The 72,089-nt window shown below is 34.5% G+C and overlaps 1 protein-coding gene and 1 pseudogene across 1 annotated transcript; both read left to right on the forward strand.

Annotated features, from left to right (window-relative positions):
• Positions 1-1,541: 1,541 nt before the first annotated feature.
• On the forward strand, positions 1,542-45,542 carry Eif4e (eukaryotic translation initiation factor 4E). The gene is made up of 7 exons (XM_027926789.2): positions 1,542-1,650; positions 25,047-25,153; positions 31,683-31,778; positions 34,199-34,262; positions 34,973-35,086; positions 35,958-36,097; positions 38,384-45,542. The coding sequence occupies exons 1-7, from the start codon at positions 1,633-1,635 to the stop codon at positions 38,496-38,498; spliced, it is 654 nt and encodes a 217-aa protein (XP_027782590.1). The 5' UTR covers positions 1,542-1,632; the 3' UTR covers positions 38,499-45,542.
• Positions 10,507-10,989, forward strand: LOC114085389 (small ribosomal subunit protein uS8-like; annotated as a pseudogene).
• Positions 45,543-72,089: the final 26,547 nt, after the last annotated feature.

Here is a 72,089-nt window from a genome sequence, read left to right on the forward strand (position 1 = left end):
ACTAAAACATATGAGCTGGACATGACTTCGAGTTCTTATATAGCCTCAATTATGTGTTAGTCATCCCAAGCATCCATTATGTACTCAATAATAGGTATGACACAGCTCTGGACACCAGCAGCACCATAAGGAGTCAGACACAGGCAGCCTGTTTATACTTCTTTTCCTGGTGTTAACCTTCTTAAGAAGCGTGGGAGACAGCAATGAGGTTGTGTCTTCCTCATTCGAACCTTATAGTAGTAGTCTACTAGATTTCTTCACCTTTGTTGTATTAATAACCAGACTTCAGAATAACGCTGCCTTGAGAAATGACAGCACTGTATTTTAGAAGGAAGGAAAATGTAGCATGCCAGACCAGGGACACACTTCTAATTGCCAGTGATTCTTGTGAATTTCCTGAATATTAAAGCACCTATTGAGGTCAGCTACAGTCGTAAAGAGAAAAAATGATCTTGAAACTTTTAAAATTGCATTACTGCACATCATAATGTAACAAAGTAAACAACAACAACAAAAAAACATTGTTTAAAAAAACAATAGCAGAGAAAAGCAGCTGATCTTTAGGAAGGCAGTCGGTTGCTTATTATGAAGTATTTACAGAGTCCGATGCATTTTCAAAGCTGGTTACAGTCATTACCACAGCACACCCTTGTGAGGTAAGCGTATTATCACCTTCGGTTCATAAATGAAAAGAAGTACAGAATGATTAAGTCACTCCCTAAGGAGAATGAGTCAACGTCAAGAGTCATAGTTGACCCGGCTTAACGACTCCTGACGGTCAATCCAGGGCTTAGTCAGCGGAGCCCAGAGTGGCTTCCCTGGCTGGCACCTGGACTTGGGCTATTTCTGTTCACGTTAAATCAGAATATTGGAACCGGCTGGACAGAACTTCCAAATAATCTTTACTGCCAGAAGATTTATCCCTGAGATCTTAATCTCAGGATTTGGAACAGAAAAAACTGTCGGGTGCACTCCCCCTCCCCCCAGCAGCGGCGAGTGGGCACTGCGGGAGGTTCCGCCGATCCCTTTTCGCAGTGATGGCAACAAGTGGTCACCAGCGCTAGCGGAGCCGGGGGACGGATGATTGCTTAAACGACTCTCCATCGCCGCCTCTTTTTGAAACTAAAGAGAAAATGGTGGGAGGTCAAAAGAAAACTAAATAAACGCACAAGCAACTTGTCCTAGGACCTCAACTAAGCAAATGAAGCCTAATTGTGTGTGCTGAGCCTGCAGTTCCCAACCTCCTGGGGAAGATGGGAGGATGGGGCGACAAAGGGTACATTAGGCATGCCAAGCAGTAAGTACGACGGAAATTATCCAGGCGGAAGAGCAGAGGACTGAAAATCACTCCACAGCACGCGAGTGCCGTACCCGCTGAACGACCACGTGATCAGTCCCCTTTTAAAAAAAAAAAAGTCTGCCTTAAAAAAAAGAGAGCGAGCGAGCGAGAGACAGAGACTCCACTTCCCAGAAGCCTCTTGTTACACACGCAGCCGCAGTCTTGCGCAGGCGCCGCCAGGGCCAAACGGACACGTCCGTCACGTGGATAGTAACTGGCCAATCCGGTTTGAATCTCATTTTTTTCCTCTCACCCCCCCTTCAGGAGCGGTTGTGCGATCAGATCGATCTAAGATGGCGACTGTGGAACCGGTGAGTATTGCCTTTGGCCCCCACCCCCACGGGTCCCCGCGCTCGGTCTCCCTCCGGACTGAGGGACCCCGCGGGACTGCGTTCCCGGCGCGCACGCTATCCCTTGCCGCCCCCTCCCCCTCTTCTTGGGCCTGACCTTCCGCGGGCAACTGGGGGTGCCCTGGAGGCTGACGGAGGCGGCGTGTAGCGCACACGTTCTGGTGGGGGCCCGAGAACTGGGGGAGCTGGTGGGGGAGGGGCGGCGTGGCGCCTCCTGCGGAGCCGCGCGTTGTCCACAGGGGTGTAGGATGACGGAGGCTCGGGGCTAGGTGTGTGGGATTGTCTTCGTGATAGAAGGGCGCGGGGCCGGCTCGGAGCGGGCACTGTGATCCGCAAGGAGGGTGGGCGGCGAGCCGATCTGGAATGAGATGGAGGAGGGAGCCTCGGGGCAGCTTTTCCATCTCCCTCCCTCCTTCCAGCGCGCCAGTCCAGGGGCTCGGGTGCCGGGCGCGCGAGGGTCTTCTTTAGACCGGTGGGCTGGGAAGCCGGTGGGCGCGCGGCGCGAGAGAGTGGGATAGGCGGGAGTGGAGCCGCGGCACGCGCGGAGAAGCTTCGATCTCGCCGAGGGGAGACGAGAGGGTCGAGCGCATGTTACTCCAGCGCATCGGAGAGTTGCCGGGGTTGGCGGCTGGGGAGGCGAAAAAGGTTTGGGATGGGGAGGAAACCCCGGTGTCGCGTGGTTAAGCTCTCTCTAGTAGAATGAGGGTGGTGGTGGTGGTGAGAAGGGGGATCACATTGTCCTCGCCCCTCCATGCTTGGGACTGGGCTGTCATGGAGGAGGGAAGGGGGAGGAGCGAGGCCTACTGATCGCTGCTACTGAGCGCTGCTGCCGGTCGGCTTGCCGGCCGGACCTGCTGCATTTCACACGCGCCTGTCTTCCATTCATTCATCCTTTCCGCGCAGTGCGCACGCCTCAGAGAATGCGATCGCGTCTAGATCCATCTGTTCTTCCGTGTCTTTATCGCCTGGAAGATTTCTGCTACACGGTTTATTGGAAGTAGAACTTAACTTTTAAGAGTGCTTTTCCATTTGAATTTTTTCTTTTCATGCTACAAGCTTTCCTCTCCATATAGGCACCATTTTAAACTTTCTTAAAGCAAGTTAATCTCAGGCCAGAAAGTTGGTAGTTAACCCTAAGGCAGAGGATATTTTTGTCATAGTTTGAGTTTGTCGACACTGGCTCACTGAGACTTCTGGGCCTCTCTTGCCTTTTACGGATTGTCACACATATGTGATAATGTCTCAGGTGCATAATGGAGTATATTAGCAACCAGAAAACATTTGACGTTATGGAACCTGTTGCAGATTTTCCTTGCCAGGTATTTTTGTGAATTTGTACATGATAATTTGTGATTTTGGTAATAGTCTACCAATATGCTTTGACTTTTAAAAAGACTTATTTAAAAAACTTTGAAAAAATTATCCCATAGACTACACAGTCGCTTTTTTTATATTACATTGATGCAAACTGTCCTTGTTTGTTGCCAGAATTTAAGGCAGTTTTTCTGTTTCTTTGCTTGTTATTTATTGGCACCAGTTTTCATTTATGTTTCTGGGAATTACATTGACTGCAAACCTCTCTTAAGTAGCTAATAAAATTAGCTGACTTTAGAGCATTAAAGTTATATAACAACGAAGTATAAATATGTAAAATTTAAAACGCCTTTAGGAGATTCTGATGTCCACTTTTGACAGGATCTGCTCCAAGCCACTATACTAGTGTTGGGGAAGAAAGGTTACAGTGGTAATGGAGGCAAGCTTTAAAAATCTTTAAATGATAAAACAGTAATGTGTTCGTAAAGTTTCATCAGTAACTTTTAGGTCCTTCAGATTTTGTGAAGCTATTCAGGTTTGTTTCAGCACAAACACTCAAGTGGTGAAGGACGATTTTGAGTTAGTAAATGTTTATAGTCCCTGGTATGTTTAGGGTTGTGTACCAAAGGATACAAAGTTAATACAAAATGTGATTCTATACCTTGTTCGTTTTAAACTCTTAAGCTTAATTCCCAGTGTTGTGATCACTGATACAGTGTTCTAGTCCTGGCCCAGGAAGATTTGGATAGTGTGTTTAAATTTAGAAAGAGGAATTAAAAAAAAAAAAAATTAGGGAGATGAACAACCCAAGAACTTAAAATGTAGAAACCTAGATTGAAACTATAGTAGTTTGGGGTTATATGTAAAATAGTATTGAAGTGTGCATTTTTAGTGAGAAATACAAATTTTTACTACTTTTATGCACCCTTGTCCACAGGCTAATGATGTAGTATTTCTTTTGACAGTTTCATTATTTATTTTTGGCACTAGAGCTTGAACCCAGGGCCTCCTGCATGATAGTCATACACTCTACCAGTGATCTGTACCCCTGGTCTTGGATTTTTTTTTTTTTTTTTTAGGTAAGGCAGTGTCCCCAGGCCATCTTACCTCCTTTTTTAGTTGTAGCTGGACACAGTACTTTTATTTTATTTATTTTTATGTAGTGCTGAAGAGCCAACTCCGTGCCTCACATACGCTAGGCAAGAGTTCTACCACTGAGCTACAACCCCAACTTGGATTTTTTTGTTTTTTAAGCAACTGATTAATACCAGGTTGCAGTTGAGGTAATATTGCTGACAAAAAAATCATATTTCATTGGTACTTCAGCTAACTTGTAAGTGTCATTAATGCCTTTTTTTTTTTTAAACTGTGCATAATCATAAGCATTTAGAAAGAGCCATGGGCTTTTCCTCCTTATTTCACCTTTCATAGACATTTGGTAGTTTTTGTCAGTGGAAATTACATACAATATTAGTCATTTTAAGTCCTTGTAAAGTTTTAATTGTGTGTATGGGTTTAGTTACATTAAGGTAGGGTTTATAAATATTAAAGTGACAAGAAACTTGAAAGAGAAAATTAAAGGAAGCATTTTACTTTTTTACAGGTGATGTGACAGAATTTTTAACATTGGACAAACAGTACTCTTCTGTCAATCCTATGGGCATTTGAATTGTGGCTAGGTCAAAATTAGACTTGGTATTACTTAAGATGGTAAGGCAGTGTCCCCAGGCCATCTTACCTCCAGTGGCTCATCTTTCTTTGTAGCTTTATCTTCATTCTGCATTCTTTATTATCCCCCTCCTTTTTCACCTTGTATTTGTTTTTAAGGTAAGATAAATTTTGATTTCTTCAGTTAACTGAAGGCATGTAATTTTACTTGTTTTTACATTGTAACTTGAACTATTTGAACTCTACATTAATTTCTTCAGTGAATCAACTTGGACAGCCAGAAGATTTAATGTTTCCTTTTTTATACTTTAGAAACATGCTTTGAATTGCAGAGAGTTTAAATAAGGCTTAAATACATATTGACAAATAAGTGTTGTGTTGTAAAATTCAATGTGTGTGTCAGTGAAACACTGTTTTGTTGATTGGTATACTTTATAAATTAGTATAGGTGTTTTTGTTTTAATTGAAGAACCCAATATATCAAAGATGGTTAATAAGCCAAATAAATTTGGTTCTAGCATTTGTGTCACAAACTTCATTTCGTTTTATACTCTGACCTAATATGAATAGTTATTTGACTTCAATATATTTAGTGTAGATAAACAGTTTACTCACTGAAATTGCAGAGAATCATACATAAAGTGAATTATGTAAGCTTAATCTAACTTGAATAGAAAATTGTGGGCAAATAACACTTTTATAAAATGTTCTGTTTAATTTAGATAAGATTTAGATTATTTTGGAAGTATCAGCAGTCCTCGACTTATTAAGGGACCTGTGAATTAACTTTTCTATCAATGGTAATTTCTCCTTTTTCTTCCCTGCTCCCACTAGAAATTTCCTTTAACATCTGTTGAATATGAGTTGTACAGTCTTGATCAGACTTTAGAAGTGAAAATGAGCATGGGTTATAGTCTCATTTTAATATCTGTTACTAGAAACATTGAAATTTCTAAGTTTAGTTGAAAAATTGGGAATAAGACATGTTAAGGTAATTTTGATTTTTAAATGCAGTATTCAAAGATGAGAATTTGTCAGTTAAGAAGGACCAGATGAGGTTAATACTCTATCAATGCGTTCCATGCACACATTTTTTTCCTCTGCTAGGAAATTCTGCAGCCTTTTGATTATCAATCCTTGGCCATTAGCAACAAATGCAAAGCCTATGATCTCCCACCCTAAGATACTCTTCCCACCCACTGCTAAAAATTTTTGGTAATAATCAAATGTTCGGGGGTGGGGGGGAGTGGGGGCGCTGGGGTTGTGGCTGAGTGGTAGAGCTCTCGCCTGGCATGTGTGAGGCTCTGGGTTTGATCCTCAGTACCACATATAAATAAATAAATAAAATAAAGGTATTATGTCCAGAGGTATTATGTAAAAAATACACATAAAAAAATCAAATGTTTCTTCATAAGTCTGTTGTTGTGTCTGGAGGGAAAAAGAACCGTTTTTGCTCTAAAATATCTGAGAATGTAGTCAGAAGTGTAAATTTTTAAAATGTTATTCCATAGAAATAATGGAAAGCTGAAGTTGAATCATACTGTTTACTTTCCAGTGGATCATGACAGACCCAAGCAGTATTGTACTTCATGTGTATGGATTCAGAGTTCTAAACAACAAACTCCAGAAATGACAAACAAAAAAACAACAAAAAAAATGGCCTTTTAAAAATGACCTGTGTGTAACAGCTATTATTTAATGGAAACAGCTTTATTTTTTAGTAGTTGCTAACATAGCACTTAATGTAAGTCAGGCACCACACTAATTCCTTTACATATATTCATACCATCCTTATAGCAAATCCTGTAAAGTAGGTAGTATTATTATTTCACAGATGAGAAAACCAAGGGACCAAGGTAAAATTTGTGTGACTAACTTTCCCCAAGATCACACAGCTGGGGTGTTATTCAAACAAAATAACCACATTCCAGAGTTGTACTTTCACAATGGTGACATCTTCTTTCCAGTAAGCATGCAATGTGCTTTCTTTGGGTGACTTCAGAAAAGGAAATTTATTTTGATAAACCTATCAGGCATTTTGCTACAGCTATAAAATAAAAAAATGTGGGGACAGTTTTTTCTAGGTGCTATTATACTGTCATGTTGAATAATAAAACTACTAAGAAAATACCACCACAATTTCTGAACCTGAAAGATTGAACAAGCAGTTAGAGTAGTCCTTGGTATCCGAGGAGATTGGTTCCAGGATCCCCAGTCCCCTCCGCAGATACACCAAAATCTGCAGATGCTCAAGTCCTTTATATAAAATGGTGTAATGTTTGCATATAACCTATACACAGCCTCCTGTATACTTGAAGTCATCTCTAAGTTAATTATAATACATATTACAACATTAGTGCTATGCAATTGTTCTGTATTGTTTAGGAATAGTGACAAGAAAAAATTGTGTATGTTTGGTATAGACACTTATGTTTTTTTCCTGAATATTCCATCTGAGGTTGATTGAATCTGCCAATAACAAGCCTGCAGATATAGAAGGACTGTATACTAATTGTATTTAATATAATGGGTCTAGGATTTTTAGTACTTATTATTAATTTTGGTGAAAGGTTTCTCAAAGTTGAACAATTGTTTTGAAAAAGTTTCAGCTAAAACACACGTGTTCATTATGTATTTTAAGCTTGTTAAAACAAAGTACTATACAGAAATTAGTTAAAATATTCTTTCTCTGCTGTTGATTATAATGAGTCAATAAAATTTTCATTTTTACATGAATATGTTAATATTGCTATAAAAATTCTTATGGGGCAGTAGCCTATGTATCAACACGGATAATTTCAAGTATTAATTAAGAAAATCTGACATCTTAATGGAGAGAGAAAATGAAAATTTTTTCTTGTGTTTTTTTACTAAATGAAATGAATGGGTAGGGAGTTCATGTTTCAGGTAAATTTTTTTTCTGTCACATAGTTCCTAAATGAGAGCCAGAATTCAGACCCAGGTCTCAAGCTTTATTATTGTCCTGTTCAAGAAAAAATCAAAGTAAAATTCAACTAAAATAAACCCTCCAACTCTTTTCTTTTAATAAAACTTGTATATTAGGCATAAAATTGATGCATACATCATCATTATACACAAATATAAAATATATAAATATTATGATCAATATATACCAATATGTTTGTATATTAATGTAAATGTTAATATGGTGTAATATATTTAATAATTTTATGAATACAAAAAGTTAAATATAGCCAGGCGTGGTGGCACAGGCCTATAATCCCAGTGCCTTGGGAGGCTGAGGCAGGAGGATGAGTTCAAAATCAGCCTAAGCAACTCAGCGAAACCCTGTCTCTAAATAAAATATATAAAAAAGGGCTGGAGATATGGCTCAGTAGTTAAGCCCCTGGGTTCAATATCCAGTACAAAAAAAAAAAAGAAGGAAAAAAAGGTCAAATATAAAATAATTTCTGAAAGGATTATATAATATTGTTTAGATTGTGGGAATAGGAGTGATTTTTTTTTTTTTTAATTTTGTTTTTAGGAGTGAATTTTGTTCAAATATTTCATTTGAACTTGAGTTTTGCCATGTTAATGGTATTTAGCATTTACTGTATTTTTATAATTTTTTTCCCTTGATTTAATAATACATACTTGTGGTCCAAAATTTGAATTGTTCCCTTTAGTAGTCTGGTGAAGTTATAAGATTTTTTTTTTCTTTTTTTGCAGTAGGAATCAAACACATTTCAGAATGTTTTTAAATGCTTTAAATAAAAATGCATAGAATTACACAGGAAACCAGATTGCAGTAGGGATTGAGTTAACATGAAATATATCAAGCACATGGCCTGGCATAGACTAATCCTTTTAATGTGAAAAATTTATCTGTTCCCTATCCCCAACCACTGAGTTTCCCTTTCCAACGTACTCATGTTCTTTAGTTTTTTGAGGATCCTACTATAAAAAGGCCATTCAGGAGGACTTTTCTGTGATAATGAAAATACTGTAGTATGCTGTCTATTGCATTGGCCACTAATTTAACATGTCAGTTACAAACTTGAAAATGTGCCTAGATCAATCAAGGAAATGAATTTTAAACATTATTTAACTTTGATAACTTTAATTAGCCATGTAGATAGTGGCTTTCAAATTGTACATTACTACTTGAGAATCTAGACACATTGTACTGTGTACAAATATATGAATATATATTTTGTTTGATTTTGTAAAGTAAAATTGGATATGTTCAATTTGGTTGGATTAAATGATTTAATTTTATCCTAGAAACCCTTTTCAGTATATTTTAAACTTCCAAAGCTATTTATTTGGTCTTGTATAAAATTAAAATTATTCTATGGGTTAATTTTATTGCTTTTTTTTTTTTTTTCAACTGTGTGAATAGGTAGTCTTAATACTGTTCAAAACTCGGGATTTGTGCAGGAATATACAGTGAAATCTTCTCAAGCTGATTCCTGTTTAGGGAGATCATCATTTGAAGCAATCAGCATTATCCATGTCTTGTCTTTTTTTTTAATAGACATTTTGTATATACAAGTAAATGTGATTTTAAAAAATATATAAATAATAGCCATCTTCCACAGTATTCTGGTACATTGCATTTTTGCCCAATATTTATTTTAGAGCATTATATATCAATATGTAAAGCACTCACTTTTTTTTGATAGAATGTATTACATAGTGTGGTTTAACAACTATTTCTATATTGACGACCAGTATAACCTTTTACTTATATCCTTTCATGCAGGGGGTAGCATATCTATAAGGTAGGTATTTTGACAACAAATTGAAGTTAAAAACAGTACTGGTCAAATAAAATAATTGTTCAAGTTTAGTTGGTTGTCAAGTTAATTAATTCTTAGGTCTTTTTCCTCAATGAGTTAACTGTTTATGTAGGGAAACAAAGTATAAAACATTCGTAAGTTTTAGAGAAAGAAACTGGATATCTATGTATCCATAACCTAAGAGATCATCAGTACCTCATTTTTTTAAATACTCTCATCATGATTATTTCTTTGTCTCCTTCCCACTTTCTATCTTGAATTTCCTGTTAATAATTCCATTTTTTGTAGTAATCTTCATTGTATGTATCTTTCAGCTAACATGTTGTTTAGTTTACAAAAGTTCCCTAGAGAAAATAATTTGAATACAATTTCTTGTTCCTAGTTTGGCTTCAGCTTCTATAATGTCTACTAAAGCTCTTCCTGGGGAAACCTTGTTCAGGTTCTTGGAAACAGAGGAGTCTGCAGTTATTATCTGGCAGGGTTGTGTTGTGGGCCAGGCAAGAACATGCAGTAGGAGAGCAGTTTGTGGGAATAGGCCACTCTATTATCTTATTTTAAGATTAGATTAAAGCAATACTCTTTTGGGTCCAATAAGGGAGCTGAACACAAAGGAGGGAAAAAGAACTTCATTATCACATACATGGTCAAACTGAGTTAAGTATGGATTTAACCTGGGCCAGAACCCATAGTATTTAGTGGTTTTCATTTTTTCTTTATTACAGTGCTAGGGATGAACCCAGGGCCTTGTGCATGCTAGGCAAGTGCTCTACCACTGGGCCCCATCCTCTTGGTTTTTTTAGGAAATGTGTCTTGGTCATAATAGCCATCAAATCATATTGCTCTACTCACATTCACCTGAATCACATTACTCCAGTCTGAACTATTAACTCTTACATTTTTTGCACATTCGTCTTCACTTGATCTCCTTTTACTGTGTTTCTGATTCCCTCTCATTTTACTTCTCTGTTGCACCCCTCTGTTGCCTGTGTCCATTGCCTTCCTCTTACTTGATTTCTTGTGTCACTTTGGTGGATCACATCTTTAGTAATTTTTTTTTTTTAAGAAAAGATATATGGGCTTTTTCCGCCAGGCTTTTCGTGCCGCCATAATAGTGTACATGAATGTCCTGGCTGATGATCTCAAGAACATCAATGGTGCTAAAAAGAGAGGCAAACACCAGGTTCTTATTAGGCCGTACTCCAAAGTCATTGTCCGTTTTCTGTGATGATGAAGCATGACATTGGCAAATTTGAAATCATGGATGATCACAGAGCTGGGAAAATTGTTGTCACCCTCACAAGCAGGTTAAACAAGTGTGGAATGATCAGCCCCAGGTTCTATGTGCAGCTCAAAGATCTAGAAAAATGTCAGAATAATTTGCTCCCATCCTATCAGTTTGGTTGCATTGTATTGACAACTTCAGCTGGCATCATGGACTATGAAGAAGCAGGATGAAAACACAGGAGGAAAAATCCTGGGATTCTTTTTCTGGGGATATAAAACGTACATAACAATGAAATGCCTCAGTGGACAAAAAAGTAAAAGAAAAAAATGAAGATATATGCTAGTTAAAGAACTTTTTGAGACTTTGAATATTAAGCAGTATTGTTCTGGTAGTTTGCCTGGGCATAGAATTCTTTGGAATTTTGAAGATAATTGTTCTGTAGTTCTGTTGATAAGTCTAAAATGATTCTGATGATTTTTTTTCTTTTAAATATGACTGATTCCTTTCATATCCCCATTGCTTAGAAATTTGTAGATTCTTGTCCCATTTCATATTGACATACAGTGTGAGTATGAACTTCTTAATTTTTTAAACTTTATTTCTGGTTGTCAATCCTTTATTTAATATTTTCCCTTGTACTTCTTACTTTTGGGTATTCCACTGTACCTCTGTTGATGTCATATAGAGGGTGGCTACCATCAACATTGCAGCTCGCAGACTGGGCTGGGCAGGGCAGTCCACAGGATCTTTTCAGTGGTTCCAAAAAATTCTCTGGAACAATGTTGACAGTTTCATTGAAAGTGATATTTCCACTGTGTTTAAATTTTTTTTTTCTGTTTATTTTTGCCTCTTGGTGGTTCTTTGAGGCTTTGATAATGAGGGCAAAGGTAGAAGATACCACTTCAGACTCCCCTTCTTGGTTCGGAATGGTCCGTTTCACTGTCCTCAGACCCTTACATTCACTGGTTGGCTTGGGGATGTCATGACCAACCTTTTTTTCTTTTGGAGGTAGACCTCATAGAAGATACAGTAATAACCTTTCCACCCAGTGCACCTCAGGCATATGACTTTGATCTTGGTGTTCAAGCTGGGCAGCATTGTGAAGGTCGCTGATGTCAGAAGAACCTGGATTCAGGACAACTGAAGAAAGTTGTGCTTTGGCCTCCTGAGTTGAAAGCCAAAAGGCAGGACTTTTTAAATATGGCAATTCATATCTATCACATCTGACAGATTTATTTGTGTTTTTCCTCTCCTGTCTCTTTTTTTTTTAAATATTTTTTCATTGTCGATGGACTTTTTATTTTATTTATTTATATGTGGTGCTGAGAATTGAACCCAGTACTTCACACATGCTAGGCAAGCACTCTTCCACTGAGCTACAACCCCAGCCCATCGTCTCATCTTTTTATTCTTTTTGAAACATTCAGATTTTGGATTTTTTAAGACTAGTTCTCTGGGAAATTTCATGTATTTTGCAGTCTTGTATGTCTTATTTAAATTCCCAGGTATTGTCTCTCACTTTTCTTTCTCCTTGTTCATTCTCTCCCTCTTGTTTTGTCTTCTGAATGTTGACTTTTATAACTTTCTGTAATTCTATATGCATACAAAAATCATAAGTTATGCTTTTTAGGATATACACACACACATTTAAAGCATATTCTTTTCCCTACCTCTATCCCTAAGATGCTTCTTTTCTTTTTCTTTTTGAACTCTTCTGGCAGCAGTCCGAGTAGCTTGGAGTAGCAGAGGGGATTGAGGGACCTAGCTACTCTCTAAACAGCTTTTACTGAATTCTCTTTTACCTCCCTTCACTCCCAGTTTTAATGATACTGCTGCCAGCCTTTAAGGCTCTTGTTGCATACATTGATCCGGTTACCACTTGTCTGTCTGCATTCCAGTCCCACCCACTTTATTTCCTTCTTTTTTAAAAAAAAATATTTATTTTTTAGTTTTAGGTGACACGACATCTTTATTTTATTTTTATGTGGTGCTGAGAATTGAATCCAGTGCCTCACGCATGCTAGGCGAGCGCTACCACTTGAGCCACATCCCCAGCCCCACTTTATTTCCTTTTGTTTTTTCCATACGCGAGAGTGTGTGTTTAGTTTCTTAAATCTGTGCTGTAGTTTGTGAGATTTTGGGAAGTAATATTAGAATCATCCATTTATTCAAACATTTGAGTGCTTATGTGCCAGGCTTTGGTATTGAACCCAGCTCTTTCCTTCACTTTATATTAATGAATTACTGAATAGGAAAAAAAATACATTTATATTAAAAATAAATAAATAAATGAGCTGTGAGTGGTAGCAGATAGATGCCTGTAATCCAGCAATTTGTGAGGCTGAGGCAGGAGGACTGCAAGTTTGAGGCCAGCTTATATAATATAGTGAGACCCTATCTCAAAATAAAAATTTTGCTGGGCATGTTGGCTCATGCCTATAATCTCAGCCGCTGGGGATGCTGATGCAGGAGGATCGTGAGTTCAAAGCCAGCCTCAGCAAAAGCGAGGCGCTAACTAACTCAGTGAGGCCCTGTCTCTAAATAGAATACAAAATAGGGCTGGGGATGTGGCTTAGTGGTTGAGTGTTGCTGAGTTCAATCCTGGTATGGAATAAAATAAATTTTTTTTAAAAGGTTGGGGACATAGCTCAGGGATAGAATACTTGCCACCCTGGGTTCAATTTCCATTGTTGCTCCCCCAAAATAGAGTTATCATTTACACTTTAAATGTAAGTTATAACAGTAAGTTGCATTCTGATGACATAACAGTATTACAGTTTTATAATAACTATGCGACTCTACTGAGGAATACAAAGGAGAACTTAATAAATAAATGAAGAATCCTAGGTTTGTTTTTGAAAAAGATTTAATAGTGGAGAGATGTTAATTATTGAATAAAATACTACTAAACTCTGTATAAACTGAATCACAATATCAAAATCTTTGTAGGCAAGGTACATATGATATTTCATGGTTAGTTCTGCATACTGTGGCCTACTATAATTATATATATGTAATATATATCAACATAATTATATATATTATATACAATTACATAAATATCATAGTCTTTTACGTTTTAAAAAGTTTTGAAAAAATTTTTTTAAAGTGATAGATTACTGTCCTAAAATGTTCATTGGCCTTTTATAGAAAGTTTGCCAATACATGCTTTATAAAATGATTGTGTGAATTGTTTGGAGGTTATATTAACAAATGAAAATCATTAGTAAATTTCTTTCTCCCTCTCTCTCTCTCTCTCTTTTTTTTGGTGGTGCTGGATATCGAATTTGGGGCCTCACACATGTTAGGCAAGCAGTATACCACAGAGCTGCATCTCCAGCCCAATAAATTTTTAAAAGGAAGAGAAAGGGGGAATGGGAAACTTGCCCTGCCACAAGGGAAAAAAATTATTAAACAAAGGCAACTTAAAAATGTGATATTGGAGGCTGGGGTTGTAGCTCAGTGATAGAGCACTTGTCTCAATTGTGTGAGGCACTGGGTTCGATCCTCAGCACCATATAAAATAAATAAATAAAAAGAAATATATTGTGTCCATCTACAGCTAAAAAAATAAAAATTAAAAAATGTGATGTGATATTGGTGCAAGAGGGGATTGGCAGAGTACTAGAACAACTAGAAGTAGATTCAGGTATATATTTGGACTTCAATATAATATTGGTAAAACAACTTTGGAGCATCAGATCACTGAAGAAAACCTGTAATCCCAATAAGTAGGTGTTCTCTAGTAATATTTTGGTTAACTTGTATGTAAATGTTAATTCACCATATACCTATTTATGCCTTTTTACTTTCTTTTTTCCTCTTTTAAGTACTTTTTAAGGAGCAGTTTTAGTTTCAAAACAAAATTGAGTAGGTAGTACAAAGAGTTCTAAATATGCTCTTTTCCCCCACACATGCACAGCTTTCCCACTGTCAACATCCAGCACCAGAGAAGTACATTTGTTGCAACTGATGGGTCCTTCATTAACTCATGATTAGATTTCATTCTTGGTGTTGTACCTTTTGTGGGTTTTGTGAAATGTGTAGTAACTAATATCCACCATTATTGTAATATACAGAATAGTCACACTATTCCAAAATCCTTTCTGCTCTGCCTGTCTCTACTCCCCATGCCTTTTTGCCTTTCTAGAGTGTAGTTGTAGTTGGACTCCTATATATGTAACCTTTGATTTAGTAATATGCATTTAAGTTTCCTTCACATCTTCATGTCTTGATAGTTCATTTCTTTAATTTTCATTTTGAGGCAGGGTCTTCCTAATTTGCCCAGAGTGACCTGGAGCTTGTGATCCTTCCTCAGCTTCCCTAGTAGGTTGGATTGTAACTGTGCACCACTGTGTCTGGTGTACTAATGTTTTAAAATATTTTTTAAAAATAGTGCAGTGCCTGTATCATGATCATCATGATTTGTTACTATTTGGTTTTATATATCTAATATATATATAGTCTTTATTAATATAAAATATATGAAACTGTCATTGTCCTGTCAGTTCCCTGAAAGAAATCTCTCAGAAATCTAATTACTAGGTTAAAAAATATCTTTCTATATTCTGAAACTTGATAGTTCATTAACTTAATCATAAGTAGAAGTATATGTAACCTGGGGGCACATGAAACACTGGCTAAGCTTGTTTGTAATTTATTTGAAGAAATATGTTTCTTCAAAATATATTTTCTTTTGAAAGATAATTCTTGGTATATACTAATAATTTGCTTGTTAAAACTATAGTTTACGTTGACATTTTTTTAACCTTTAACATAATTGACCATCATTGAAAAAATTGTTAAAAGTGAACACAAAATTTACAGCATTCAACTGCTCATTTGTTTTATGGTGACATGTAAAGACTGATTTAAATTTTAAATTAACATTTTAGTTATGCTTGTCATTTTTAAAAGTATCTTCTTTAAAGTGTTTGCCTTTTGAATTTTTATTAGTGAAGTATTTTTGTGTTTATTCTCACAGTACTGAGGATTGAACTGAGGGCCTTACACATAATAAGCTATAACACCCAGCCCTATTGACAAGTTTTAAAGAATAATTGCAATATTAATAATTAATCATGTTAATGTAACTAGTATTGTTTTCTGTAGTATAAACACTTGTTCTGATTGGGGGAACTGGGGATTGAACCCAGAGCCATTTACTATTGAGCTACATCCTTAGCCCTTTTTTATTTTGAGACAGGATATCACTAAGTTGTTTGGGGCTGACCCCGAGATTGCTGTCTCCTTCATCTGCTTCCCAAGGGGCTGGAATTACAGGTGTCCACCACCACACTTGGCAAAGAGTACAACAAGGAGTTAGATCTGTAATTGACAGTGATTATTCAGTTGAGATAACTAACTACCTTCGAACCAGCCAAAAATTGATATATTTTGAGACATTTTTTAGTTTTGATAATATTTAGCATGTGTCAATCTTTCTATAGTTATTTTGAAATATGAATGTTCTGGTAATCTTTGGTTTAAATAGTAGTGACATTTAAATTTTATTATTATCCTTGTTATTGTTCTAGTTCACATCTATTTCTTTTATTTCTGTCATCACATCCCCCCATCTGAATTTGTAGGCTCTGAGATTTGCACAGTAATTTAGTCAATAGATAGATAGTATTGCTCCTTAGGAATTAGTTTATTTTAAAATGTAACAAGATGCTCACATATCTTTCTAGTTGTTAAGAATGCATCCAAGTTTTAAAATTATATATTAGAAAATCTGAAGTTTAAGTGTGGGCTATAGGGATTTTTAAAAAAATAAAAGGTAGTTACATATTCTGATTATGCAGATATATAAACCTTTGTTAAACCCCAACAAATTTAATTGTCTGTTTATTTAGTAGTCTAATACTAGTCATTAATTTTGAGCAGGTAATTAGATTATTCCTTAAATTGATTAAGCATTTGTGAATTTTTGAAATATTTTTAGATTCAATCCAACAAATCATCATAATACTTTTCTTAGGGTAGGAGTATGAACATTGTGGTTTTGATACTTTACAGACAAGGAACAAGACCTGCAAAATCTACAATCACACTATGAGTGATGCCAGATTAGTTGGTTTCTTTTATTTTATATGAATTTATATACCTATATTTTTAAGATGCAAAAGAATTAATTTACATGTGGCAAAGTCTTAGCACTTTCACCTAGATTTTTTTTTCATCTTTTACAAGACAGATATTGAGGCTCTACTTGTTCTTGCACACTAGTTAATTATGCTAATTTATACCTGGGAAGTACTGAGGGATGTGCATGGTTTGCTAAAAAGATACCTGAGAATCGAGTATTTGCATACTAGAAGAAAGTAAAGTACCGTAAAGTCTATTTGTATATTTTTACATAACACTTTCCTTATTAAAATTAGTTATTTATATCTGTAAAAGAGGATTCTTGTTCATAATTACCTGTATATGTGAGATAGTTGATCAGTAGGCATTAGTATGCTGTTCTGCCTGATAAAGTATACTCACTATAATTGGTTCTTAGTATTTACTTGCTTTTTTCCCTAGTAGTGGGATTTTGTATCTGTGTGTGTGGGGGGGTGAAGTATATATATCATTCATGCTTTTTTTTTTTTTTTTTTTTTACTAATTTATTGGCAGTGGCATGCACTTGTCAAGGTGAGTGAAGGTGTTGAACCTGAGGCTGTGGAGCAGAACATAATACGTACTGTAGGGTTATGCTACTTAGAAGAATTCCTTGGTAACCATTTATTATCCAATCCTGGGCTTGTTTAAGAGTGAATGAAGTTCTAGTAATAATTACACTAAAACAATAAATAAGTAATGCTAGTACACATGGTATTCTTAGCCATAATCCCTGATAGTTACGGGTTTTAATGCAGATTATAGCTTGGACATGTTTAATTTTCCAGAGAATAAGTTTTATCTAAAGAGTGGAGAGAATAGTGATTTCACAATTTTGTGAAAACAGAATATGTTGACATACGTATAGCAAATTGTTTGATGGTAGCAACTTAGTAAATGTTACCTGTCAAGTTAAAACTCATATTTTGGAAGAGGTTTGAGGATTGATGTTACCATTTTGAAATTATAAAGTGCTGTCCTTTTGTTCTCTACCTATACTTTTGGTGTTTATTTTATACCTTAACGAATTGCCTTCAACGCACTGAAATGTTGGGTTAGTAAATTGTTGAAGTAATTGGATAGCTTTCTTGGCCATCATAGCATTTACATTTCTTACTCAGCCACTCATGATCTTTCCAATTCAACTAAAGAGTAAAGCAAAGTAGAAATAAAAGGAAGTTCTCCTGGAGGTGTTTTACTATAGTCATGTTGTTACTCATTATTAGTTCTGTGGCATTGAACTTGCACATTTATTTTGTGTCATTGAGAAAGGTCCTCGTTGGTCTTAAAATCATTTGGGTGTTGTGGTTATGTAGTTATTTCCAAACAGTTCATCAGCTGTTTCCTTCTCTTCCTGAATTCATACTTATTCTTTATGTAGGGTTAGGGGAAGGAAGATGAGGAAGATCTGGTGTAATTGAGGGTGGTAGACAGAAGTCACCGAGTCAAGGACTAATTTAGCAACATGTCCCAGGTGGTTTAATTACCACTCCTTATCCAATGTAACTTAGATATAAAGTTGGTGATTGGACTTTCACAAGTTTTTCCTAATGGTGAAATTGAAAAGATTAACCAGATGTTTGCAGAGTTTGGAAATCTGATTCATTTACTCATTTACTCATCCTTTCTTACCTTTCCAAACTCTTAAGTTTAATAGCATCTGATAGTACTGATTATTAATGGTATCTGATAGTATTGGTCACTTAAGTGCCAGTGTCTCATGTTGTCACTAAAAACTCTTACAGCTATTTACAAATGAAGAAAGTGATGCTTACACAGATTTTTAGGTCCCATCCAAATTCACTTAAATTCCTATTTTTAAAAAATTCCCTCTATTATACTTTAAATTCAAAGAATTGATCAAGCCAGGTGTGGTGGCACATACCTGTAATCCTTGCTACTTGGGAGGGTTGCAAGTTCAAGGACAATTCAAGCCCTTTCTCAAAATTTAAAAAGGTCTGGAATGTGGCTTAGTGGTAGAACCGGTTGCCTAGCATGTGCAAGGCCCAGGTTTTAATCCTCAGTACTACACACACACACACAAATAGGAGCTAGAAGTGTATACCGGCTTTTGACCACTTTCCAGTATTGCTTCCAAATAGATAAGTGATTGGTAGATCTGGGATTACATTTGCTGTAGGAAAACAAGTAGTGAAGTTAAGAGTCTCATTTGCAAAGACTGTTGGTTGCAGTATTGTTTGGAACCATAGGGAATGGTATTGGGAAAATAAATGAACCTAATTTATGATTTATTTATTTATTTTTTAAAAATATTTATTCTTAAATTTTAGGTGGACACAACATATTTTACATTTATGTGGTGCTGAGGTCTGTGTCACAGACCATTTAAATGGTTTTCACTTATTCTGGTAATCTCCAGTAATCCTACAGGGTTTACATACAATGCCCATTTTAAGATGAGGAAACTGAGGCATAGGAATGCTCAATGATTTATAGCTGCAAATGGCAGAGATGGGATTCTACCTTAGGTAGGGTCTGACCCCAATGTATCTCTTACTCTGGTGAAAAACTGTTTTGTTTTTGTTGTGTTTTCTTGTTTTTGTGGTACAAAGGATTGAACCTAGGGCCTTGCACATGCTAGGAAAGTATTGAGCCACATCCCCAGTCCTTTTTATTTTTTGAGACAAGGTCTTATTAAGTGTCCAAGCTGGCCTCAAACTTGTGATCCTGCGTCAGTCTTCCGAGTAGCTGGAATTACAGGTGTGCACCAGTATACCTGACCTGCTTTTGTTTTTTGTAAAATAATTATAAAGCTGTTATAATGCATACAAAATGTATTCTTGAATTTGAAAAGTTTCATCAGACATATATAATTACTACCAAATTGTTATAAAGTATTTACCTTCCATTTTTATGCCTTAACTTCCCTGAAAACTATAACCAGTTGGTGAGCCACCAGTACTATGGACCACACTTTGAATTACTGCTTCAGGTCAATTTTAGTGCCTAGGGACTATTCAACAAACCATTGGCTTTTATATACTTCGAATTAAGGATTGGGCTGTGTCTCCTAATGTTGGGGGGGAGAATCTGAAAGTTCTTAGGAATAAATATTTGTTGTATGAAGGTAATGGAGGATGTAAACGGGTATCTTGAGGGAGGAGAGCTCATCATTATTTCTAGAAGAGGTAGTTATATGTATATTTAGATTAAGAGTTGGTGAGAAATTTGAATATTCAAAGCAATGAAAAAGCATGTTTTGTAGTTGGAGGAAATAGATTTGAACATATTGAGAATTTAAAATTAAGTCAGATTTATGAGAGAAAGCAGAGTAATAGCACTAGATCTGGGAAATATTTAGCTTTCTTATATTAGTATCATTCTATAGGGCTAATATGATAATATGTACTAATTTTTGCTGAATGTACTAAAATGCTCCCTTGGATTCTTTGTGACTTGTCCCTACTCTTGCTTGATTTTTTTTCTTCCCCTGTCAACTTCTGTTGCTAAGACCACCTACTGAGCTGGAGTTGCTAAATTAAATACTGAACATTTTTATTTGAACCTCAACAAATGCAGCAAATCTAAAATCAGTTTTAATACTTTGTATATAAACTGGTTGTCTTTTTCTATTTCCTTACTTGCCATCTATATTTAATCTCTTTTACCTTCCAGTTAATGACTTCCACTGCCTGACCTTTGAGGCCTATCAAAATCTCACTCCAACTTACCATTCTAGCTATATCTTTGGTTTCACGAACCCTATCTTTCAGGTATACTGGTTACCATCTTCTAGATAAACAGCACCACTTGCTCCCTATTCTACCCATTATACAATGGCTTTTCAAGGGGAGGTTGTCTTTCAAGTTAAAAATGTGTTTGATTACTTTGAAAGTAGTCAATTATTAAATTAACCTTTACTTTTTGTCCAGGTGATTTGAAAATATGAATGTTAAGACAAAATTTCTCATGAAATTTTCTAATTGGTATACCACCAGCCTTAAATAATAGGGAGAGGGATGTGGTGAGACTTTTCATTAGAGAGTTTTGTTTTTAAATTGAATGTGAATTTAAAACTATTTTACTTATTGTGCTATATAGGAAACAACCTTGAAAACAAGTTTGTATCTCTTAGAGAATTGTTCTTTGAAGTGTTTCTTAGTTTCCATACATACCCACATGATCATCTGTACTTCCTGTCTTCAATATTTAAAAAATATATGATTGAACTGGTACATGCCTGTAATCCCAGGTAGGAGGATTGCTAAATTGAAGGGAAATTTAGCAAGATGATCTCAAATGAAATAGGGTGGAGACATAACTCAGTGGTGGATCCCCTGTGTTCATTCCCCAATTCTGGGGATGGCGGGGAGCAGATTTTTTTTTTTTTTTTTTTAAGTGATTGGAGCAGTTTTAAAAATTCATTCCATGAAACCTTACAAAGTTTCAGAGAGAATTTCCTTGGTGTGGCACACTTGTCCCATAGCCTGGCTGCTTAGTTTACCATTTATCCAAAATCCCATGCCTCATTTGAATTAATCAGAGAATCTTAATAGGAGGTCTAACTTCAAAATATCTAAATTTTATTTTTATATACAGTTTATATTAAATGTGTTTAACAAATTAAAATAAATAATGAACAAATTGGAGGATTTGTTACATTTGATTAATATTTATGTTTAACTGAGGAATGACCTAAAAGTATTTTTTGTTCTGATTCTTTTAAAAACAAAATACATATCTTTGTTCTGATTAGGCATATATCCATAATTGTAAACCATTTTTTGAATAAAGAATTTAATACAGCGTGACATTGTTTTGGATATCATTTATTAATTTCTAATGACAAAAATTGAAACAGTATAAGACTTTCTCATAGAATTTGAACCATCCCCATAGAATCAGACTGAAAGTTTTAAATATCTAATATGGATATTTTGTTTTATTTTTATCTAAGTTAAATATTTTTTAAAAACATTTTATTTATTTATTTAAATTTATTTTTTAGGTGTAGATGGACACAACATAATGCCTTTATTTTTATGTGGTGCTGAGGATCGAACCCAGGTCCTGCCCATGCTAGGCGAGCACTCTACCGCTGAGCCACAATCCCAGCCCCTCTAAATTAAATATTTTAAGAAAGGAAAAACAGCTTGGTTATTTGATTCAAAATTAAAAGTTTTTATAATAAGAAAAAATATTTTATGGTTTTTCAAAGCATTTATCTTACATTGCATGTTAAGCTATATTGTCTTATTAAATTAAGAATTATTTTTTTAAATATATTTTTAGTTGTAGATGGAGACAATATCTTTATTTTTTATTTATATCTTTTAATGTGATGCTAAGGATTGAACCCAGTGTTTCACGCATGCTAGGCGAGTGCTCTACCGCTGAGCCACAACCCCAGCCCCAAGACAATTATTTTAATATTACATATTAAGATAATTGCTATTAAAAGTGATGATCAGAAGATTTTAAATTAGTATATTGTTTCATATTTCCACACGTACTTAAAAGTGGGTAGCTAATTTTACTATAGTTAACTTAGGAAAGATACAAATTTTTATGATTTCAAAGCTGCATCAAATGGAATAAAAAAACTATGTCACTTATTTAAAGCAGGACTTTTAAAATTAAAAGAGCACTTTCTAAATTCTAGGTAATGAGCATATTTTCTCCTGATTACTCAGTTTTTCTTTCTATATATTCATAGATTTGATTATCATCGTAGTCTTCCATTATTCTAATAGTGAAAAGAAGAATAATGGAAGGAAAGCATTAAATGAGTTAGAAGATGATATTTTGGACCCCGTGAAACTTGTAATTCCTCATTTGCTTCATTTTTTAATGTTGCCGAGGTAAAAGGTTTAAATAAAAGTTGTGAAAATGTGGCTTATAATGAGGATACAACTATGGGTTGAGCCTCCAAAATCTGAAAATTTTTGAGCCCAAGAGGAAAAACCTGCCCTCATGTGACAGGTTGCCATTAAAATACAGGTGCACAACTCTTTAATGTCACCAAGAGAAGAAATTCTGTTCCAACTCCTTCAACTTCAATATAAAAATTTATTGTACAAATTATTTAAAATGTTATATAAAATTACCTTCAAATTGTGTTTATATGGTACATTTGAAACAAATTTCCCAGTTAAGATTGAGGTCCCATCCCTAAGACATCTCATTCTGAAAAAAATTTAAATCTGAAACACTCCTGGTCCCAGGCATTTTGGATAAAGGCTACTTATTCAATCTGTACTGTACTTTCGGAAGAAGGATATATTTTGCTGGCATACCCAACCTTACAAACCCTTTGGTGGGATCATCATTGTTTTAAACCCACGTGACAGTATTATTGCTCTTTTACATGGTGATCCTTCCTGCATTTACCCAAATACTTAACCTTTTTTGATATGTTATTCTTTTTCACATCTCCAAAATTCCATCTGGGATCCTATTGCTTATAGGCTAAAGACTGCCTTTGATATTCATTTCACTTGGAATCCATTGGGAGTGGCCCAGTGAGTGGGTGGGTGAGAGGATGTGGTGGAGTCTTGTCTGTTCAAAACTATGTTTTGATGTCTTAATTTAAAAAAAAATTTGTAATTGTAGATGGACAGCATACCTTTATTTTGTTTACTTTTATGTGATGCTGAGGATCAAACCCAGTGCCTCACACATGCTAAGCAAGTGCTTTGCCACTGAGCCACAACTCGAGCCACAACTCTTGATTCTTTTAAAAAATAGATTCAATTCCCTTTTCAAATAACTCTTAATTTCATCCCCATCCCCCATCTTCTGTTTTACCATATTAATCGTCGTTACTAAGTCTCTGTGGACATTTTTGAATCATCTTTGGATGTCTTTTAGGGATGATCTTCAGTTGTCTTTTAAAAATTCTTTGTGTGTCTAGTAATGTCTGCCTGATTGCTAGATACTTATTAATAAAGCTTAAACTGTACTCCTAATGGCATGTAAATTTTGAATCTTTTTATGTAAACATTTGAATTCCGTTTTTTTTTTCTTTTTTTTGGTGGGGGTGGGTAACCAGGGATTGAACATGGGCGCTTGACCACTGAGCCACATCTCCAGCCCTATTTTGTTTTTGTTTGTTTGTTTGTTTTTAGAGACAGGGTCTCACTTAGTTGCTTTTGCTGAGGCTGTCTTTGAAATTGTGATTCTCTTGCCTTAGCCTTCTGAGCCACTGGGATTACAGGTGTGAGACTGAGCCTGGCTTGAATTTATTCAATTTTAAGAGCTCATAGTTCCTGTTGAGTTTGAGCACTGTGGTCATTAACAATATAATTATGAGCAAAATCAAGACATAGCCCATGATCTGAGTGACTTTATAGGGTAGTAGAATGAAGTTGCTGTACATATCCTAAGTTGATAAGAAAAAAATGCATTCTTTAAAACAAGTGTTAAGCACCTATCTGGTTTGAGATCTTTTAGAGCATATCTGCTCTGACTATCGTTTTGTTAGTTCAGTTTAAATCTGATATCTACCCTAGCAGTAAAAACTCAGAGCAGCTTGCCTAGCATACACAAGGCCCTGGGTTTGATGTCCAGAATCACCAAAACAACCCAAAATCTGATACCCAAACACTGTTGTAGCCCTATCTCTGTACTCTGCAACTTTTGTTTCAGCTTCTGGTGTCTTTCCTTTATGTTTTCTTGATCAGTTTACACTAGCATCAATAATAATAGGAGGAATGTGGTGAATACCTATCTTAAGTTGTCCTCAGGTTCCTTTTCTTTCTGATATTTTTAGGTGACAGTATTCATTATGCCTAACCTAAAAGAAGCCACTTTCTTTTTTTGCATATTGATTATTGAAAATGTCAAGTTGCTAAACTTTGAAGTTATAGAGTAGTAAACAGTATGACGTAAAGGCAAGGACCTCTGTATCATTGGCTGGATCACTTTACAAAGCCTTTTTTTTTTTTTTTTTGCCATTGCAATATAGTTGTTATACTCTCTAAAACTAGTTTTAGTCCTCCGTCTACCCCCAATAATAACATACAATAATATGACACGTTAAGAAAATAGTTGATTCTCCTAATTTTGTTGCTTAATATTGATATTTTAAAAATGGGCAAGTAGGTGGATACTGCATATTTTATAAAAATTATAGTTTAAAATTTGAGAAACTTTCTCTTAATGAAGAGATACTGGAAGGAAGAAGAATCTGGTTATTAGAGGTTGGTTTTTGATCTGTTCTATGAAATTATTTGCTCTGATTCCTTCTCCTTAAAAAAGACTATTGACATCATTGGCTCAAGTTTAATTAGAATAATGTTTTATATTGTTTCCATTAGGAAACCACCCCTACTCCTAATCCCCCGCCTACAGAAGAGGAGAAAACAGAATCTAATCAGGAGGTTGCTAACCCAGAACACTATATAAAACATCCTCTACAGAACAGGTAAGCTTTCTCACACACCTAGGTTTAGTGACTTAGTAAGGAAAATGGTGAAGAGGTTAGGTTTGAAGGGGAAAATTAGATGAGACTAGTTTTTGTATGCTCAGGTTGAGGCTTCCATTTTCATTTGGATGACTCATGAACATCAGGCAGTTTTGTGTGTGAATCTTGAGCTCAGAACTAGATTAGAGTTTGAAATTTATCTGTATTGGTTGTAATTGAAGCTATAATAGTAATTAATTCTCTTAAGGAGAAGTGAACTTGACTCAAGACAAATGTCTGAGATATCAACAAATAGAGGGTTTGTGTTGAGGGACAATGCCTGTGAAGGTTGTAGACATAAAGATTGTGGGAGTGGAGGATCATGGAAACAAAATAGTTTGTTTTTAGGATAGCATATGTACCTAAAAGGTCAAATAAAGAAAGGCTCACATAGCTAATATTAGAAAAAGGTTCACATAGCTATTATTAAAAAAATGAATAAATAAAAGTCTTTTTTTTAAAAGGGGAAAGTTTTTTTTTTACAGTGTAGATAATACAAATTGGGGCAGTTTGAAGAGTGAATAGGGCATATACAAATATGTAAAGCAAGCACAGGTAACTCAAAGTTGGAATGAAAAAGGAGAGGTACAAGGTGTAGACTAACTAGAGGTTGGTTGTATTTAAGAGACACGTTAGGAAAGGAGAAGGGGAGATGAGGATGTTTTCATAGTTAACAGTATAGTAGGAAGTCAAAGTTCATTATGTGTAGTTTTCCACAACTACCCACTCCTTCTCACTAATACTGTTTCTGTTTTTCTGATTGTTTTTCTGGGTTGTGTAATGAAAATTAACTTGATTTCGATGATGGTGGCAACTCAGAAATAGTTTAAGAGCCTAGAGGAAAAGTCAGGTGGGATTAATTGAGGATCTTAAAGTTTTATTTCAATTCCTGTTGTTTTTATTTTTTCTTATTTTTTGGGGGGCAAATCTTATTATGATTACTTGAAAGAGGCCTATTATAATTAAGTTTCCTTTAGCTAAAAGAATATTTTCCCTTTACAGTCTTTTTTATTTTTATTTTTTAAATATTTATTTTTTTAGGTGTAAATGGACACAACACAATGCCTTTATTTTTATGTGGTGCTGAGGATCGAACCTGGGTCCTGCGCGTGCTAGGCGAGCGCTCTACCACTGATCCACAATCCCCGCCCCTACAGTCTTTTTAAAATATTTTCTTTTAGTTGTAAATGGATACACAATGACTTTATTTAATTATTTTTTTAATGTGGTGCTGAGAATTTAACCCAGTGCTTCATATGTGCTAGGCAAGTGCTCTACCACTGAGCCCCAGCCCCAGCACCTCTTTGTAGTCTTTATATGTTTTTTAGTCTTTCATTATCATGGGAGACTTTTTAAAGCAATAATCCAAACATACTTTATGAAGTGTTCTCACAGGACACCTGTGGTTCAGTGTCTCCTTCAGTGAGGAACACATCAGTTTTACTAGAAAATGGGGATTATCAGGTAGTGAAACTTCAAAAGTCAAATAATTCTGGAAGGGTAAAATCCTTTCTTAGGGAGGCATTCTACCCAAGTAATAAGTTGAATCGCAGTTTCATTTAATTCAGTGTGACAGTAGCTCCAGAATTTTTTTTTCTCACTATCTTCAGTGGTATCTCTGTATATTCATTCAAGTTGTTAGCACAATTCTTAGTGTTGTTATTGTGAAAAGAAGTAATCAAGGTACATATTCCTTACAGCTTGAAAGAATTCTGAGATTCCTGAAGTGTTACTAGTAAACAAATGTATGAAATCCTAAAAACGAAGTCTCTGGGGATTTTAGTTTCTCTATAAAATCTACTTTTTGTGTAAAAGAGCAGATATCATTTTTAAGAAAAATGATGCCTTTGGTTTAAATTTTGGTAGTTTTTCTCTTTATTTACTTCTTATAAATATCTTGTAAGTTTTATATTGTCTTTCTAAAGAACCCATAATAATAAGAATGATTAAATGAACAGGGAACAAGTATATAAAGTAAAAATTTTTGGCTTTCTGAATCTCTTTTACTTTTTTCTCAAAGTTGTCAATATTAGATTTGATTTGTACTGTTCCAGAATTTAATTTAAATATGCACATGTATATTTTTATACAAATGACTTGTACTGTTTTTTTGTTTGTATGTGCAGATTTTGCCTTATTGTTTTATTTATCCCCCCACATTATTTTATTGGTGCATTATAGTTATACATACTGATGGGATTTGTTGTTGGATACTCGTACATGCATACAATATTCAATATAGCTATATGCCTTGTTTTAAATTTCTGCCATATGCATATACATACACATGTACTTTCTGATCTGCATTAATGAGCATATAGTTTTTTCCTATTTACAAATAGTGCTGCACTTTACATCCTTATGGGTTTGTTTACTTTTTTGAGTGTGTCTATATGGTAAAATTTCAGATTTCTTAGGAGAAAGACTACCCTTGCTAAATTCTTTTCTTGGCTTTTAGACTCTTAACAATTTGAGAATTATTTTCCAGGCATTGTATATTAGGGTTATTAACCTTCCTAAAGCAGGAGAGGCTATTGTGTGGTGTTATTATATTTTATATAAATAATTTCTCAAAGATTTGGTGTCATAACTTCTTTATACTCTTAAACATTCTTGAGGACGCCACAGAGCTTTGATTGTGTAAATTTTTATGTTGCTATTTAATTATTATTTTTAATTGTTTTTTTTTTTTTTTGAGAGAGAATTTTTTTTTTTTTTTTTGGTAGATGGACGCAACACGATGCCTTTATTTTTATGTGGTGCTGAGAATCAAACCCGGGTCCCGCCCGTGCTAGGCGAGTGCTCTATCACTGAGCCACAATTCCAGCCCCAACTATTTAATTTTTTTTATAATAAATGCTGAAATGTGTTCATTTAATTCATTACATTAACCTAAAACATTTTTTTTAGCTGTAGAGAGACACAATATCTTTATTTTATTTGTTCTTATGTGGTGCTGAGGATTGAACCCAGTGCCTCACACATGCAAGGCAAATGCTCTACCAACTGAACTACAACCCCAGTCCACATAAGTCTTTTTTTTTTTTTAGTTTTAGATGGACACAATATCTTTATTTTATTTTTATGTGGTGCTGAGACTCGAACCCAGTGCCTCACACATGCCAGGCGAGCACGCTACCACTTGAGTCACATCCCGACCCCCTATAAGTCTTATTTTTTTTTTTTTTTAGAGAGAGAGAGAGAATTTTAATATTTATTTTTTAGTTTTCGGTGGACACAACATCTTTGTTTGTATGTGGTGCTGAGGATCGAACCTGGGCCGCACGCATGCCAGGCGTGATACCGCTTGAGCCACATCCCCAGCCCCCCTATAAGTCTATTTTTTAAATTTATTTTTTAATTGTAGTTGGACACAATACCTTTATTTTATTTATTTATTTTTTTGTGGTGCTGAGGATCGAACCCAGGGTCTCGCATGTGCTAGGCGAGTGCTCTACCACTGAGGCACAACTCCAGTACCCCACGTAATCTATTTTTAATGAAAATAATTTTGTAATAAAAACACAAAGGAAAAGTATCATTTTGCAATCTATTTAATGAAAAACATAACTTACTAGAAGTCAGCTGGATTTTCATAGCTGCTTTTGCATTTGATCTGTGAAGATTAGTTGTTTCAATGTAAGTATAAGAAGAAAATGTGGCCTCACACCAGTACCTTGCTAGAAAAGGGAGAAGAATTTTAAGTAGCCTTCTAAGATAATATTTCCCCCAATACTAGATTTATTATAGATTACTTGCATTGTAGAATCTGAAACCATATTCAAGAACTTTTCCTACAATGTTATGTTAAAAATCCATGGTCTTCCTTGCATTTGGTGTGGGTATTTTACCTATGTGTGATCATACATTAATCATTTGGGAAATAATTGATTCAGCAAGTAATGTAGATCCTGTGAATGTCAACACATTTCATTGTGTAGAAATTTGAAATAATAATTCATTACTATACCTCTGAGCTCATCAAAAAAGTCTTTAATTTTTAGGAAGTGTCAGCTTATAGTGTCAAATGAAAGCTTTCCAAAATTAAAATTTTTGTCCTGAAAGCTCAAATTTTAAGTCACAGACTCTATTCATTTCCTAAGCAATAACCATGGTTTATCAGTTATTTTGTTCAAGTAAATAGGATATTAGTGGCTAGTTCCCCTCACAAATCAAATAGTTGTCTAAGCATCATATTTTGTATGCCTTAATAGAAGTGCTTTACATGCATAATATGAAAACAAATAAAAATTCAACAAGAACATAATTTTTATTGTTTTGTCAAGGACATTTTTAAATGAACCTGGCAGAGTTGATAACGGATACAGGGACTATTAGTATAGTTTGGAGTCTCTGTCTCTTGCTAAGGCATCAGCAGATTTATCCTTTTTGTACCATTAGTGCACATGTCAATAGTGAATGATAAATAGTGTGTTAGAGTTATATATGAAAAAGGGTCCCCTGGGGTCTGCAAACCACACTTTAATAGTCTTAAAATTAAATTAAAAACATTCTTATACAAACATTTTTGTCTAGTAACCCAGTTATTTTCTTTCCTTTTTGGGGGGTATGGGTACCGGGGATTGAAATCAGGAGCACTTGACCACTGAGCCACATCCTCAGCCCTGTTTTCTGTTTTATTTAGAGACAGGGTCTCACTGAGTTGCTTAGTGTCTCGCTTTTGCTGAGACTGGCTTTGAACTTTCCATCCTCCTGCCTCCCAAGCCACTGGGATAATAGGCATGCTCCATGGGACCCAGCTCCCAGTTATTTTATAAACCTTTATGTTTAAAGGCTAAGCACAGTTTTCTTTTTAAAAGAGACCATATTATTGTTTTAAATTTAGAATATAGTACTTTATCTTGCGAATTTTGTGATAGTTCTGCCTTTTTTTCCCCTTTATAGTGATTGGCAAATACATACAAATTATTCAAGCACATGTTCATATGCATCTCATTTTTGTGTCTAACTGGGGTACTAGGCATCAATCATGGAACTATAAAATATACAATTTGGAAAGCCCTTCAGATATAATTTATATTGATGAAAACATGGAATTTCTCTTTTACTTACCTTTGTTACAGTCCTCCCTCTGGTTGTGGGACCCCAAAGGATGTTCAAGTTAATATAAAATGGTGTAGTGTTTGCATTTGACCTTTGCACAGCCTCCTATATTTATAATACCTATTATGTTAATAGTTGTTGTGTTGTACTTAGGGAATGATTTTTTATATGTTCAATATGGGCTGAGTATTTTTTTTTAAGCTGAGTATTTTCCATCTGAGGATGCTGAACCCTGGATACCAAAGGCTTACTGTATTACATCTCAGAGAACATTGAAATTCAGTTTTTCTAAAGGTGAATCATCTTGGGATGATACATTTTATTGTAATGTTACTGTGTTTATTATCACTATAGGAGAAATTAGTATCTGTAATATTAGGTGTGTGTGAACTGTTATAATTATTTAGGAATAAAACTTTAAATGGAAGTATATTCAATTATATAGAAACTGGTTAACATTGTTTCAGAACATATCTTTGCAGTATTACTTAATCCATTTGTGTTCCCAGTTGTATGTTTCAATAAATATAGAATCAAATTTAATAGTTTTTCCTGTTCCTAACACTCCCATTTCTTCCTCTTTGTCTGATAGCTATTTGTTCCTCTCAAAATTCAGCCTCCTTGTTTCTTACCTTCCTTTATGGCTAAGTGTGTGTCTAGTCTATTTTTTCCTTGTGCTTATTTATCTCTTAACATATAGTTCTTTGCACACTGTGATTTTCTCTCCCATATTTATATGAAATCTCCCTGAGAGATTAACCTCAGGGTCTCTAGATGTTACAGGGAATCTATTGAAACAGTACACTTAAAAAAAAAAAAAAAAAAAAGCCCTTTTTCCCCCCTCTGGTGTTCAGAATTGAACCCTGGGTTTCATACATGCTAGGCCAATCCTCTACCACTGAGCTATATCCCCAGCTGAAATGCATATTTTTTAAATAAAATAAATTGAGAAAAGTATTCATTATTTGCCAATGGATATCAACTACAATTAAATTTTTAAAAATATTTTTGGTAAAATACACATAAAATTTACCCTTAATATGGTACAGTTTAGTAATGGTAAATACATTTACATTCTTGTTGTACAACTAATCTCCAGAAGTATCATCATCTTACAAATAATAGCTGACCCCTGACCCGTTAATCAACAATTTTCTATTAGTACTTCTGTAGCCCCTGGCAATCACAATCACCATTCTCTGTCTCTCGAGATTTTGACTAATCTAGGCACTTCATTAAAGAGGAATCGTACAGTATTTGCCTTTTCATATCATTAATGGTAATTGTATGTCAGCACAACATTTTGTTCATCCATTCACCTGTTGATGCCATTTAGGTTGCTTTCACCTTTTGACTATTGTGAACAATCCTGATGTCAACTTGGGTGTACGATGACTGTTTTTTGACACTGACTTTTTATTTTTAGATGGGCACTCTGGTTTTTTAAAAATGATAAAAGTAAAACTTGGCAAGCAAACCTTCGACTGATCTCTAAGTTTGATACTGTTGAAGACTTTTGGGCGTAAGTAAACATTTATTTTAGGATATGTGTAATTTTTTTTTTCTCTTTTAATTTGAATCCACAACATGAAGGATGAGGGATGAGTGAAATTAACAAACGTTCATCTGAAGAACTTTGTCTTCTCCTCATGAATGTTTGAATTTGTGATTATGCCTGATCAGTTTTAGAAAGGTTCTATCCGTTATCCTAGGCCTGAATATTCTGTATTCCTTGATCTGAAATATCCTTTCCTTCAAAATTCTTTATTGCCCTAAAACTTTTGGCAAATAGTTGAAACTTGTATCCTTTAGTGGTTGCCTAAATAAATCTCCCTTGTAACTCTAGAGCACTGTTTGGTGTCCATTTCTATAATTATTTTCAGTATAATGTCTGGAATTTCTTATGAAGTCTCAGGCTGAAATGATAAGAATTCAAGGGAATGTCAAGAAAAGGATAGTATCTGTGATGATAGTTCATTATAATTTATGATAGACTAAGAAAAATTGAAATGTTTTTCAGATTTTGTTTCTAGTTAAGCATAAATTTGATTTGGAATCAAACTTGTGCATAACTCCAAAGTACAATTTAAATTTTTGATTCTGATTCTCTAATATTAAACAAATTTTTTGTTCTGTTTTGTTTGGGGCTAGGGATTGTCAGGGCCTTGTGCATGTCATACAAGCACAAGGCCTTGACACGTTTTAGTACGTGTAGGCAATGTCATTTCATAGTGGATTTGTTTACCATAATTTAGAAATTTGAAGGAATCCTTCAGCTTTCTTTAATGACTAAATTACGTCTTAATTTCTTTTTTTCTAATAAATTTCTTAAAAACAACCTTTGAGTATTTTTGTTTTGATCCAATCTGTATATTCTCAATATTTTGTTCAATATAATAGCACAATGTTATAATAGCACTATTATAAATTCTCATAAACTAAAGAGACTTTAGAGCACCTGAATAAGAAAAGAAGTGGCAAATGTAGCATTAGCTAGGCTTTTCACCTTAAATTCCATTGAAGAAATGTGCTCTCATACTAAGCACTTATTGTGCGAAATTAGTAGTGTTAATGATGAGTTATCATTATTATCAGGTTTCTTTTGTTGCCTAGTTGAAGCTGTCATTGATAACATTGTTTGGGAAGTTACCATTAGGTAGTGATCCCACAAATCTTATGGAACATGCTCTTTTACCCAAACTGGGATTATAATAGGTGTCTTACCCTATGCAATCTGATCAGAAGATGCCAAGTTCTTTCTTAAAACTCTTCTTTGAGATATTTCCATATTAGGTTTAAATAGTTCTAAGAGAACCTAAGCATAACAGTCTGTAGCATATGACTGAGGTTTATTAATTTCTGCCATCTAATGTTTGACATAGGCAAAGCATTCTCTTGCCAATTTTTTAAAAAAATTTTTTTTTAGATGTAGGTGGACACAATCCTTTATTTTATTTATTATTGTTTTTTATTTTTTATGTGGTATCAGCATTGAACCCAGTGCTTCATGCATGCTAGGCAAGCGCTCTACCACTGAGCCACAATCCCGGCCCCCTTTTGCCAATTTTTAAAAACAATTTTGCGGTAAGAGAATACAGGAATCACATGATATAGCCATCTACTATCAGGAAAATGAATGTTTAAGTAATTGCAAATATTATTCTGCTAGTTTTGTATTTGGAAATGGTTTAGAAATATCAATTCCATGCTATATGTAAATGATTATAATTCCAGATGGTAGAGCTTAGAACTATTATATTTTTAAAAAAGTTTTCCGAGTAATCATTCTGCTAACTAGCCAGTAAAATTTATGGTTTTGGGGAATCATTCTACTTTTGGATAAACTTTAAGGATAATGATGTTGATTATTTAAGTCATGTAATCCTGAGGATCAGGTTCATGTTTTCTCTTGATCTCTCCCCTTCCCCCCAGTATCCAGGGATACTCTATCACCAAATTATACCCCTAGCCTGTTTTATTTTTTGAGGGAGGGGTCTCACTGAGTTCTTCAGGCTGGCCTTGAGCCAGCCTCCTGTCTCAGACTCCTGAATTTCTGAGATGTCTAGTGATGATTTGTTTTTTTAGTGTATGAGAACAAACAAAACTGTTCATTACCCTCATGTTCTATCATTTACTTAAGCAACCTTATGCCTTTATTTTCAGTTTTTTATATATACATTTGTTTGTAATTATTTGTATGAGTTAACCAGTGTACCAAAATGTTTTTGTTAAAAGTATTAAAAATAGTTTGTATTATAAATTGTTTCTTGAACATATCATTAAGATCTGTTTTGTCTGTCCATTTCAGAAATCGACTTCATAGAAAAACAAATACATGTGAACTTTTTTGTGTTAACTTTTCGTGTTTCTAAGTGTGTATAATGCAAGCACATAACCTTTCATTACATATTATATTTTTAATTGTTCTTTTCTTTTGCCTAGTCTATACAACCATATCCAGTTGTCTAGTAATTTAATGCCTGGCTGTGACTACTCACTTTTTAAGGTATGCCTAATCAGTGATTTCATGTATTTAATATAGGACTAGACCATTCAGGTGTTCATTAAGAAATCTTTCCAAAAAATTAGGAATAGTTTCTACTATGATGCACAGGCTAATAATTAAATTGGTGTTACTAGGCTTTTAACATCAGCATATTTTGCTCTATTTATGGTATAAAAATTAGAAAATAAGAACATTACTCTAAGGGCATACTGAGATTGTTTTTGATGAAAGCTCTGATTTTTATTTTCTTCCCTCCAGTCCAGTTCCTCCTTTTTGTATTTAAGTAGACTGAGCTTGTCAGGCTTTCTTAATCAGGGGTTGCAGGGTTTCTTGAAATATTTATGACTGGACTTTGTCAGATGGTTGGAGGATGCAGCATTAATTAACTCTGAAATTGTATACGTTTTGCATGTGTTTTCTAGGTGTTGAAGAATACGTAGTTAACTGATAAAAGGTGTCTGCTAGGCAGAAAGTTTAAGCATTTCCAAATTAAGGAAAGCACAAGGTTTGGTAACTAATAGGCGACAGAGTCACGCCCCTGATATTTTTAAAGTCCTTTTTGCTTTTTTTTTTAAATAAAAACTCGACCCATGGCAGTTCATAATAAAGTTTAAGAACTTGACAGTATTTTTCTTGCTGATTGTAGTGGTTATCTCCCTCAAAGTCCAGGTCACAATATTGTTTAATAATGCTGTTTTCTTCCCCTGTAGGATGGTATTGAGCCTATGTGGGAAGATGAGAAAAACAAACGGGGCGGAAGATGGCTCATTACATTGAACAAACAGCAGAGACGAAGTGACCTCGATCGTTTTTGGCTAGAGACAGTAAGTTTTAAAATTATAAGGCAGTTTTAGAATACTGACTCTTATATTACATTACATTTTGTTTTGGTTTACTTAGTTTAAGAGGAAATAAAGATGCCCACATTAGAAAATCTTGAAGTTAATAATTGTTTTATCATATGAATCCTGTATACCTTATGTGCTAGTATGATGAAATATTCTGCCATACTAAGTCTAATTAAAGTGATTGGAATTAAAATCCCACCTTCCATAATAAGATTACCCTGGTCATTTCATTAACTTTGGAATTTATAAGATTTTTAATGGGTTTGCAACCCATTTATAGCATTGCTGTATGTGTGCTACATTTTCTTTTAGAAAGAAGTAAACAGATTATTACTTAATACCATTCAATCTAAAAATGTTTCAGTAACCCTTTTTTTAAAAAAAAAAAAGTTTTTTAGTTATAGTTGGGCACAAAACCTTTATTTTATTTATTTTTTATGTGGTGCAGAGGATCGAACCCAGCTCTAGGCGAGTGCTCTACTGCTGAGCCACAACCCCAGCCCCTGTAGTTAGCACTTAAATATTTGAATGAGTGTTTTTTTTTTTTGTTGTTGTTGTTGTTTTAAAGAATAGAGTTAATTTTGCTTTTGGAAAAGGTCATCAGTAAATAACAGTTTAGAATTCCTCATTAAAAAGTCAGGACATTTCAGTTTTGCAAAATGAAGAAAGTTCTTGAGATGAATGGTAATAATGGTTGCCCAAAGTTAAATGTTTTTAATGCCCCTGAACTACGTGTTTAAAAATGGTTAAAATGATAAGTTTTATGTTTTACCATCCCCCCCCCCAAAAAAATTAAGTGGTTTATAATCTATTGGATGTAATTTGGGATTTGTTGTTGTTTTTGAAGCTGCTGTGCCTTATTGGAGAATCTTTTGATGACTACAGTGATGATGTATGTGGAGCTGTTGTTAATGTTAGAGCTAAAGGTGATAAGATAGCAATATGGACTACTGAATGTGAAAACAGAGAGGCTGTTACACATATAGGGTAAGGTTTTGCTCTTTGCCTACTTCTTTGACAATATTAAGGTAACTGAAACCTGGAGTTTTTACTTGTGGTTTAGAAATACTTGGGTTTGTAAACCATTATTTTCCTTGTATTGTTTTAATGACAATTTTTATAATTTTGAACTCCTGTTGGTGCTCATTGTCTTACTTATATAATATTTTTTTCTAATCCTGTAAAGTTGCTTTTTCTTATCTAGTATGTAATCCTTAGAGCACTCTACTTAAGCTTGCAGTACTTTATTCACTTACTAAGTAATGAAAATATATTTTTCTCAAATTTGGAAAGTGCTATTTGGAATAAAAGTTCTACTTTGAAAACTACAAATGTATAAACCATCATAATTCAGTGAGTATTAGCACATGATAGTGAAATTTCCACATATATGTACACTACATAGAATTTTACTTGAAAATAAACATTTTAAGTTTTGTCCATATTTAAAATCCACATGTATAGGTTTTTCTTTTTCTTTTTTTTTTTTTTTGGTAAATTTTGTTCTTTGCAAAAATGACCTGTCATTTACTTTCAAACATTATTGTTAGGATTTTTTTTTATTACAATTACATTAGTAAATTTATTAAATTAGTAAAATTTGTGGTTTAATTTTATGTTAATAAGTACTAGGTAGTTATAGGTCACAAAATGTTTGAATTGCTCATTTGGTGATTTTTCAAACATTATAAATTCTCCTAGGAACATACCTTCCAAACCTTTTTCAGGTTCATTCTATGTGGGGCTTCTATAAGAAAGGAGTTGATCGGCAATTTGTTATCATATTTAAGATCTTTTCCATCAGCATCAAAACATCGGTTTAGGAGTTTCATTTTACTTTGAAAACAATAGTTAAAAAATATAGGTTTCTTTCTTATGAAAGTTTTGTATTTTGTCAGCATTAAATATTTTTGAAATCTAAAACATTTTGATAATTTTTTAAGGAAAAATATTTTAACCCTTCTAATTTGTATGAGTCAGTACTATGGCTTTTGACATTTTTAGTGGGGAATTATATTTGTAGGGAATGCATTACGCCATAATTTTAATCTAGTAGTCATTTTCACTTATTATAAAAAGTATTTTTAGATACTTTATTTGGAGAAAGTTAGTAGAAGCTTCTGAAGCAGGGGTGGAGTATGAAAAAGTTGGAATGGTGGAGTATCATTTTGGGTGATGCTCCATAAAAGTGTACATTCCCTTTTTTTTATTTTTTATTGCTTCTTAAAAATATTTTTGCTATATTTTTTCTAAGAATAAAGGTTTAGATTTCTAAGTTGATGTATGACACTCTCTGTGATCTTTCCCTGGGTCTTTGTTAGCCTTGCCTGACATTCATTTGTGATCCATAACAGCATAGCCTTATTTTTGGTTCTCAGCCCTCAGAGATGCACCTTTTTTTCTTACCTCATGACTCTAAAAAGGAGCTTTCTTTAATATAGCAGATGAGATTAGATCCTCGTGATTTATACAGTATGATACAGTGGTATTTGGCACTCATTCACATTTTATTCTTTAGAGTAGTCACATGTTCTGGGACCAAATGGTCAAGGTCCCTCTTTTATATCCCCACCTTCCCCCAGTGTTGAATCCAGGACCTTTTATGTGCAAGTGGAGTTTTCTACCCCTGAGCCTATAACCCCATCTCTAATAACATCTTACTTGAAAATAAGATTGTAGGGTTTTATATATAAGGCAGAAATTATGTATGTTTTAACTTATCCTGAGAAAATATATTTATAAATTTTCCTCAAAATGTTTAGTTTTGTTCTTTAATCTTTTCAGTATTAGGTATGGCAAATGTAATGGTATAGTAGTATACAGTTTTTACTGTGTTCATATGTATAATGTAACATTTTAGGTCAAAAAATGAAATAGACATGTGCATGTTACCTATTTTTATGAAAGTTAAGTATGCCTGTGATAACAGTTTCATCATATGTATTTGTGATTATTTGGTTATGTTTTTCCTACTTGTCTCTACTTACTATAAATGCCATGGGCCCAGGAACTGACCCTGCTTTGCTCACTGTTGGTTTAGTGACAATTATTACAGTACTTGATATATATCTGATTGGGTCTCAGATATTTGTTAAGTGATTAACTAAGATTGCTATGGAAATATAAAGTGTAAATCAAGCTAAAAGGAAAAGGGTGTGCAATTTTTCTATTTTACTCAGTGTGTTTTTAGATACTAAGACTGATAATGAATTTTTAAAATTAATTTGTTTTGGTGAATAAAAATAAATGGCCACTTTCTTCTTTGTCTTCTAGGAGAGTATACAAGGAAAGGTTAGGACTTCCTCCAAAGATAGTGATTGGTTATCAGTCCCATGCAGACACAGCTACTAAGAGCGGCTCCACCACTAAAAATAGGTTTGTTGTTTAAGAAGACACCTTCTGAGTATTCTCATAGGAGACTGCGTCAAGCAATCGAGATTTGGGAGCTGAACCAAAGCCTCTTCAAAAGCAGAGTGGACTGCATTTAAATTTGATTCCATCTAAATGTTACTCAGATATAAGAGAAGTCTCATTCGCCTTTGTCTTGTACTTCTGTGTTCATTTTTTTTTTTTTTTAATTTTTATTATAGTGTCCACTATCCCAATCAAAGAATTACAGTCCACATCATCCCCAGAATCCATAAATGTGTTCCTGGCCCACTCTGTATTAGCTTAGTAGAATTACCATTACAAACAAGTTTTACCCATCCACAATATTCAAAAGAACTTGCATTTCTATACCTTAATAGGAAAAAAATTGAGTTTATGTTCCATTGTATGCAGGGGCATATTTTGCTGGTTTGAAAGAGTATGATGCATACAGTTTTCTAGCAATTTTCTTTGTTTCTTTTGACAGCATTATCTTTGCTGTACTCTTGCTGATGGCTGCTAGATTTTAATTTATTTGTTTCCCTACTTGATAACATTAGTGATTCTGATTTCAGTTTTCCATTTGTTTTGCTTTTGTTTTTCCTCATGTAACATTGGTGAAGGATCCAGGAATATGACACAAAGGTGGAATAAACATTAATTTTGTGCATTCTTTGGTAATTTTTTTTGTTTTTTGTAACTATAAAACTTTGCTACAAATTTATGCATTTCATTCAAATCAGTGATCTATGTTTGTGTGATTTCCTAAACATAATTGTGGATTATAAAAAAATGTAACATCATAATTACATTCCTAACTAGAATTAGTATGTCTGTTTTTGTATCTTTATGCTGTATTTTAACACTTTGTATTACTTAGGTTATTTTGCTTTGGTTAAAAATGGCTCAAGTAGAAAAGCGGTCCCATTCATATTAAGACAGTGTACAAAACTGTAAATAAAATGTGTACAGTGAATTGTCTTTTAGACAACTAGATTTGTCCTTTTATTTCTCCCATTTCTATAGAAGGAATTTGTACTTCTTATTGCAAGGCAGTCTCTATTGTGTCTTCTCTTGTAGTGTCTTCCACTTGAACAGCATAGTTTGGAGCACTAGTTTGATTATGTTTATTACAATTTTTAATAAATTGAATAGGTAGTATCATATATATGGATGAAACTGATGTGGCTATCTTTGTTTTTTTATAAAGTAAGGCCCAGTTCTTTAGTCTTAAGTAAATAATGTAATTTCAATATGTAAAAATTCATGAGAATTGGAATTTTGGTGCATCACCATTTGATTGATAGGAACAGTGATTGTAAATCTTGGTTGCAAGTTGAGGTGTTCTTAAGTGTCAGAATGATAGCATAGGGAAAGTACAGGTGGGGGCATATGCATTAGTATTCTTATCAATAGAACAGAATAAATAAGTATAAAGATATTTATATTGGTCAATTGTTGTAGTATGGTTTTTCTGTAAACTTGAAAACTTCATTTCTTCTTTGTAGGTATCATTTGAAAGCAAACTTGAAAAATATTTTGTCTCTGATACATAATTGTATAGTTCAGATCCTGTGAAATGAAGTGTGGCTATCATAGAACAAAGAGTAAGGTGAACTGTAGGTAGCAGAATGGAAATCATTAGTCTATAGGAGATTTTGTCTTTAAGTGGTGATTATAAATGGATCGTTTTCAAACTGATAAACTTGACAAAGATCCTTATAAAATAAAATGGAATTAATAGCATTGGTTTCATTGTAGAATTTTCAAATAGGTTTTAAAGGCTACCACTGATTGCCATTTGACTACTCTAAATGTCACAAACACTCCTTATTCCATATTATAGAAATAGTGAATGTTGTGTGTTTAATCTCCACATTCTGTTCCTAATGTCTGCTATTTAAGCTTGGCTGATTGGTTTAGCTGACATATTGTCTGTGTTGATATGTGTAGTTGTGAGTATTTCAAGAACTTTGTTAAGTGGCTGTGATGGTAGTATGTTGGCAGTGAGTGGGATTGGAGTAGTGCATCTATTAGAAGTTAATGTTCTCATTTCCTTAATCCTAAAATGAAGTCCAATTTTAAGAAGTAAAAGCTTTTCCCCACAGAAGAATACATCACACAGTTCTAAGTTTTTTTTAAAAAAATTGTAGCATTTGATTGTTATAACTATTTTAGAATCACAATTTTATTTTAATTCTTTTCCCCAGGAACAGGGAGGGATGATAAATTATTATGAATCACTTTGGGCAATTGCCACTTAAATATCACAGTGACTTGCAGCTTTTCATAACTTTACTACATTACCCTGTCCAATAGGAGGTTATAAATAGATACATTTCATAATAGAAAATGGAAGTAATCTTTAACAGATAAATAGTGGTTCATTGTGGGATGTGACATTTAATGTTTAATCTTAATTATACCAATTCTACAAAAGGATTTGGTACATCATATGTAAGAATTAAATAATTACAAAACTTATGTGCTCCCGTCACTTTATATGCACATTAACCTGCACAGAAATTCTTGGATATGTATTCCCTATTTTGTGAATCAAGAAACAGAAGCATTGAGATCTTTATAGCTTTTGTCAGGTGCAAAGTGTGTTTTAATCCTGGAAATTAGGTTCTAAAAACTCTAAATCACATTGTATTTTTCAGTAGTGTGGGCTTATAGATTATAGATTACATCAGATTGTAGTCACTTCATAGGCCAGGCACATTCTCTACTTCCTTTGTTAGTGAAACTAATAATAGGTGGGAAATTTTTCTAGACTCAATTCTGTTACCAACCAACTAAACTAGTCAGAATTTTGAGAACATGGATACAAAGGAAAAGGAGTTTAGAGGAGTATGTCTTAAGTAACTATTTTCATATAGTTTTATGTATCTGTATTCAAAGTTATCTTCTAAGATAAATGGCAAAATAAAGAACAGTGTTTGAATTGATAGTTGATATTTTTAAATGCTGAAGTTACATTCAAGAGGATAATGTAAATTTAGTGAGGCATTGTGATAGTGCAGTGTTTTGCATTTTAAAATTAAAATAAGTTAATGACAAAGCTCCATGCTACCTTTTATCTGTGTTTCTTCCAGACTGTCTTCAGTGTGAGTAGTGAAGAAGAAAAATACCAATTACTCAATTGACGTCAGACCCTCCACACAGATTCAAGATTTTAGGCCAGACTGACGTTGAAAAACAAGACTATTCACCATTTCTCTGGGGACTACTATAGCAATTCTGAGTATCTAGAAACCTTAAAACATTAAATATATGTAATCATGCTGGGCACCTTGTTGCATACCTATGTTCCCAGCTACTTAGAGAGCTGAGGCAGGACCATCACAACTTGGAGGACAGTCTGGGCAACTTAACCAAACCCTATCTAAAAATAAAAAGGGCTGAAGGTGTAGCTCAGTGGTAGACCACCACTATGCCTATCATACTTGAGGCCCTAAGGTTCGATCCCCCCCACTGCAGGGATGGGGAAGGTATGTGTGTGGCAGGGGGTGGGGGGGGCAGAGGTATGTGCTCATTTTTCTAATTTAAAAAACATTTTACAGAAGGATGTTTGACAGTGTAGGGGTTAAGACTGGTCCTTTATCACGAAGGATTTGAGAATTACTACTCCTTGTTTGCTTTCCGCAGTAGCCCAGGCCAGCTCTTTTGCCCTTTCTTCCCTGAAACAAGTAGATCTGTTAGGTCGTGCTCATATCTTTGTAATTGTTAATGGAGTTGTCAAAATTTTGAGCCTCTTCATAGCATCTTAATTCTGCTGCTTATTGTGAATTCCAAAGTAGATATTAAACAGCCTTCCTGTTACCATAGGGTAGTTTTAGACCTGTTTTCTTGTAATTATTTTTTCCACTGGTGGAAGCAAAGAATGAAATTACAGGCTTATGGTAACATGAAATTCAGAGGAACCAATTTTTCACATTAATTTTCCCCCTTTATTTTTTTAGACCTTGTAGTTCCTCATAGTTTTGTACAGAAGCTATTTCCCTGCCTTCTTTCTGGCAAAAAGAAAAAAAATTTTTTTACACATGTGTATATTACATATATGTGTTTTATATGAGAGAGAATACTTTTGTTCTTGATGCTGAGCATAGAGGTAGAACAGAATGACTGGGTCCCTGCTCTAAGAAAATTTAAAAGCAGATTTAAAATGAGTGTTTCTATAAAGTTATACAAATAGCTTTTGTTCCTGAAAAAGTAGTAGAATTTATATTCCTGGAGGTTATGTAATCTAGAGGTACATATAAAATGAAGGTGACTTTTCAGCTCTTACCTTGAATCTAGATGGATCACCATGGGATTCCAACAAACCTGTGTGTGCTAAATTACTGCTTTTGCAAGACCTAGTTTCTACTTTTTATGACTAAACTATGTGATTGTCCAAGTAAAGTTTTTTTTTTTTTAATTATGTGATGGCATTTAAAAATTTTAACATTTGCTTAACTTTTTTGATCATATTGTTGTATTTTCTGTGTAATTTTGTCTGCATTAGTGTGATTTTTTTTTTCTTAAAGGTAGCAGTCCTTTATCCAGCCACCTTCCCAAAATACTGATCCGTGATTTTTTTCTTTAATGTTTGATCAAACATAACACATGCCTATTTTATTTTTCTTCCCTACAGAAGGGTAGAAGGTGAAACATTCCTGTCTCCTTCAATTTCACTCTTCTTTTTCAAGGTACCACTCAAATTTCTTATAAATGTCTGTAGAGATTTTCTGTGCATATCAGATGAGTGTATGTGCACACATGTATAGATTTTTTTAGACACAAAAGTCACTAGCATTGTTTTGTCATTTAATAATTTTGGACATTTTTGTCATAGTGCATGCAAAATGCATTATTTTTATTGTTCCACATGTTCCATTATATGGATGTATTCTTTATGGGTGGACTGACTCCTTTCTTCCTTCCTTTTTCTCTCCCTTCTTCCTTTCCTTCCTTTTGGTATTTTCACCTTCACAGACCCTCATTGTTAAGATGTAATCCTATCTTTGTACACTAAGCTTAATGAAAGACAATTTGTTTTTCTTTAGCAGTACTAAGTGGCACTTATTTTCTACCCATTTGACACCCAGACCATTCTAGTCCACAAACACAGACTATCATCTGTTAGTCATTGTGTTCTACAAAGCAGCTTTGTAAGTTTTGTAATTTTGTTTCTTGTGATATTTTTCTGATTGGATTTTCATTTCTTTATTTTCTTCTGATGAGCCAACATGGTTATAAATACAAGTAAGGTAGTTTGTTTGCTAGATTGTATTGTTTCTCAACGATAAGCCATGAGCTAGCTACTTTCATTTTAGACTAGTAAATGTTGAAAAAGCTAGAACCAAAAATAGGGACATTGGAGCTAGTTTTATTTTAAACCTTATAGTGAGTTTAACTTCACAATTTACTGAGAGTATTACCTAAACATACCTTATAGAAACAAGCAGTTTCCCTTGTCATTTCATTTGTTTTTAGGGGCATTGTTTTTCTATTTTATTTTTTGTCTTCACCCTTTGACTCAGTTTTGAGTGGTTTGTGCACGGTGCCTGACATTGTGTTTTGGTGTGTAAGATTCTCCATATGAAACATGAGTCATGAAATTTGTCTCAGCTTTGCATTATCTCTTTATGGCAAACTGCTAAGCATATTATGTACACCTTGGAGGCTATTGTTTTTTAGATACTAACCATGGCTAAATATTGTGTTGTCCTGCACTTGTAAGAGTTTTGTAATGCAGCTAAAATGATACTTAGGATACATCAGTTATTTTGTGCACTTTTTTTTTTCTCAGAAAACCACTGATTCTTTACCTCCTCTTCATGCTTTATGAAGTGTTGCTTTTATAAGGGTTCTATCTTCACATGTTCATATTTCCAATCTGCTGTCCTTGTGTTATTTATCCTGACATTTTGCTTGTGCCAGTGATTTCCAAATCTCTTTCCTTAACCATCAACTTCCTCCTGTTCATAGGTCTGATTCTCCTTACCTACTAGATCTTTGCTTCAGGGGTCTACTAATTACAGTCATTGCCCAAGTCTGTTTCATAAATAAAGTTTTATTTGAATATGGCCTCACTCGTTTATATGTCTATAGGCTGTTCTTGTCCTACAGTGGCAGAGTTGGCTAATTATAGCAGACTGGCCACAAAGCCCAAGATGCTTTCTTGCTCCTTATGGAAAAAACTTTATTTATTGTAAATATTCTGTAGTAATTGTGTTTTTGGCAAAACACAAATAACCAAGACTGGATTTAACCTGGTTGGAAGCCCTGGGTTCAGTCCCTAGCACTCAAACGAAATAAAATTTGAATATTCTTTATCTTTCCATTTTCTTTTTACTTCTAGTAAACCTATGATCCCATTCCTACCAAAAAGGGCTTTATTAAATGAGTGTGATTTGCATCCTTACCTACTCGATATTATCTTCTGCTGAGATGATGTCTCCAAGTCCACTTCAGTTTCTCAAAAATTTCTAATTATCCCTAACTGGATTCTTACCCTAAATGATATCCCAGCTATTTCCCCACTATTCCCTATGCCCTTAAATGTGCTCATTGTTTATGAGCACATGCTTGTTAGGTGTTCTTATTGTGCTCTTAGAAAGCAGATAAAAGAGTTTTCTCAAAGTGGAAAATATTGAAGCTTATGTGCTTGGTATCATAGTTAATAATTGGTGTTTTTAATGATAAGAATGATTTCAAGTGGTTTCTGAATTATCCAGCAAAGATGTATTTACTTTGTAGGCCTGTCTTTTTAATATATTTTCTTTATTACCTAGAGTAGCATGTGGTATGCATTTATTTGTTCCTTATTGCAGGAAGGCGGGTGGGCAGGAATGAAAGAACTAGGGAGAATGAAAAAAGTTAAGGTTATCAAGCAAAATGCATTCCACGAAGCCTGCTTTGGTGAAGCAGTTCACTCAAAGATGTTAATTGTACAACTGCCATTGGTAGGATGGCCTTAAGTAGTTTTTGCCTTAAGTAAGCTTTGGCTATGCCAAAGAAAGACAAGATCCAGTCGATATTTCACAGTAAGATTAAAAGGAAAAAAAAAAAAAAACCTCCACTTGCTCCAGAAAATTGTACACATGCTTTGGAGGCAAATTAGCCAAAGTTCAAATTCTGACATCTATTAGTTATATAAACTTAGTTAAGGTAGTTGAGTTCTGCTGGTTTCCTCATCTGTGAAACAAGGAGTGATACCTGTATCAGAGGGCGGTTGTGAGACTTGAGTTCTGTATGTAGAGAGAATAGCTTAGTACCTGTTACATAGCAAATATTTGTTTAATGGGTGTTTGCCCTCTTCCATAAATTTCCATAAAATAACACCTATAGTGTAAACAATGTAGTAACATCTAACTTGCATGAGATTGTTTTCTTAAAAGTTATCAGCGTTGGTAGAAATAATACAAATTGCATTTTCATAAATGCAATAGGATGGGGAGTTAACCATATTTGAGGTCAAAGTTTATTATCCAGACTAATTTATTCAGTCTTGGGGGATGTATGGTTTTTAATACGATAGTTTTTAGTGAAATAAAAGTTATTCCCCCAAGGGTGGCTATACCATGATTGATGATTGATAATGATACACATGTATCAAATTGTTTTATTTTACAAGTTCTGTAAATCTGAAGCCACTTACTTCATGGATTGATTCTAAGGCTGAGGAGCCTTGTATTCTCAAATTATGGTTTCCTGATCTACAGAAATGGAGGTGGATGGATAAATCTTTAAGATTAGTTGTTAAGTCTCAGATCCGCCTAATAGGTAAAAACATAAGCAGTATAGCACATGCTGATATTCTGAAGTGAAATTCAGGAATAATGTGACTTATTACCTACTTTTTTTTTTTTTTTTTAAGAAAAAAAAATATCCCTAGAGAATGGAGATAATAATGATAGAATGAAATAACAGGGAAGTGGTTTTTAATAAAATAGTTTAAACATAGCTACATAATAGTGGGACAATTTGACTTAACACTTCAGTGTCAATGTGACAACTCTTAAATGAAGGCTATTAAATAAGTTACTCTAGGAAAAAAATCTTTACTCAATTTACATGTGATATTCTTGGAATTTTCAGAGTACACTTGCAAAAATACTTCATGTTAGGTAATGGAATGAGACTCAAGTTTTCAGTGTTAATAAATAAATTCTTTAAAAATACATAAATTTCAGGTGAGATATTTATTTGCATGTCATTTGGGACACCAGCTTTCCAGTTGTAGGTTTGTTTGTATATTATTCATCCCCAATAATGTCAGAAACACCCACCAGCTATTGTTTCAAAGTGTTCCATAAATTTCCATTGGTATGGTAGAACTCAGTGGAGATATGCGCTTTGAAAACCAGTCCTTTTGATCAATGCCTTTAGTTAGCACATGAGTCAGCTAGCTATTCTGACTCATGCCTAGAGTCAGGCCTGTGATTCTGAGTTTCTGTGAAGCCCCCAAGTGATTTAGACAATGATCCATGTGACCTAGCTACACGTTGTGGGATGTAATAAAGCATGTGTCTCTACATTGGTTTCCATCCACATGTGGCTATTTAAGTGTAATAAAGTTCACCAGTTTCTCATTCATACCAGCCACATTTAAAGTACTCAGTGTATGTGGTTAGGGGTTATTATTTTAGAGAATGCAAATAAAGAATATTTCTACCATTTCTAAGTTATTGAGTGGCTGTATTGCATGTTGTTTCTCAAGTAACTTTTAATGTTTCAAATGGCAGTGAATTTTACTTCTGGAGAAATATCTAAAGAGCAATCGTGCCTAAAAGCAGAGCTTAGAATAACATTGTCATTTTTTGTTGTTGTTGAGTTTGACAATGAAATGTACCTGAATGAAATGCCACTAAATCTATACATGGGTGAGTCTAAATTCTACTGAAAAGCACAAAGCCCCTTTTCTTATTGCAACCTACAATCAAAAAATACATTTTATTTTGTGGGTCAGTTTACATATACACGTATATACCAAAACAAAAGGTTCATTAATCTATACTCAAGTGTTACCATATACAGTGTGCTCTGAGATTTTCTATGCCTGCCTCTTCCTTCTTTCCTTCCATCTCAGTCCTCATCATCTAGTCAGTCACAATCTGCATTTTAAAAAAAATACCATGGTAAAGAGGCCCTATGCGAATTAGCAAGTTTTTATAATAGTTAGCCACCTTGGTAATAAACATTTCTTTCTAAAGCCTTCATTGTTTCATTGTACTTGATTAATTTAACTTCTAGTTTTACCTCTAGCATTAATATAAAATAGTTATAGTTTATATAATATTATAAGAATATTATAAGAATAATAATACCTTAGTATCTTGCCACTTAGCATCCTTCTGCCAAAAGTGATGATGCTGGTTTTGGATAGATTCCCTATGGGATTTTTTTTTTTTTTTTTTTTTGGTGGGGGTGGGGGGTGTTGGTTTATTCAACTGAGCTTTTCTTTTATGGTGAGGGAGGTGGGAGCAATAATTAGACTAGTTGCCTATTTAAGTTCACACAATTCATGACTTATCTGCAATAACATGAGCACTTTGTTTTGTGGAGCAGAAGAGTTTATATCTGCTTTAACCAAATGTACAAGTTAGGTTTCAAATTTATTAAAAAAATGTGGAGGAAATATGCACATTCCTTTTTCAACCCACACCAAGTTCTGACCCACCAACAGAAGTTTCTTATCACTCAGTTTCCCACAAATATCAAAGTATCCCACTATTTAGTCATTCAGCATTTGTTTAGTTTAATGTGTTGAATAGATATTGGGAAACTATGGTTTCCCCTTCATAATGATTATAACCTGTAGGTCTGTGTAATGGGTCAAAATCTTTTGTTAATTGAGTGATCACTGTATGACAGCCACTCTAAGGTGCTGGTTAATATAACAAATCAGAACAGAAATTTTAATGAAACTTTTGTTCTAGTGGACTTATAGATAAACTCGTTTCTCCCCTTAGGAATTTTTGCCTTATCCAATTCAGTATAAAGTTATTTAATGCTAAAAGATAATTTTCATTGTTAATTGTATGTTTTATCAGGAAAATGTCTAATATTTTTTCATTGCAATAGATAACACTAATGTTACCTGCCCTGAAATGCCCCCCTAGAATTACTGCTGCTGCTTAATCTCCATGGAGTCCTTGGCTTTAGTGTAGGTTAGTGTAGGTGGGTTTCACTTGAGACCAGTAAGTAGAGTTCTCTGTAAAACCCAAGTAAATATTTTAACTTTATGTTTTGACACAGTTTGTTATAGAAAAATTAAAAGAATAATACATGGAGTTTCCATGTACCTTTCATCTATACTGATCAAATGTTGGGGCATTTTACAACATTTATTCTTTTCAAAATTTTTTCCTGAACAATCCAAGAGTAAGCTGACATGATATTCCTTTAGCCCTAAATAAATCATTGTATTTCCTAAAATCATTCTATTTCCTAAAAGCAATAACATTTCCTTACATAAAGTTATCAAAATCATTAAATTAGCATCAATGTACTAGTAATGATGATTTACTTCTTATTCAGATTTTACTATCTATCCCATAATTTTTCCTTGATAGCAAAGAAAAACCTTAATAACAAATGAGAAGTTTGTATGTTGCATTCACTTGTCTCATATTATACATATATATTAGACTCCTTTAATGTGGAACAGGTCCTCAGGTTTTGTTGCTGTTTGTTTTTGGTACTGGGGATTGAACCCATGGCACTTAACCACTGAGCCACATCCTCAGCCCCCTCCCCCTCCTTTTTAAAGGTAAAGTTCTACCTGAATTGCTTAGGGCCTCACTAAGTTGCTAAGGCTGGCTTTGAATTGTGATTCTCTTGCCTCAGCCTCCTGAGCTGCTGGGATTATAGGCATGCACCATCGTGCATGGCCTATGTCCTCATTTCTTTGTGTTTAATTTTTGAAGAATCTGCCAGTTAATATGAGTTTGAATAAATTTTCTTCACAGTTTAGTTCAGGTAATGCACTTTTGGTGGGTGTACAGCAGAAGTCCTGTGTTTTTCTTAGTGCATCAGACTTGGGAATACAATATTAGTTTGTCCCATTGATGCTAACTTTGACCACAAGAATGAGAGCTGCAGTTTCTCCTTTAATCAGTTGTGATTGCCCAATGGTGATTTCTCTACCTCTGTCATCCTTGATGTATCTTAGTTGGCTTCTATTATTTTCTTTCGTGCTCAGATTGTCCTATATTTGGCCAGTGTGAGCCCTTTCAAGCTGCCACCATGTCTTTTTGACATATCCAACATCATTGTTTGAGTAGAATTTAATTTGGGGTCCACATGGATTTCCCAGGTTCATATTGGCCCATCTTGCACTTTTCCTGGTCTGCCCTAAAATCAGCATTTCTTATGGAGCTTGGATGCCTTTAGTGGAGCATGGAATTTTGAAATGCCATGCTAGTCTATCAAGGTGTCATTGCTTGTTAGTTTTCACAGCAGAACTAGAAGATAGAAATATATATGTGCACACAGCCACACACATCTCTATCACTAATAACCTTTTACGCATGCCTTAAATCCATGAATTCACTGTGATATCTCTAATCCCAACCCAATATCCTGTAGGTCTGTCTGTTCTCCCTTTCTATACATATATCTCCATTCACCATACTGTGAAAATACAGGATGCCATCATCCCCAACATATTGACTTATTTGTTCAGTTCTGTAATACACAGAAAATAGTTGAAGAACTGCTAAGAGAAAGTTTTCTAAAGAGAATTCAATCCTGTATGGTTAGAACTATTGTCTTTGGATTTAGGGTACATAGTCAAGTACTATGTTCAAAATTTCAGCCCTCCCCCACTCATTCCTGCCATCGGTGTGGTTTGTTATTAATTTGAAATGTTATTGGGTTTATTTATTTCTGTTTGTATTCCATTTTAGGGCACACTCATTGTTTCTCTCCTTCCTTCTCCTACTCCCCTTTTTACCTCGCTTCTCTTCCCATTTCTTTTCCCTTCCTCTCTACCTTCTCTTTTCCATTTTTTTCTTTCCCTTCCTTTCCCTCCCTTGGCCCTCTTCCTTCTTCCTTTCTTCCTTCCATGTGTAATACATTTAACATGGTTACAAAAATTAGAATGGTTTACAAATACTTAAAAAAATGACATCCTGCCTTCTCTAAATCTTTCTGTCCTTTCTATCCCCTTCTAACTTGCCTCCTGTAATGTTACCAAATTCATTAGTCTAGGTTTTCTTGCCTTTATTTCTTTTTGCACAAAATATGTATATTTTCATATTTCCTCTTCCTTCTACAAAGGGTAATATACCACGAATACTCTTGCACTTTTCTTAACTTTCCTTGACGATGTATCTGCTGGTGAATGTTCCACATCAAATTCCTAGAGATTATACTCACAGAAGTAAGACTTCATTGTCTATACTCATAGTTTATTCAAACTCTTTATGTATGACCATATACATTCCAATATATGTCATTAAAACTATGCTGCCATGCTGAATTTTCAGGTGTCTTCAATCTTTGCTAGTGGGAAAAAATGAGAAAAGGTATTTGGTATTTTAATGTTCTTCTACTTTAGGAAATATTAAATATTCTTTAAGGATCATGTGTGTCTGTGTTTAAAATTGTTCATGTCTTTACCCATTTTATTGTCAAGTTTTTCCTTTTTGATAGTTTTGAATGTCCTCGTATCCCCTAGAAAATCACTGGTAATGAAATGTGCAGCTAGGATTGAAAATAGCTGCCTTAGTAGGAGCTGCTCTGTTCTTACAAAAACTTCATTACTTTGGCCACAATTTCAGTCCTTTCCCTCTGTGTGTGTGTTTACCCAAAATCAATAAAAGCATGAAAATAACCATTTTCATGGTATTTTGGAGTCCCTAGATCCAGTTGTTCCTGAAAATCGTGTATTTACCTATTATTCCCACTTTAAAAAAAAACAACAACACTTTTTTTAGTTGTAGACGGACACAATATCTTTATTTTTATGTGGTGCTGAAGATCGAGCCCAGTGCCTCACCCGTATAAGGCAGGCACTCTACCACTGAGCTACAGCCTCAGCCCCCCATTTTTTTTTCCTCCTTTCTTTTTTGGCAGCTGGGGATTGAACCCAGGGCCTCACACATGTTAGGTAAACATTTTATTATTGAGCTACTTCCCCAGTCCTTTTAAAATTTTATTTTGAAACAGAGTTAGACTTCTTAGTTGCCCAGGCTGTCCTTGAAGGTTCCATCTAACTGTCTCAGCCCCAGTATCTGGGATAACAGGTATAGGTGTGCACTACCAAATCAAGTTTCTTCCAACTTTCTTTTTTAGGGTGGGGTGGGATAGGGGTTCCAGGGATCAAACTCAGGGGCACTTGACCACTGAACCACATACCCTATTTTGTATTTTATTTAAAGACAAGGTCCCACTGAATTGCTTAGTGCCTTGCTTTTGCTGAGGCTCGCTTTGAACTTGAGATCTTCCAGCCTCAAGCCTCCTTAGCTGCTGGGATTACAGGTGTGCCCCACCATGCCCAGCCTCTTCCTACTTTTTATTCAATAATTTCTACATTCCATCTACATTCCATTTCTCTTCCTATCTCTTGAGAGTTTTTTGTTGTTGTTTGTTGTTATTGTTATTTAAAAGCATTTTTTTTTTTTTTGGCTTTAGTTGGATTTCCATTGCCTGCTAACAGAAGAGCCTAATGAAAATAACCATTCTTTTTTTTTTTTTTAACTATAAATTTTTCATGTTCTTGGAGTAGTATGTCCCATCTGTTGATAAGTTTTGCTGCTTTTCCATTTTATTTCTGATAGTATTCTTAATATGCCCATTTAAAAATATTATTTATTGAATCACAAGGTATGCTTTTCTTGTATTTCTCAATATTTGTGTTGTTGGGCCTTCCTGATGGTGTCTAAGCTTTGTACTGTGTCAACTCTGCTCACCTTCATTCTTGCACATGCATTTTAGAATGCAAACATTTTTGTTGGTGCTGTCTGACATCTGCCACTGGATTGTCTCTTCATTTTTTCTGCATGATCTCGGGTGCTTTTGGCAGTACAGACAGTCCCCAATCTACAATGGTTCAACTTGTGATTTTTTAATTTAACGTGGGGCAGAAGTGATACTCATTCCATAGAAACCATTTGGATCTTGTCCTGGACCAGGGAAACACTGTAAGATACTCTGTTGTAACATGGGGCACCAGGGTGAGCCACAGCTTCCGCTCAGCCAAAAGATCGTAAGGTGAACAACTGATCAGTTACTGTGTTGCCAGGGTCTTGGATATTGTGTTTTGTGGTTTGAATCCTATCATGTCTACAAAACACCCATCTCTTGTGTATGTAAGATATTCAACACTTAAGATATTTTCAATTCATCATGAATTTATTAGGGCAATTCCATTGTAAGTTAAGGAGCATCTGTACGTACCTATCTATGTTTTGGGGTCTGATTTATACTTTTCTCATATATCATTGAGAAAGGTCATGGGGTTAAACCCTTGTTCCCCAATAGTTTTGTCTGGTTTCCAGAGGAGAAAAAGAAAGATGCTGATTTCTTCCCAGCTGTTTCACATCAGAAGTCCTTATTCCTTTTAATTTTTATTTCATTATGATTTTGGGAAGGGAGGGAAGTAAATTTGTACTATCTACTTTTTTGTTTTGAAATTTATTTTTTAGTTTTAGGTGGACACATTATCTTTTTTTTTATGTTGACTCCAAATTGTGTCTTCATACATGTACTTTGGATATTGATGTCCATCACATTCCACCATCCTTGCTAATTCCCTGCCCACTTCCTTTCCCTTCCACCCCTCTGCCCTATCTAGAATTCATCTATTCTTCCCATGCTCCCCCTCCATACCCCACTATGAGTCAGGCATTTGGTTTTTTGGAATTGGCTAACAATATTATCTTCTCTAACTCCATCCATTTGCCTGCAAATGCCATGATTTTATTCTCTTTTATTGCTGAGTAAAAGTCCTTTGTGTATATATGCCAATTTTTTTTTTATCCATTCATCCACTGAAGGGATCTAGGTTGGCTCTAATCTTTAAATAATGTGGTGCTGAGGATCAAACCCAGTGCCTCACGTGTGCTAGGCAAGCACTGTGCCACTTGAGCCGCAACCCCAGCCCTTTACTTTTTGTTTTAAATTAGTTCTGATAAGTTTTAAATTGAGTTGTGTGTATTATTTTCAAATGGAAGTCATATTTGGGTCACTTTTAACCCTTTCTGAGATCATCTGTCTTTATTACAGAAGATTAATTAATTTGCCTTTATTGTTATAGTGAATCCAGGACCTGGCACATGGTTAAGCATGGGCCCTGCCACATACATACACCCTTAACCAAGCTTTTTACTTTACCACTGAGCTGCATCCTCATCTCCAGCTTTTTAGTTCTTAAATGCTGATCGTTACTTCTTCTTCTTCTTTTTTTTTTTTTTTTTTTTTTAGTGTTTTGCTTTTGTCTTTCTAAAGCAGTACTTTACTTTTTATCAGAGGGTGGATATTTTAAGTCTTTGAAAGCATTCTTTTACCATTGTCCATGTCATCCATGACAGTACATGTAATATTTTTATTTGGTCCCTTAAGAAAATGCTTCAACTTTTATGCCCTGGCATTTTAAAAATTAAAAAAAAATTTTTTTTTACATCATCTGTTTCCTCATTGGCTAGTAACTTCTGACAATTCACACCATGGTTTTTTTTTGTTGTTGTTGTTGTTGTTTTAGTTGGGCACAATGCCTTTATTCTTACTTATTTTTATGTGGTGCTGAGGATCGAACCCAGCGCCTCGCACATGCTATGCAAGTGCTCTACCACTGAGCCACAACCCCAGTCCTCACACTATGTTTTATAATCCATATAACACCTTTAACTTTATCCTCATTTTGTCTTATTTGCTCCCTGACCCTGATTTCATATTTTTTAAAATAATGAGATCAACTTTGTTATTTTGATTTTCTAAAAAAATATTTTTTAGTTGTCATTGAACACAATACCTTTATTTTATTTATTTTTATGAGGTGCTAAGGATGGAACCCAGTGCCTCGAACATGCTAGGCCAGCACTCTACTGCTGAGCCACAACCCCAGCCCCTATTATTTTGATTTGACTATATAAATGATACCTCTTCACTAAAGATCCCTGTAACTTATTTAAAAAATGAGGATTAGAATAAAAGTTATTTAGAATTTTCTTCTGCCTCCCTAATCCATGATAAAGTACAGTTAAAATTTTAGTGGTCAAATTCCCATGTTCATAAAACTCAAACACAGGGTTAGTTAAGATATTTGGCTACAATTGACCCAAATAGTTGATAGAAATGTATTAAATATCTATAGCATGCAATATAAGTCTGAAGGTAACAGTTCTATGATTTACAGTAATTTAGCAGAGTCAGGATTTCAGATTAGCTTTTCTTGATTTCCTTGGCTTTCCTCTCATAGTCACAAGATGGCTCTCAAAGCTCCAGCTAGGACTTCCTCCGATAACTATGTTCAAAACCAAAAACCAGCCAGATGGAGTGGTGCATGCCTATAATCCCAGTGGCTTGGGAGGCTGAGGAAGGAGGATCATGAGGCCAAAGCCAGCCTCAGAAATTTAGCAAGACCCTAAGAAACTCAGTGAGACCCTGTCTCTAAATAAAATATTTTTAAAAGGTGGGGGGGGGTGCTGGGGATATGGTTCAGTGGTTAAGCACCCCTGGGTTCAATCCCCAGTCCCCCTCAAGCCACCCCTCCCCCAGGAAGAAATAAAAACAGGATATGAACTGCTTCTTGTGTTTCTCTCTTCAAGGATGGGGGGGGGGCAAATTTCCTAGGAGACACTTTTACTTTTCTTTGGTGAGGTTACATAGTCATGCCTCAGCTGCAAGGGAGGATGGGAAAGAATGCTTCTGACATTTTGCTGTTTTTATATTGAGTGGTAGACTTTAAGAACAGGGAAAATCATGGGCAACGTCTATTGGACAAACAACCTACAGTATCTACCACATATGTATAATTGTACGTAATGATGTTGATATTATTATTGCTAATTTTTGTGTGGGCATGTTTAAAAGTTTTTCCTTACCATGTCCAAACCCCATCATTAACAACTGATACTTTATCTTACACTGGACTGATAAACAAACTTGTATAGAGTCAGTCACTTTTATAAAATGAACTTACAAGCTTTTCTTGCCTGATATAATACAGATCCTTCTAAACCAGCAGTTGTTTTCAAGTTTTTTTTTGTTTTAAACTGGGGATTGAACCAGTTTGAGGAGGCACTTTACTACTGAGCTACATCCCCAGCACTTTTTAAATTTTTTAAAAATTTGAAGTAGGATCTTGCTAAAGTGCCCAGGCTGGCCTTGAATTTGCAATCCTCTTGCCTCAGCTTCCTTAGTTACTGGGATTATAGGCCTGCAGGCATACACCTTTGTGCTCTGCCTAACTTCAGTTCTTTCAGCTTGCATAATCTATGCTGTGTGGGTACCACATTTTACCCAACCATATCCTTATTGATAAAAATTCCTTATTTCTACTTATTTTCCCCCACTATAACTAGTGCCATTATATGCATCCTTCTTTTATATAAATTCTTCCATTTCTAAACTTTATTTGGATTATAGGGATGGTGACTCATTGCTGAGTTAAAAAGAATATTATCATACATGTGTGTGATATTCACAAATGCTATTATAAATCCACGCATCCCTTACAAGTATAGATGTATTCCATTTATGAATGTCTTTATTAGTGATAGGTGTTTGCTCATTGTATGTTTGATCATTCAGTCAGCAAACATTATTTACCGTGTATACCAAATATACTTTTTTAAAAAAGTTTTCTTTCTTTTTTTATCATTTTGCTTGCTTATTTTTATGTGGTGCTGAGGATCGAACCCAGTACTTCACATGTGCAAGGCAAGCGTTCTGCCACTGAGCTACAACCTCAGCCCCCCCAAATATATTTCTCTGTAGTGTTTTAAACATATTTTCATATATGTGTATTTGGATTTACTCTTCTGCCTATTAGTATTTATTCTTCTGAATATTTGTATCCTTTGGCATGTGGTACTAGACTGAAAAATTCCTACACCTCATGAAGTTTAGAGTCTACAGGGGGAAACAGCAGTAAACAAATACAATAAAATAAAGATTGTATAAAAGTAGCTGATAAGTGTTGTGAAAGCAAATAAAGTAGGTGAAGAAAATGGTGCATCGTGGAAGGTGAGTTCTATGTTAGGTTGTGCAATGGGGACAAATTTCTGAAGAGTTGACTCCTGGGCAAAGACCTGCATTAAAGAACAAGTCAGAGTAATCCATAAGGAAAGTGTTTCAGGCAGAAAGAACTGTGCTGAATAGTGTGGCTGGGGAGGAGCGATACAGGGAGATAGAATACAATGAGGTGGTCTGAGGCTAGGTTACATTAAGCCTTGTTAGCTCTAATAAGAACTTTGGTGAGGTGTTAACTAATGCTCTTAGTTCTTGATGATCTGATGAATGTAAAGTGATATGCTGTTGTTACCTAGTTTATGTTTTATAAATATATTTCTCTGTAATGTTTTGAACATATTTTCATATATGTGTATTTGGATTTATTCTTCTGCTTACTAGTATTTCTTCTGAATATTTGTATTCTTTGTCCATTTTCCTGTCTGATTGCTTTTTTACTGTTGTTCTCTAAGAGCTATTTATTTATTTTGCATTATGATACTTTTACAAACATATCATTTATTGACCTTAGTTATGTTATTTTTGCTCCCACAAGTTGTGAATTTTTTGAAGTCAAACATATTTGCGTACATTGTAAGTGCATACAGATTTATGATTATTGCATTTACATAAATTACTAGTTTTTATTTCTTTTTTTTCTGGGTACTGGGGATTGAACTCAGGGGCACTCGACCACTGAGCCACATCCCCAGCCCTATTTTGTATTTTATTTAGATACAAGGTCTCACTGAGTTGCTTAGTGCCTCACTTTTACTGAGGCTGGCTTGGAACTCTCTGGCAATCCTCCTGTCTCAGCTTCCCTCCCTGCTAGGATTACAGATGTGCGCCACCGTGCCTGGTGCTAGTTTTTCTTTATATGATGTCTGCTTTCATTCTGTTTATGACTTTTTAATATTATATGCACATTGACTGAAAGTAACAAAGAGAAAAGGTTTGCCATTTGCCAGTTTGTGGTTTGTTGCAAATTTCTTAACATCTGTCTAGCCATTCCTCATCTGTAAAATGTGGATGATAACAGTACCTACCTCATAGGATTGTTATGAGGATTAAGTGAGTTAATATTTCTGAAATGCATAAAACAGTGCCTGGCACATTGTATTATACAAGTATCTCTTACCAGCCAGCATATCCTTTATATGCTGAGTGAAAAAAATAATTCCAGATATGAATATAGTCTGAGACTATATGACACCCACATCATCTTAGCAAAATACATTGCCCCAAAAGGACTCAAACTGGACTAAGAAAGAAACCAAAACTAATTAACTAATTTTATCTTGTAGATGGGTTTTTTGTTTTGTTTTTTAATGTTCAATACCTGACCTTTTTTTTTTCCCTTGAAGGTATAGGGGGTTCTTTTTCTCTCTTTTACCTCTCACACCTTTTTTATTTTTTGTTTTTTTAGTCTAGAAACTTTTTGGTGCTGGGGATTGAACCCAGGGCCTTGTGCATGCAAGGCAAGCACTGTACCAACTGAGCTATATCCCCAGCCCCTAGTCTAGAAACTTGTATGATTTTTATCCTCAGAATACAGAGTTTTATGAAGCTATGTCTAGGTGTGCATATTTTCTCTAACAATCCTAACTAGGATTTAGTGAACCCCTTCAATCTGGAGATTTAAGTTTTCTTTCTTTACTTATTACTATTCCTTCATCTAAATTTCCTTAAAATCTCTTGGCACTCTTGAGATTTTTTTTTTTTTTTAATGAGAAATGTCCTTGGACCTGCCCTTGGCATTTTCTTTTCATCTTTTCTCTCATGAGATCCATTTTACATGTTGGCTAAGTGTTTTAAGATTGACCTTTACTTGTTTTTAAAATCTAATTGCAATCTAAATAATGACCTTTCTTTGCCTCAACTTATCTACTTACTTTATAATTCAAAACTGATGATTTACAGTGTGCACACCTATAATCCCAGCTACTCAGGAGTCTAAGGCAGGAGTATCACAAGTTCAAGGCCAGCCTGGGCAACTTAGTGAGCCTGTCTCAAAGTGAAAAATTAAAAGAGCTGGGAATGTAGCTCCTGGTAGAGTGCCCCTGGATTCAATCCCCTCTATGGCAAAAAAACCAAATGAAACAAAACAAAACACTCCAAAGTTTGCAATTTGTTTTTCAGGTTTCCTTAAGCACTTTTTTCTGTTTGTTTAAAGTGGCTTCTTTGTCCTCCAGTGGTTCTGTTTCAAGAGGTGTTTTGCAGTTGTGGGTTGTCTGCTTATTCTTCCTCACTCTGGCCGTTATTTAGGCACCTTGTTTCCATTTGCTCAGGGCTGATGTCCTTCTGCTGGGGTACCTCTGAGGCACCATTGTTTTCTGTCTCAGGGTGCATTGTTACCCAGGCCAGAAAGCGGTCTGTCCACAATTGAAAACACTTGGCTCCCTGGGCTCCTCAGTCTGGGAGAGGATGGAAACGCCCCCAAGGGCCAGAGATATAAAAAGGAATGCTCGTGAGATCCTGTATGAACTTGGGTTAGTGAGTGACTCCAGTTAGTGACACCAGTCCTCATCCCAAGACTCTTACTCTCTTTATGGTCCCCATCTTTCTTGGGACCTGGAGGGGAGAGTCCTGAGTTTCCTCTATTTAGAGCTGGAAGGCCACCTGAGACTCCATACCTGCCTACTGCCAGTCTGGGAGAAGTGGTTGGTATTTGGGTTGAAATTGAGTGAGCAACAAGAACACATTCCCACAGCTATTTTCTTTTGGTATAGGGGATTGAACCCAGGAGGGCTTTACTACTGAGCTACATCCCCAGTCCTTTTTATTTTACTTATTTATTTATTTTTTGAGATGGTCTCACAAGTTGCTTAGGGCCTTCCTAAATTTCTGAGACTGGCCTTAAACTTTAGATCCTCTTGCCTCAGCCTCCCTGGTTGCTGGGATTACAGACGCATGCCACCCAGCCCAGCCCCAATACCTTTTTCTCAGAAATCTCACTTTGAGCTCTTCATTTTGGGTTCTTTGGTAGAAATCTCTTTTTCTAGCAGGATTCATATATGATACAATTTATCAGTCTTTGGATATCGCAGATTATTCTTTGTTTTATCTTACATGTTAAAGAAATTACAAATAGTTACAAATGGTATACAATATTGGATTATAGTATTTTTCTTTGAAACTTTATAGATTACTTTATATATTACTTAATTATATTTGATCTTTAAAGTTGCAAGTCACAGCCCACCCTTAAGGTTTACAGGACCCAAGATGATTTCAAATGAAGATCCGCATACAGTATGTTTAAAATGTCTTAATCAGGCTAACAAATACATTCCATTTTCCTACTTTGGCAAATAAATTTTTATTACAGTAATATTGAAAAAGCTATGTAACATGATTTTTATACAACAAAGTGTAAAATATCAGATGACTGAATTTATTGCACATATGTGGGTGTTCAATGGCAATTTTGGGGTGAGTAAAGACATATATCTTTGATCATTTCTGTTTCTTTTGTTCAGTTCACTTTCAGAAACCCTGCTTATTTTGATTCTATCAGTTATATATTTAGCTATCCTATTATTTGTATCTTTTCTTGTCTTTTCAAATCTTTATTTTGAAGAAATTTTCTCAAGTTGTCTTACCTTCATTGTATAAAAATTAATTTCATTCTTACAAGGATTTTCTTATAATTTGTGTTCTGTTGGCAGTAGTATTAAATAAAACACGTATATTTAAATATATTTAATCAAAAATGAAACTTAAGTATTAAATTATTTTCATAAGGTTATTTTAAAATATTCAAAATTATTTGTTAAAATTAAAAGACAAATGAATATAATTAATGTTTCAATTTTAAGTAAAAATTTAAATAAAACAGTTTAATTTTTTGAAACTTTAATGAAGTATTATTAAATGGTTTGTACAAATAAAACTGTGTAGTTCTAGTGTTCAATGTTTATCTTATTGCCAATGTAAAGATTCAGCATTACTTCACACATTACTTCAACAACTATTTATACACAAATTTCAGAGTAATAATGTGTTAGTTAATATTGCAGTTGAACTCTGTGTACCTGGTGCAAATACATTGTGATTCTTTTTTTGCAATTATAGGGTTTGAATGCATGCAGGGGCTCATACATGCTAGGCAAGCCCTCTACCATTGGGGTACACCCCCAGCCCTTCATTTAGTGTCTTTGAATCCAGAACAGCTCTGCTACTTTTTCTCCTTGACATTGCCTATTTGAAGAAACCAGATCAGTTGTTTGAAGGATGATCCACAGCCTGGATTTGTCTGATGGTTTAACTTGTTCTTCTATCCTTTACCAGTTTATTTTTCATAAACTGGAATTTTAGCTTAAAGGCTAAGCTAGACCTTGTTAAACTTTTTGGTCAGAGTGCTTCATGGTTGGTGCTGTTATGTTATATTGTATGTCATTAGTAAGCACATGATTAATGGCAAGCTTGATCATGGAGCTGAGATGATAATGTCAGGCCTCTCCATTGTAACAATGTGTTTTTCTTTAGCAACAACCAAGTAATCTGTGGGATAATACTTTGGTTCTGTGCCAATATCTTCTTTTCTAACAACATTTTACATCATGGTTGTAGCATCCTCATCTGAATTATTTCTGTGGAAAGGATTTCCAATTAAATCCTTTCAGTTTTATTAACTGGAATTTTTCTATAAAGAAGAATTTCCTCCTCATTACTTGCAGTTAAATTATAGTTCCTCCCCTAAAGCAGGGTAAATGTTTTATTCTTTCTTTTAAACTATCAATTTTTAGAGTAAAGAACTGGCTACCTATAAAGAATAAGGAGGGCATGAAGAGGGAACATGGATAAAAGCAAGACTTCTCTGAGTATAACCTTTCACACAGTTTCGATTTTCTTTACCAATGTTTTCTATATATTTAAAAATTTTAAAACAGTATAAAGCAAACATTCAAATTTAACTCAAGCAAAAAAGTGCCTGTTTTTATTTCATATTTCTTGGGAGAAAATGATTATCCCAAGTCACTATTGTATGTAATACTCTACCTGTACCTATTTAAAAGGATACATTCTAAGAACAAAAAGAACTACAAAGAAATCTTCAATAGGTAATTTCATTTCTAATAGCAAAATTGGTACTAGAATTATCAACCAAGATTTTCATCGCCAGAGAAAAGAGGTACAAATATAACTTTAAAGGGCTGGGGTGGCATGCAAGAGGTCCTGGGTTCAATCTTCAGCACCACAGAAAACAAATGGGAAAAAACCCAAATATAACAACAAATGCTCATAAAGATGCTATAATAGTAAATATGAATTATAAACATCAATATGAACTCATTTAAAATATTTAAGTGCATTTCCTAGTTTTGCCTATTCCAAGAACCTAGATCCAAGGATGCCCCAACTGGTAAAAGTAAGATTTCCAGGCTTATATGATCTCACACACAAACTTTACATTTGCCTATAGTAAAATTGCAAAGCTAACTAAACCCAGTCTCTTTCTCTCAGAAAGGTGTCTGTATCCGTGCAGGTGAACAACCGGAGAGAAACCTATCCACACTAAATTCACCACCCGGAGCCTTAAGTGGGCCTCAGCACTACCTCATGAGGTAGTACACATCTCTGGCCCGCTCTCTCTACTCCTTTCATAACTATTCCACACTTCTCTTTTCTCACACTTCCAAGTCACTTACTTTGCCCTCACTCTGATGGTGTTGCTTCTTAATACTATGAGAAAATAGGAGCAATCAGAGAACTTCCTAGGTTCCCATCACTGCATCTACCAATAATTACATTTATCCTGGCTTCCTCTCTGCTCTTACAGAACTGCCCTATCCTCCAGGGAGACAGAAGACCCCACTCTCTTTGCCCTACTCAATGACATTACTTCAGCATTTTCTCTCTATATCATTATTCATGCCTCATTTTAATTATTCTTTTCAGCATTTAGATACATTATTTCTTCACCTCTAGGAAACTTCTCCTAACCCCACTTCCTCTGCCAGTCACCTGCATTTTCCCTTCTTTGCATTAAGACTCCTCAAAAGAGTGATCTGTACTTTTTATAGGATCCATGAAAGTATCATCCATATAAATCTATAGAACAAGCCGGGAGCAGTGGAACACCACTGGGGAGTCTGAGGTAGGAGGATTGCAAGTTCAAGGCCAGTCGCAGAAACATAGCAAGACCCTTAGTAATTTAGCAAAAACCTGTCTCAAAAAATAAAAAGGACTGGGGATGTAGCTAGTGGTAAAGTGTCTCCCATACCAAAATAAATAAATAATAAGAAATTAATCTATAGAACATTTCTATCTCTCCAGGAGGTTTCCTCAGGCACCTTCTTAGTATCAAAAAGTAATCAATATTCTGTCTTCATCATTATTAATTTTTCTTGGTATGAACTTCATTTATATACATTATATAGTATATACTGTTTTCAGTTCTTTCACTAAGTACACCATCTATAATCCTAACCTATTTTGCTTCAAGTATTAATTGTTTTTGTTTTTTTAAAATATCTTCTCCCTTGGTACCTGTGTAGGAGGTATGGGGGATGTGTATATGTTATAAGCAAATACTATAACATTTTATGTAAGGAACTTGAATATCCAAAATATTGAATATTTTGGTCTCAGTGGCAAAAAAAATTCCTTGGATATTCAAGTTCCTTATGTAAAATGACATAATATTTGCAGTGGTATATAACCTACACACATCTCCTATAGTTCTAATCATTTCTGGATTATTTCTAATACTCACTACAACGTAAATTCCATATAAATAGTTGTTTAGGCATTAATGACAAGGGAAAAAAGTCCATACATGTTCAGTACACACAATTTTTCTCTTAAATATTTTTATTAAGGTTGGTTAACCTGGTTATGAAGAACCAGCAGGTACCAAGCAGATACCAAGCGCCAACTATACCATGTAGTTTTGCATTATAAGACTGTAACATTATATTGTCCCTGTTAAATACATATCATTATATTGATTACTTGTATCTCTTAATAAATAGATTTTTAAAAAGTTGTAAAATATTCATGAAGTCATGGAAATGAATATTGAATTGATAATCAATTTTGGGGGGAATTAATTTCCTAAGAAAGTACCTGAAGTTTTCTGTCTTGTTAAAAAAAAAAAAAAACTGTACCATAGTTGATTCATTCCTTTATTTTTACTCTTACTTATTTTTATTTTTTGGTACTAGGATTGAATCCAGGGGCACTCAACCACAGAGCTACATCCCCAGTTGTTTCTTGTATTTTATTTATGGACAGGGTCTCACTAAGTTGCTTAGGGTCTTGCTAAATTGCTGAGGCTGGCCTTAAACCTGAGATTTTCCTACCTCAGCTTCCTGAGCTGCTGGGATTACAAGCATGCGCTGCCATACCTGGAGATTAATTTCTTTATTGATGGACATTTGGATGGCTTCTAGGTTTTGACTATTATGAAGAAAACATTCTTAATTTTTTAAGTGGATATGTGCATTCTTTTGGTATATAACTAAGAGTAGAAATGCTAGGTCATAGGATAGGTCTATGTTTTGTTTAAGCACATGGTGCCATCAATTTTCCTACTGCCATCCAATTTTTCTAAGTGGCTGAGCTAATTTACCTTCCCGTTAGCAATGTGTCAAAGTTCCAATTATTGTTCCCTTAGCTTCATGAATATCGATATTAGCAATCTTTTTAATTCTAGCCATTCTGGTAGGTGTACTATCTCATGGTAGTTTTAGTAGTTATTTCTGAAGCAAATAATTATATTGAGCACATTTTCATATTCTTGGCCATTTGAATAGCTTCTTTTGTAACAGGACTGTTTAAGTCTTTTGCCCATTTTAAAAAATTTGATTACTTGTCATTGTCTTACTGATTTGGATGTGAGTCCTCTATTGGATATATGAATAGTGGAAATATCTTGGTCTGTGGTTTGTTGTTTTGCTTGATTGTGTCTTTGATGAATTTAGTTCTTTATGAAGTCAGTCTTTTATGGTTAATGTTCTATTTAAGATAGTCTGTCTTGGAGAAATTCTCCTGTTGTATACTAAAGCTCTGTTTTATGCATTTAGAAATGTGATACATCTCCAATTATTTTTTGTCTATCATTGTTTGGTAGGTGTCAAGTTTCATTACGTTGCATAAAATATCCATATTTCCAATACCAGTTATTGAAAAATCATTATTTCCTCATAGACTTGAATTGATATTTGACTGTCTTTTTCTAACTATTCTCTTCTGTTGACCTGCTTATGTATTTCTATGCAAGTCTCACATTGTCTTAACTAACTCTGCACTAAATCTTGAATTCTGGCAGTATAAATCCTTCAAATTTGTTCTTTTTCAAGTGTGATGAAGCTCTTCTTGTCCCTACCCCATTTTACTTAAATTTGCAAGTTAATACATATTTATGAAACAGATAAGACCAATCTTAGGTTATCAGCAATCAGTTGATAGAAAAAATTCTCTCCCATGATGCTTGGGGCAAACACTTTGAAGATTCCCTGAGGACAAAAAAATCACCACTAGTATTTAATTGTCTACAATCCACATATTCTTATTCCTTCATCCTCCCCAGGCCACCTTGTTAAAATGGGGGTGAAGTTATTACCTTATACTAGATCCATTTTGTTTATTTTGATCATAGTGAAAAAGTGGAGGGTTAACAATGATACCTGTGACATAGAAATAAGACACATAATAGAGCTAATCTCTTTTATCCTGTGTATCATCATTGACACTATCAGAGTCTATTAATAGTGTACTGAGAAATTTTATATATAGATCAGTGGTTCTCAGCTAAGGGCAATTTTTGACACTTAGAGGACATCTGGCAATGTCTGGAGACATTTTTTTGGGGTCGCAGGGGGACATAAGGGGGGAAAGGAGCTACTGACATCTAGTGGGGAGAGACCAAGAATGCTGCTGAACACCCACAATGCACCGAACAGCACCCTTTCCAACAGGGAATAATCCAGCCCAAAATGTTGTACTGCCAAGTCTAAGCACCACCAACCTAGACCGTCACATCCTTCCCTAACAAGTGGCCAGTGCCTCACATATGCTAGGCAAACAGCTGGAAAACAGCACACCTATATACTTCTATGTTATTTGAGAAATAAAAGAAGAGAACAGAAAGCAGTTGCTACAAAGAAGAAATATGGTAGAAGGGTGCTGAAGTAGAATCTAAGCATAAATATAAATCATATCCAGATTGCCAGAAAATGAACTAAAGAAGGAAGAAGCAAGAGGTGGTAATGTGAACTGGGTGGTGTATAGCAGCTCCCCAGGGAGTTAGAGAAAAGTTTCTTCTGTAGGAAACCATTTTCTCTGATAGATAATTGTAATTTGGAATAGGATAGAAATAAACCACCCTACTCTCAAACTTTCCAGAGGAAATTAATTTTTGGTAACTACACTTTATAGCTAGTGTGCACCTAAAAGCCTTCTCAGTGACCTTAGTAACTCCATTAAGGCCTTTTACCTTCTTTGCTCTTTTCCCCTTTCCCTCGTTTGCTTCTGGTTTTTCTTTCCTACATTTCAAATTCTAGGTTTGGAGACCACCCATACTTTTTCCCTCAGTTGGGCTATTTTTGTTGCATTCAAGTATCTGTTTATCACCTTAAAAAATTTAAAATTTTATTAAATTATTATTTTTTTGTTATAGATGTACACAAACATTTATTTTATTTTATTTATTTTTATGGGGTGCTGAGGATTGAACCCAGTGCCTCACATATGCTAGGCAAGCGCTCTACCACAATGACGACCTTAGCCCATAAACCTTTACTTAAACCATTTCTCTGTTCCTATTTTCAGCAAAATTCGTAAAGGTATTTATACAACATGTTGAATTTCTTCCAATTTTTGCTTGAGGTCACTTCAATAAGTCTGTGCCTACTTTCTAGCCTGGTTCCCTGCTTCCATTATTACTCATCTATATTCTCAGCCCAGTCCTTTAAAACCATCCTTTAAAAGTGCGATACCATTGCTCAAAATACTACATTTTCTCTTTATTTTTTAGAAGAGCCAAGATTCTTCCACATATACAAGATCTTACATGCTCTGGCTGTGTTTACCTCTCCAATTCCCTATCTCTTATTGATGTCTTCCTTGTTCATTTCTGCTACTCTAGTCTCCTCAATGTTTCTGGAATATTCCAGACTGAAGACCTTTCCACTGCTTCTTTTCTCCAGACGTCTATTTGGCACAATTTTTCACCTTCTCAAGTAATTGCTCCATGAGGTCCACCCTACAACCCCTTTATTTGTAAAGTCCCATGTTGTATCAATGATATTTCTCACCCACCTCCATTTTTTATAGCAATATCAACTGCTACAATTGTCCATTCATTCAAGATATTTTGATTACATAGTGTGTGCCAGGTATAGTACTAGCTGCTGGGGATATATTAGTAAACAAAATGGACAAGACTGTCTGATTTTCTGGAGCTTATAGCCAGACGGAGAAGACAAATATAATAAGGAAATTATATACTTTTAGTAGCAAAACAATTTAACGGTGGCTCAAATTAACTTGTGAGAGGTAGCTAAAACATCTCAGAGGGAATTTTATATTAGAAAAGAAAAAGGCTATAGATGAATTCATCATAAGAAAATTCATCATAAGAAATTTCATCATAAGAAATTTAAAAAGAAATAAAAAGAAGTTTTAAAGGAAAGAGACTAAATGAAACAAAACAAATACACAAAAGAGGACCAACAAAGCTAAATGTTGGGTCTTTATAAAGATTAATGAATTAATTAATCTGGTCAGGAAAGAAAGCACAAATAACTAAGATCAGGAATTTTGGAGGATCATATAGATCCTACAGATACTTAAAAATATAATGAAGATATTTTAACAAATTTATGCAAATAAATTTGAAAATGTGATTTAACTGGACAAATTCTGACAAAATGCAACTTACTAAACTTATAGAAGAAAAAGAGTTATATTATTATTAAAGTAACTGAATTTATTATTGAAAACCTTTCACACATATGCAAAGGTATCCAAGCCCAGATTACACCAAATATGAATTTGCCAAACATTTAGTTAGAAAAAATTCTAGTCTTCTAAACGCTTCCAGAGAAGAGAAAATGAGGAAAGTTTTCCAACTAATTCTATAAGTCTAGCAAATCTTGATAGAAAATTGCAACAAGGACAAAAATGAGAAAAGAAAATTAAAGATCAATTTTATTTATGAACATGGATGTTAATATCCTAAATAAAAATATTTAAAAACCAATTCAACATTATATAAACAAGTCATGACCACACTGAATTTATGTGAGGATTTCAAAGTTGGTTTGAAAACTTTAGCAACAGGGCTAGGGTTGTGGCTCTGTGGTAAAGTGCTTGCCTAGCATGTGTGAGGCACTGGGTTCGATCCCTAACAACACATGAAAAAATAAAGGTATTGTGTCCATCTACAACTAAAAAAATAATAATAAAAAATTTTAGCTATATAACTCACCAATTAGTAGATTAAATGAGAAAAAAATCTTAGGATTTTCTCAATAAATATAGAAAAGATAATATTAAATTCAACATCCATTATTTTAAAATACTCAGGAAAATATGAATAGCAAAGAATTTCATTAATCAAAGAGCATTTATAAAAATTTACAGCTAATATTATTCTTAACTAGGAAAAGTAAAAAGATTTTCCTTTGAGAATAGGAGAAAGAAAATCTGCCCACTTCTATTCAATGTTTACTGAGATGCTCAAGGGGGCACTAAATCTGGAAATGGCAATGCATAGGACTAGGACATAAGAAAATGAAATTGTCATTATTTGCAGTTAATAGGATTATGAACTTAGAATTTATCAGGGTTCGGGCTAGGGCTGTAGCTCAGTGGCAAAGCGCATGCCTTGCACATGTGAGGCACTGGGTTCGATCTTCAGCATCACATAAAAGTAAATAAATAAAATAAAGAATTTATCAAGGTTCCTGAATTTATGAGCAGTAAAATCATGTTTTATATGCTATTAACAAACAGAAAATGACATTTAAAACAGCCAATATTAGTATTAGCATAAAAATATGTAAAGAGACAGAACTTATGAAAATATATGGAAGAACATCATTCAGAAACCTAAAAGCATTACTGAGAGAAATTTTCCAAACCTAAATAAGTGGAAAGATAAAGCCATATTAATGGAATGAAATGTCCAATACTTTAAAGCCATTAATTCACCCAAATTGGTCCAGAGATCTATAGATTTAATGCAATATTAATCAAAATGATGATAAAAATAGTGTATGCAAATTGAAATATTTAAATTTATGTGGCAATAAAAGGTTAAGAGTAGATAAGATATTCATAGAGAAGAATTTATCAAGAGAGTTTGTTCTACCAAGGTTCAAGGCTTACTTTTTACATATTAGGAATTTTAAAAATATGGTCTTTTGGTACAAAAATCCAGAAAATACATCATCAGAATAGAGTAAAAAAACTCAGAAATAGACTCATGCCTGTATTAATACTGATTCATGACAAAAATAATGCTGTCAATCAGTGAGGGGCAAGATGATTTTTTCAATATGCCATGCATGCAAAATTAGATGTTGAATGGTAAAAGAGAACTTTAAGCCCAATTCATATTATTTGCAACTGAAACATAATCCTAGATGGGATAAAGACTCAAAAGAAAGGCCAAACAATGAAGCTTTTAGAGAATAGTATCTTCATGACTTCTGGCAATGGAGATTTCCTAAAGGAGACCCAAACAAACAAACCAAACAAGGACAAAAAGTCCAAATAAAAATTGATGTTCAAAAAAGAATGAATTTGGATAGATTAAAATTAAAAATATATGTTTATAAAAAAAGACTATTAAGAAAAAGACAATGTAGTGGGAGCAGAAAACTGCAAACATATCCAATTAAGTACATATAACCAGAATATGTAAAGAACTTCAAAATCAATAAGAAAAATTACAGACAACTCTATAGAAAAAGAGGAGAAAGACCTCACAAACTTTTCAAATATTTCTATGGTTTATAAAACTATGAAAAAGTGCTGAATCTCATTGGTACTTGTAAAAAGGCAAGTAAAAATGACAATAAGATAGAACCCCACATTTATCAGAAAGGCATATACAGTCCTGCAAAAATCAAAAAGTTTGACAAAAATGGAAGATTCAAACATTATAAATACATTGATGGACTTAAATCTTATCACATTAATATTTTCATTAAATATTAATGGACTAAACACTCCAATTAAAAGGCAGAGATTTTCAGAATGTGTTAAAAAAGCAAGACTGTCTCAAATGTATATTACCTTTAAATATAAAGTTCAAAAATATAAAATGGGTAGATTAGAAACAAATGGATAGAAAGAAAAAACTAGCACCACAAAAGAAGCTTACAGCATAATCTCCCATATAGTGCACAAACTTTAAATAAAACATTAACAGAATCCAGTAGCACACTAAATCAGTGATACTCTATGCCCTCATTAAATTCATATCAGGATTACAAGGACAAGTTACTAAGAAAACTATAATAACTCACCAGATTAATAGATACAAAGAGAAATATGAGAGGATTATATCTATAATTTATCTATTTAAAAATTCAACATCTATTGTTCATTTAAAAAATAGTAAAAATTAGTAGAAATTTCCTTAATGTATTTATTTTTTAAAGAACTCATGTGTAGACTGTGCTATTCTCTTATCCAGAGGTTCTGCAAAAGAATTCTCTCCCAAGTTCCTTCAGGTTGTTGACAGTGTTTAGCTCTTTGTTACTTGGAGGACTGTAGTTCCCATTTCTTTGCTGGTGTTAATATTCCTCACCATGTGACCCCTTCCATTTCAAAGCCAGTACTGACATGACAAATTCTTCTCATAATTGGAATCTGACTTCCACTACCAGCTGGTGAAAACTCTGTTTTCACATGGCTCATGTAATTAGAACAGGTCAACCCAGATTGTCTGTTTTAAGGCCAATGGATTAGTAACCTTAATGATATATAACTGCAAAATTTATTTTGCCATGTAACTAATATAATCATGGTAGAAACACCCAGAATGTAGAGAACATGGAGACCATATTAGCATTGTGACTTCAACAGAAGTTTAGAGAAATAAGTACAAGATAGTGAAGGTAGGGTATAAAGAGAGAACAGAGATACCATGAGACTATAAAGTAATTTTAACAACATGTGATTTTGCTGCTATAATTTAAAAATAATCTAAAGTTGAAAAAATAATTCTCATGGAAGAAAACATTGAGAGACACAAAAAGGTACAAATATTGAACTGCAATTTTTAAACAAATTGCATATTTTCATCTCAGTACAATGCTGAACACATAGCCACTGACACCAACCACTTTTGTCATTAATTATTTGAAGACCACTCTGAAATTCTGTTCTCTAATCATCACAAGATTTTTATGTGAAATAATTTGAAGATGTATTTCTGGGACTTTTTGCAAAATTTTCATAGTAATTATGTTTCAGAAGTAGTCTCTACACAATAAGAGGATTAAATTTGGGGAATTTTTCTTTATTTTTCTTAACCTATTGGTACAAAATAGATCAGTAAGGTATTTTTTTTAAGGGACCAGAGGAAATCACTCAGATGCACTATGATTTATCATCCCACAATATTTCAAACTATTGTGGGCTGGGCGTGTAGTTCAGTGAAATAGTGCTTAACTAACATGCATGAGGTCCTGGGTTTGATTCCCAGCATCTCTCACACACCAAAAAAAAAAAACAAAAAAAACAAAAAACAATAGCTAACTAGAAGTGTGTGACTAATTCTATTCTATGTGAAGCACTAATGCTACATGAAAACTATTTTTAGACATTTTAAATATTATTTTATTTAGACTAACATTTGTTAAATTACCTTTAAGCACCTTTTCAATGAAAAATAATCCACTTTAAGATATAAGGTTTTATAATAAATAAGCATTAGCAGATTTTGTGGAGCATTTGCATTGTATAGAGTGTTATTTTGCTTTCTGAGGATCACTTCTTAGAAACAAGCCCAAATTAATCCCTGACAGGGTATCCAGGTTTGCTCATTACAGTTTGAACCTCAGACAGGGCTTGAATGCATTGAAGTCAATATCTTTGTTCCAACTGTTCATTCATACAAACGTGTAATTTGAATAACAGGAACCTATTCAGAAAGCACTGATTCTACACCAACCACTGCTCACAAAACCCCTTCTTATATATGCACACACTTGCCTTTAAATTTGTTTTTTTTCAAACTGGGGATTAACTAAGAAGTGCTTTACCACTGAGCCACATCCCCAGCCCTCTTTATTTTTTATTTTGAGACAGGGTCTTGCTAAGTTGCTGATCCTGGCCTTCAACTTTCAATCCTCCTTCTTCAGTCGCTAATGTTACAGGGGGGCACCACACTTGGCTACCTGCAAGTTTTTAAAAATGCTATGTTAACATCAACTGGAAAGACATGTAAATTGTTAAGAGTACACTTTGTATTCACTTT

The sequence above is a fragment of the Marmota flaviventris genome, chromosome 7, assembly GCF_047511675.1.
Source record: "Marmota flaviventris isolate mMarFla1 chromosome 7, mMarFla1.hap1, whole genome shotgun sequence".
Taxonomy (NCBI): Eukaryota; Metazoa; Chordata; class Mammalia; order Rodentia; family Sciuridae; genus Marmota; species Marmota flaviventris.

What these genes read in the sequence shown, in the direction of transcription:
- Eif4e (XM_027926789.2), top strand. An exon ending in ACTGTTGAAGACTTTTGGGC is followed by an intron (nt 31,779 to 34,198) that starts GTAAGTAAACAT and finishes TCTTTTGCCTAG; the next exon opens with TCTATACAACCATATCCAGT. An exon ending in GAGGCTGTTACACATATAGG is followed by an intron (nt 36,098 to 38,383) that starts GTAAGGTTTTGC and finishes TTTGTCTTCTAG; the next exon opens with GAGAGTATACAAGGAAAGGT.